At 32.6% G+C, this 53133-nt stretch overlaps 2 protein-coding genes across 3 annotated transcripts; one reads left to right on the top strand and one right to left on the bottom strand.

The window, feature by feature from the left end:
- Nucleotides 1-8535: 8535 nt before the first annotated feature.
- LOC125057801 (cytochrome P450 4g15-like) lies at nt 8536-20339 on the top strand. Its single transcript, XM_047661703.1, has 11 exons — nt 8536-8671; nt 9073-9281; nt 10187-10384; nt 10694-10876; nt 13935-14004; nt 14638-14764; nt 15713-15896; nt 16790-16902; nt 18052-18289; nt 19017-19202; nt 19851-20339. Exons 2-11 carry the CDS (start codon nt 9077-9079, stop codon nt 20030-20032), a joined length of 1686 nt encoding a protein of 561 aa, XP_047517659.1. The 5' UTR covers nt 8536-8671; nt 9073-9076; the 3' UTR covers nt 20033-20339.
- A 1644-nt stretch (nt 20340-21983) lies between these two features.
- LOC125058040 (monocarboxylate transporter 13-like) lies at nt 21984-43032 on the bottom strand. 2 transcript variants are annotated; one of them, XM_047662047.1, is made up of 9 exons: nt 42795-43032; nt 34508-34631; nt 32168-32311; nt 30887-31153; nt 28174-28237; nt 25902-26049; nt 25250-25394; nt 23392-23580; nt 21984-22460 (listed from the first exon to the last, which is right to left on the bottom strand). In XM_047662047.1, exons 1-9 carry the CDS (start codon nt 42909-42911, stop codon nt 22342-22344), a joined length of 1317 nt encoding a protein of 438 aa, XP_047518003.1. In that variant the 5' UTR covers nt 42912-43032; the 3' UTR covers nt 21984-22341. The 2 variants fall into 2 exon arrangements, with proteins under 2 accessions (XP_047518003.1, XP_047518002.1); XM_047662046.1 differs by having other exon boundaries at nt 28174-28318; nt 42795-43027.
- Nucleotides 43033-53133: the final 10101 nt, after the last annotated feature.

Below are 53133 nucleotides of genomic sequence, written 5' to 3'. Positions count from 1 at the left end.
TAAAATGGTTTTACGAGCCAGAATACAGTATTTCTTATTCCCAATATTATTATAAACTATTATTAAAGCTTTACTAATTAATCCATACAACAATTGGTTAGTTTACATTTCTTAATATGAGTATTAGATCATTTTTTTTGTCTTGTTTTTTTACGGTAAAAGCCTCCTAGAAATTTATCCATTTCTCTTTGTTTTGAGCAACATTCATCCAGTTTTTAAAATTTTTGTTATTGTATATTAAATATCATTATTATATAATCAAATATTTGTATCTATAATCATGTTTCCTTATTAAAATGGTATTAACGATAACTCTTATTCCCAATATATTAAAATATAAATGTATTTAAGTATGTATGCACAAAAAGGTTTATTTTTTGTCTCTTTAAGGCATAAGTATAATATAAATTAAGATTAATTGCAATATTGAAGGATTAAAAACAGAGGAAACAACACAACACAATTTAAAGTCTGTAAAGGTGTTTATTAGGTAAAATAAAGTAATTATTACAATTATTATATTTTTATAGTAGACGAATGTCGGAGAGTTCGCGTGCTCCATTTCTTTGTGCAGTCAAACTACATTCTTCGTAGGGCAAGTTCCCGTTAACTTTAAAGTATTTTTGGTTCTGCGTTTAAATGAAGGCAACTAAATAGGTGTTTGGAATGTCCGAGTAATTATCTAAAATGTTCTCGACTTTGTGAATACCCATAAGTATAAATCTTATTTTTACTCTAGTTAAATAACTAGTAAATTGAAACGAGTTGTGTTACCGCAACCTCCCGTAAGGCTTGCCATTCCACAGCCTATATTAAAAGAAGGTATCAAATTCTGTCTTTATTTGTTGGCCAATTAATCAAGGATCAGTAAACTATAAAGCAATGAATGTTTTTGAGCTTTCGAACCCTTATAAACATAAGCTTAAAAATTTATTTCTTAAAATATATAAATAAAATCAGTGGCGCTCTTTAGGTCTTGGCCTCAGATTTTTAAATCTATTGCATGATAATTTAAAAGTCTAATAGGCAAGTAGGTAATCAGTCTCCAGTGCCTGACACACGCAGTGGACTTTTTGGGTCTAAGACATGTCGGTTTCCTCACGATGTTTTCCTTTACCGAGCAAATGTTAAATGCGCACATAGAAAGAAAGTCCATTGGTGCACAGAAGCATCGAAACTACGACCGCAGGTATGAGAGTCGCACACTGAAGCCTCTAGGCCAACACTGCTCTATTTCTTAAAATAGCATTAATTGATTAAAATTTATTCTTGGAGCAGTATAAAACAAGTTAGCCGCAAATTGCACGGTGCCTCCAACATACATCGACGTCTTAGTAATTTTCTTCCCATTAGCACTAAAACCTTACTGGCACAGCTATCCTTCTGCCATTAGTAGATGACGCTGTTCTCGGTCGTATTGAAATTGCCTGCTGGACAGGAATTCCTTAATATATTGTATCGTCACCGCAATTTCTGTATCCCTTTCATATTCAGCATAAGTAAGTACAATAGTACAATACAAATACGTTCCATAAGTTAAACTGGTTACACATCAATTAGCGGCCATCTCTAATTCCATTTTCTTCAATCTCTTACCTCAGAAGTGTAAATAATAAATAAAAATTAATTCGTTAATTTGAATCCCTGACTAAGTAGGAACAATTTGTGTTAGGTTGGTTGAAGAAATGGGTAGTTCTTCCTATTCTAGAGAAGTCTTTGAGTACGGTTTTCACCAGTAGAAATCTCAGACTACAAATACTGCTAATACCACTGTTAGACTACTTATTGGATTAGGTATGCGAAAGAACTGCACCTTTCTCCCTCCATAAACCCTCAGATTCCGAGTAAGTATGACGTCGTATGTCAAAAATGTATCGGATTTGACATAAAGCAATCTTAGCTCTATATCTCCACTCTGAATCTTACATTGTGTGTGTGTGTGTGGGCTTGTTTGGGAATGTGACTTGGATCTTTTCGGAGCGTATGGCCCAGCTATTTCCACCTTCCACGTTTTCTAGTCACTACCTCAATGCATAGCTTCTATAGCTGATGGTTAGAGATTCTCACGGGTCAGAATATACCTTGGATTTGAGAAGGTAACGGTTCACGAAGTTCTCTTTGTATCTGTGTAAGTATATAAACAGATTAATTATTGTCTCTTAAAGGCATTCGTCTATACGTTTCTCAATCGTATCTGCCTTGTAAACAATAAACTACAAGCTCCCTCCTTATCAGAATGCCAAATCGGAAAATGACTGCTTCACGACTGATTTGAGCGCGACCGCCGCTGCGAAAACCGCTGTGAGAGTTCGTAATGTGAGTTACGTTGTGAGAAGGCGATTCATTTGATATTTCTTCCATTGTAAAGAGAACGTCCACTGGTGCCTTTGGGCCAGTAGTTAGACTGCTCGAGGAATGTCCCATAAACCCTCTGCCCTGCGATTCTGTAACTCACTTTTCGAACTCACACAGTGGTTTTCGCATCGGCGGTCACTCTCAAATCGGTCGTGAAGCAGTCATTTTATGATTTGGCATTCTGATAAACAATAAACTACCAGCTCCCACCTTTTCAGAATGCCAAATCATAAAATGACTGCTTCTGCGTGAGTTCGAAAAGTGAGTTACAGAATCGCAAGGCTGATTCCGAGTAAGAGTGTCAAAATCGTATCAAATTTAACATAAACGCTAAGTATCGACTCTAAATCTTATACAAGTGCCTTGTTTAGATACTTGTATGACTTGGTATAATCCCTTGTGATTCATGAAGGTTGCATGCGAAAATATAATTTGCATTACTAGTTATTTAAATAATAACTAAGCAGTTATGACTAATATAAAAACAACTGCTCTATGCGTAATAGTGACAGTGTAATTTGAAATGTTTCATTTATTTGTTTGTATTATCAGGTAATTAAATACCTATGTAACTACTTTAAATTTTAAACTTATACCCAATATTAAACAATTATATAAAACAACTAGCGGTAAACGTCCTTTTGCCATGTATATCATTTATAATAAAAAATAGGGGTTGATCGTAGAGGGGTGAAAATTAGGGGTTGTATGTATTTTTTAATGCTGTATCATAAAAAAAATCTTAAAATTAAAAAAAAAATTGGGGTGGACAATAAAAATAAAAAAATTATCTTCAAATTAAAAAAACATTTACATTTTAACATTTAGGGGGATGAAAAATAGATGTTGTCCGATTCTCAGACATACCCAATATGCACACAAAATTTCATGGGAATCGGTCAAGCCGTTTCGGAGAAGTTTAACTACAAACACCGCGACACGAGAATTTTATATATTAGATCACACGTTTGAGTTTGAACAAACAATATTTCCTAAACGTGTAAGGATCGTATGATGATATGGACCTGTTTCACTGCTACTTAAGAAAGACAGGCGCTACAAACTTTATGTCAGGGCCTCAGATTGCTGTATCTGTTTCGTGATAATTAAATTTTCTTAACAGGCTTAATGTTATCATCCCGTGCCTGACACGCCGTTGACTCATGTGTAAGACATGCTGGTCTCCTTACGATAAGTCCGAGTGTTTAAGGCCCTATCCCAGCACGAATTGCTGTGTCAGTGTCTCGGGGGGGACTGCGGGGCGCAGTGGAGAGCTGGAGCACTGAAGCCCGTAATAACAATTAGTTATTTAAAACATTAAATTAATGTAATTTCATCAATTTCTTTCTCTGAAATGGATTACTTGGCTTGCGATAAAATATATAGTGTAAATTTCAAAATCATCTTCTATGTACACTTTCGTCTTAAAATTAATTCAAAGTGTCAAAAATTGGCTATATTTGGATTTTTTCTATCGAGCGAAGTTATTTAAATCGTGTATCGATCTTTCAAAATGAATACAACTCTCAACTACTCCATATATTTTTTCCATTCGCCCTACTTCAAGAAACGATGACGAAAAATGGAACGAAACAATGTACTTGTTTGATGTTTGGCGACCGGATAGGTCCTTAAAAAGCACATAAGTTCGTATAGATGAGAAAATCCATTGGTGCTCAGCTGTGATACGAATGCACGACCTCAGGTTTGAGGGCTGCACGCTCAATCCTTTAGAACAACATTACTTTTAGTTATTATAGCTTTAATAAAGAAAAATCCTACTAAACGTCAATACACTATTATTGCCTGGAAAAGATCGCTGTGGAACAATATTTTTTTCAAGTTTATTGTTATAATTTAATCCTGTGCAATAAGTGTGAATAAATAAATATTAAACTGCCAGCAAATAAAATGTTCTTCTTGCATCATAATTATCGTTTGTTTTGCCAATTAAAACAAGTTTTTTCAGAAATAGATATATTAAGTCAAACAAGTTTTATCGTAGTACTTAATTTTATAATCACATCATACACGCGCCAAAAGGCTGATCTTTATTTTTGTTTTTATTTATGTACTTGGAGCAGTATATAGCAGTGTTAGCCTAGTGGCTTCAGCGTGCGACTCCCATCCCTGAGGTCGTAGGCTAGATCCCCGGCTGTGCACCAATGGACTTTTTATGTGCGCATTTAACATTCGCTCGAACGGTGAAGGAAAACATCGTGAGGAAACCGACATGTCTTAGACCCAAAAAGTCGACGGCGTGTTTCAGGCACTGGAGGCTGCCTACTTGCCTATTAGATTTAAAAATGATCATGAAACAGATTCAGAAATTTAGGCCCAGACCTAAAAGAGGTTGTAGCGCCACTGATTTATTTATGTACTTAAAGTACTTAAAAAAGAAAACACTTCCCAGCCTTTTAAACGTTGCACAAACTGAGGATATTAAGCTTGTTTTGTTTTTTAGTACAACAATCTTGTGTATAATAATCATGGCCTTGGCCTCAGATTGCAACCGATTCTTTTATCTTTTTAATTTCATAGTAAGCGATTAGCCTTCAGTGCCGTAGTTTATTTTAAGTTACGCATGTAGAAACACCTCCAATGGTATTCAGCCGTGATTCGCGCACCACCACTATGTCGACATAGGCCTACAACGCACTAGCGGCTGGCCGCAATGCGGTGTGCCGCTGCGGCTGGCCGCACATCGATTATTACATGAAACCGCACGATAACAACGCACTGACTTGCGGTCAACCGTCAACCGCTCCGGTTGATCTGGAGCTGCGGCGAGCCGCACCGGTTGAATGATGCGGCGCGCCGCGTCCCCTCCACGCACTCGGCGCGGTTAGCCGTCCTACCTACGTCGTCACATATAATTATTTAACAAATGTAAACAAAATATTGTAAACCTATTTTAAAAGAGTAAAAATTAAAAAATAAAATATGTTTATTATGGAACATAAGATACATGTATCACTTATTCCACGTCATTAAATTTGAATTTGTAATATTTCAAGAAGCACTGACGAGTGACGATTGCGGCAGACCGCAATAGGGCCGCAATAGGGACGGTTAGCCGCAAATACCACGTCCTACCCGCCTAAGTCATCGCTTGTTCCTTGCGCTAGACACTACGCAGAGTTTTTTGACGATATTTTCTACGATGATATAAATAAATAACTGCCGCAACTTCTTCAACGTCCATCATGTGCAATATTTCAAGAAGCACTTGACGAGTGACGATTGCGGCAGACCGCAATAGGACCGCAATAGGGACGGTTAGCCGGAATACGGCATGCCGCTACGGCGGACCGTATATACCGCGGCCAGCCGCTAGTGCGTTGTAGGCCTTAGGGTTTAAGAAAAGAGCGTACCAATTCTTAAACGTACTCGCAAGCCCTCTAACATTGGACCCACCACCAATGGACACTCCATTGGTGGCGGTATCTCTTAACATCAGAAGAGCATGTTGGCCTTTGTTATAAAAAAACACAAACTAAACATGAATATGACCACCAATATTCCAATTTTATTTCTTAAACTCACAACGACGTAGTACGTTAAACGAAGTCCTTGTAAACATGAACCGTGCCGATGACCTTTTACTTAATATGTATTACTTTATACACGTGCTGACATCTAAATGCTACGGGTATACTTGGGTCTATAGATTTCTGTTTGGAACTGTTCCGGAAAAACCTCAGAAGTTTGGTAGACATACGAATCGTATGAGAATGGCAAAATGGAATTTTTAATTTTTATTGTTTTTGATATGTCTTACGTTATTTTTTCTTTAAGTATTGTTATTTTGTGTGTTTATGTGTGTGTGTTTTCGTTTGTAATAAATGTTATGTCTATGTATAAGAAATTCACAAAACTAACTTCGAAATTTCGTCAGGAAAGAAGTTCTTCGTTTCCTGTCTGGATGTCTGTTTATAAACAATTTTGTGTTTTTAAGGCATGTTATTAACTAATTCAGAAGAAAGTTTATTATATATAGAGACGTTCTTATCTTGCATTCAATACAAAAAGTTGTTAACAAAAATAAATCTCATAAATAAAATTCTCGTGTCACAATGTTCGTTCCCATACTCCTCCAAAACGGCTCGACCGATTCTTATGAAATATTTTATGCATATTCAGTAAGTCTGAGAATCGGCTACTATCTATCTTTCAAACCCCTAAGTGATAACAAAATTTTATTTTATTTTTATGATACAGCATACAAAAATACATACAACCCCTAATTTTCACCCCTCTACCATCAACCCCTATTTTTTATTATAGTAGATAGTTATTTTATTGCACTAAAAAAATGTTTCCTAGAAATAATATACATGGCAAAAACAACGTTTGCCGGGTCAGCTAGTAATACATATAATACTATTTGTATTTGCCAATATTATATCTGCGAAATAGTTGAGAACGTGACGTCGTACGTGAGTCAAATGGCAAGATTCTGAAACTAAACTTAACACTATGTAGTACGTCAAAATCTAATAGGTTTATCATATACGAAAGACACACTTATCGCTTTCACGTTGCCGAATATCACCCATAGTTTGAGCAGCCTCGGAATGAAATACCCTAAGAATAAGAGTCAACTAAAATATTAGGTACGCACATTCGAATTTTCTAGCATTGTGAGTTTCCGTGGCCGGCACTATATCGAGTGACTTTATAACGCAAACAAAATTATTCTATTTGGCCTAGAATAATATAATAAAATATAAAACGTAAACACTTAAAATGCAAACCTATTGATTTTAAAAACATTGACTTCACCGAAATATAACTCGTTACAATATTTTTATATGTGTCGTATTTCTAGAATCATCTTTCGGTTTTATCGCAATTGCGACCGATAAACATCTCAAAAATCGTTTATGTCTCTTTATGGTAGAGTGGACCTTAAAATTGGTTTACCTTTCGTAAATCCTTTATTTACTTTTGCACTGTGGGAGTAAACAGCGTGACATTTTTAAATTAAGAATCGTATATCTTCTATTTATTATCGCTTCCAAATATTATCAACGATTTAATACTTGTTCCTACCCTGTATGACTTTACCGCCTTACAATAATCCCTTAGCAAATGATAAGATCACCGAATTTGCTGAAACTAATAGAGCACAATGTTAGTAAATTGTTCGAAATTCAAAATACCTGTTTTTAATATTACGTACGCTTATAATATTTGGATGGTTCAACAGACCCATATTTGAAATACAATTCGCTTAATTAATTGAATATACCTAATCATAGCTCACCCTTTAATCGTAGCGAATAATAATTTAATCAATTAGCAAACAATGAACATTTTTTCAGGTGAAATGTCAATGAATATGAGTTTGATTTTATTGATGTAAAGCTACGTTCCCATCTGAAATGTTTATAATAATTATTTTAATTTAATTTATTAATTTTCGATATTGTCGTGTATGTATTGAGATTCTTTATGAATGAGATTAATAATCTAAAAAGTATAAATATAACGACTTTTCTATTATAAAAAGTTAGTATCCTTCACAAATTCATGACAACGGTAAAAATGTGAAGTTACGATATTGTACAGGACATGATTCGTGAACATATTTCTTAAACAATTCTAAAAATTTTCCTCTATAAAGGGACAGTACAGTATGTACACTTACAGTAGGTATATAAATGTAAAAATGTCGCTTACAATGACTAATTGTTGCTAAGTCTTCTATCAATTAAACTGAACATATTATTGTTGTGGTTAAGAAAGAGAGATTTTCACTTGAACCAGCACTATTTGTATTTACATATACAAAGAAGCATTCTTTACCTACACCTATACAAAATATTTAACCGTATTGTAACAAAGTTTTCTCGCAAAAATATAGTTACGTGCACATAAATCTGAAAATAAGAAAATGCGCGATAAATCAAAATAAAGACAAATCATATAGAAATACATAAAATTTTAGTTTCTAGGTATATGCTTTGTCTTTATTTTGATGATTCTCATATACTAATTTATACACCTTATGAATTGGTTGCTTATTTAGAATTGTTTTTAGTCGATTTCAAAAATAATTTAAGATCAAAATGAAAGAGAAAATACAATTTATATGATTAATAAACTACTCAATAATACCTCAAGTCTAACGCGCAAAATGATAATTAATCGACAGTGTATCCTACCCTTTACATACAATACATCACTGGGCAGGGTCATTCTATAAAAACAGTTGCTTTGCAAATTATTACGCCAAACCTAACTCACCTATAAAAATAGTTAGTGAAGTGAGACGGATTTATCTTTAAAACCATACCGTCTGGAGGACCAGGTACGAAAGTGAAGTGGTTTAGTGATTTTCTATATTAATTTTAATTTAAAAATAAGAGTATACAGTTGTATTTTTATATTTTTACGTTAATGTTCTGCTTTATTAAGGTGTATTAAATTAATCAATATTTAATACGATAGAGATACGAAATAGTAAGATTTTACAGGATACGCCTTAAATGTCTCTTTATAAGTTTTTTTTATTTAATTCCAAATTTAAATTATATAAATATACTAAATATAACTTGAGGTTTTATTACAGTAATAAACAATACAAAAATACAAAAAAAACACCCTAGAAGCATATATTTTGACCAAATATCCAAAAAATGTGAAAGATTTTTTTAAAACTGTTTATACGTTTATACGAAAAAGTTTATATGAAGCTTTTATTTATTTCAGCAAAATGACGGTCGTCGATGACATCCAGACGAATCAGCTGTCGACAAGACTGATCTTCTATCCTTTAATTCTTCTTGCCACTGGACTCTGGCTCTTATACAGATGGCAGCAGCAAACAAGAATATACAAACTGGGAAACAAATTACCAGGGCCCATTGCATTGCCAGTATTTGGTAATGCCCTTTTGGCTCTTGGTAAAAAACCAGAAGGTAAGCCATAGACAATTACTATTTAATTCTGACGTATGTCTATTGTATAGACTAATATGTCAGATAAAATCACTTCAAAATCCACCTTTAGTGCAAAGTCTGACTTCCAGGTGAAAGTGGATTCATAGTGTCGTTTCTGAATCTCACCACTGAATTGTCCAGTTTAATTCGCTTCTGTTTGAAATGACAAGTCAAAAACATGTCATCTGTTTGTAGCCTTCACTGCCTGTCATTCCTTTGGGCCTTGTCTCTATTAATTGTTAAAATGCTTTTTTACGAAAGACATATGTGAACATAATATATAATTAAAGGAAAAATTCTACGAAAGACTAGGCGGTATGGTCGAAAGACTATAGCCCGCACCATGGGCGAAAAAAAAAATCTCCATTAATTGTAAATGTGCTTTAAGTATAAACAAAATAGTATTATTTGTTGAAAATTATGTTTTACGTTCGATTTTCAAAACTGTAACTGTCATTGCTATATTGAATTTTTCACTTATAATACCACAAGAGCTTGAGGGAAATGGCCGATAATTTTGAAGCTCGTGTGGTATTCGGGGGATTATTTTTCCGACCCAAATGTCGGCCAATAGAATTGCACCATGAGACGAAATGTACAGTTAACAAATAAGAATTTCATAATGAATAAAACAACTACTTAATACTTTTCTTGAAGCAACTACCAGAGAAAATTTTCACAAAAAATTATCAGTATAATACCATGTAGGTTGTACCACGTGACGTCGAATGGTGCAATTCTATTGGCCGATATTTGGGTCGGAAAAATAATCATATCTATCTAACGAGCTTTATATGAAATGTTACCGCCATTTTTCCGGTATTTTGAAACTGGAACGTAATCCAATATGAAAATATCGGTTCACGCTTGGTTGGGTTTTTCAGAATTGGTGAGAATAGCTTTAACTTACGTTGAGGAGTACGGCACCGTCATACGTGGTTGGATAGGATCTAAGTTACTTGTATTCTTAACTGATCCCGACGATGTGGAAGTCATCCTCAACAGTCAAGTTCACATTGATAAGGCCTCCGAATATAGATTCTTCCAACCTTGGCTTGGAGAGGGACTTCTAATCAGCTCAGGTAAATTCTATTTTTGAATTATTTATTTCATTGTCCTGTGTTAAATCCAATAAAATTAAAAAAACAACTACCAACTCAATAATTTCTACGAAAATGAGAACGAATAAAATTCTAAAAAATCATTTAGAATTTATTTGGTATAAATTTATTTACAAAGAAACATATTGAAGTTACGCAAACATATTTTCAGTCAGTAAACATAGGTCAGTTTACACTTGGTTAATTTCTATAAAATAATTACAATGAATTTCTAAACTACTTTATAGTATATGTATAACAATAATTAACATACATCTATGATTATTTTAGGTGAAAAGTGGAGGTCGCACCGCAAAATCATCGCGCCTACATTCCACATAAACATCTTGAAATCCTTCGTTGACACATTTAACCAGAACAGTCTATCTGTGGTTAACAGGATGAAGTCGGAAATGGGAAAAGTTTTCGACGTTCATGACTACATGAGTGGTGTAACAGTGGATATTCTATTAGGTAAGAGCCACAGTTTAAAGTCCCTAAGATTCGGAGTGGATAAAAACGTATTATTATTTATTTTATTTGTTCAGATGTTACCCATCATTATGTTAGTATATACTTACAGACTAGTGTTAGTATATTAGTATTCAAAAGCTAAACATAAAACTCATGAAAAAGTCTAGCATATATTCGATCTGAACCGACAAGCGTACGCACAAAATGCGTCATGATAGGCGAAGACAGGTCATCTGCCACAGTCTTCAAGAGGCTGTTCCAACCGCTCGTACCCGGTTCAAGAGCATCCTAAAAGCATTATTGTATTGAACACGCATGACAGTTAGCGACCTGCCCTGGGATTCTGTAACTCACTTTTCGAACTCACACAGCGGTTTTCACATCGGCGGTCGCTCTCAAATCAGTCGTGAAGCAGTCATTTTATGATTTGGCATTCTGAAAAGGTGGGAGCTTGTAGTTTATTGTTTATTAGAATGCCAAATCATAAAATGACTGCTTCACGACTGATTTGAGAGCGACCGCCGATGTGAAAACCGCTGTGTGAGTTTGAAAAGTGAGTTACAGAATCGCAGGGCTGACAGTATAGACAGGAGTCATTTCATGACGGTCTCAAATTCGAATCCTTACGTATACATGCGTAACATAACTCTGCGTGGAGAATTTTCACAAAAGTGATTTTATCATGATAAAACTAAAATAACGCCTATATATCGATTCACTCTAAGCGACACTATAGACAGTTAACGAGTTTATGTGTTTCATCACAGTTTTGCAGAGAGAAACAAACGAGTTACCTAATTGCGTATACGATTCATATGATATAGTTAATTTAATTTTAAAAATCTGTCCTTTTAGCCGCTAAACAGTCCTTTATACAACATTGTAATGACACACACACACATTAAACTATTATATTATATTGTTAACGTCATATACTTATATCTACAATTTTATTTAATGCATAGAATCTATTATATTTACATATTACTAAATGCCCTCGCGAACTTCGTTTCACCTTAATGTGATTTTACTTAGCCTATCTTTTTAGTACATACTAACGTGGAACATTTTGCTATGCTACCCCAGAGACTGTTCGGTTTTCCGGAATGAAAACTTTTTAGGTTGTTCCGTGAAATTTTCTCTATATAAACCTCAGAGTTCCAGTCAAGTTTTTAATTAACAAATAAAAAATAGGAGTTGATCGTAGAGAGGTGAAAATTAAGGGTTGTATGTATTTTTGTATGTTGTATCATAAAAACAAAAAAAATTGTCTAATAAAAAATTTAGGGTTGGACCACCCTAAACATGTAGGGAGACGAAAAATGTTTTTCCGATTCGCAGACCTAAGCGATATGATACCCAAATGCAATTTCACGAAAATCGGTTGAGCCATTTCGGAGGAGTTTAATCACAAATACCGTGACACGACGCTTTTATATATTAAATTAATTTATGTAAATGAAAGTGAAATTAATTTAAATTAATTCTGACGCACAAATTTATTTTATTGTTCAATCATGTAACGTTCATTTACATAATACATTATTAATCTATGACCTTTAGGTAATAATAATTTAACAATTCCTTTGTTTTAGTAATTTTTTGTTTCATATGTATAATTTATTTATTTAATTAAGAAAAAAATGGTTCACTAGGGCAAAAGTCAGATTTTATTTATTTATTAAAAACATTTCGCACATACATTAAATATAAAATATAATTTCAAACTTCAATCTCTGTATCTACACACAATTTGAATTATTTTATTTTTTAGAACAAACATTACAATTTCCTCTTTTTAAGGTCATGCATTCTATAATCACAATAATAATGGTCTAAGATCCCGCTATACAACAACCTTCACCGAGATGCTTATTTAATGAAACTTATTTTATATTTAATTTAATATATCAATAAATATAATCCATCTGGGTTGCCTAGCAAATTTCAGTCCAGAGTATGTTTTATTAATTTAAAAAAAAAATTTTTTTTTAAACATTTCACCGGTATTATAAGATAAATTCTATACCAATCGAAAGTATGAAGCCCATAGAATATGCAAATGTTAGATTGTTTTTAATTACCCTGATTAAAAATATTGATTGAAAAAAGTTCAAAAAATTTACTACATGCAAATTATTAAAAAAAAATTTTTTTTTAATATTAATTAAACATACTCTGGACTGAAATTTGCTAGGCAACCCATATGGATTATATTTATTGACATAATAAATTAAATATAAAATAAGTTTCATTAAATAAGCATCTCGGTGAAGGTCGTTGTATAGCGGGATCTTATACTATAATCTTATTTTAAATAAAAAGTAAATTTGGGGCAACCACTGTCATTATAGTTGACAACTTAATATAAATGTACGGATTAATACACTATATTTTCTAATAATAAGAATGCTTTTGAAGTATATATCCGACCTTTACTGAATACTTAAATTATAATTGTTGATCTATTTTGTTTAATAAGTGCCGATAAGTCAGGGTCAGTTTGTAATTATGACAAATGCATTATATCAATTACTTGCATAGCGTGTAGCTCGGGCTGATGATGATGACGTAAATCGATTGCAGTTAAGGAATACTCAACAATCGTATCGGATGCCGGTATTTATTTCGTAATCAACCCTTTGTAGACACGCAGACGATTTCGGAGCTAAGGCACGACATATCTCACAATGTTTTCTTTACCGTACAAAAGTCCATTGGTGCATAACCGTGACTTGAACTTGTTGAATATCTAGACATCGAAATATTTACCTAAATATTCAGAATTGAATGAAGGAAAACGTCGGTAGGAAACCAGCAAACCTAAGCGCCGGCGTGTGCCTGATTAAGAAGGCTGATCTTAGTAGATGATGGGGATTGCTGCTTTCTTTCGTAATTTTTCAAAATATCACGAAACAGATACAGGAATCTAAGGCCCAATACTAAGGGTTGTAGCCACGTTGTAATGAACAATATACTTTATTATAATGTTGAAAAGAAATCCTTATACATTTCTATGTTAGGTAATAATGTTTATGTTAATTTGTTTTAACTACAGAAACGGCAATGGGTATCACAAAGGAAACTCAAGATGCGTCCGGCTTTGACTACGCTATGGCTGTCATGAAGTAAGCTTTATTTTCTTTATTACTGAAATAAAATGTAGTGACAAATGTGTCAAAAAAAGCGTCACTCTGCGACCCAAAATGTCTTCTCTGAAAGGAGAAAAGTCCAAAGTCCACCTGTTCCACTTCCCGCTAATTGCTGCCACATGAAATTATTGGATATCTACTCATATTAAAAACGCTAACGTTTATAAGTATGGATGGATGTTTGTTACTCTTTCACATAAAAACTACTGAATGGATTGTACTTTAACTTTACAATAATATAGCTTATACATCAGAATAACACATTTATTGAGATATTGTGTGAATGGTCCAAAATATCATGTAAGTAGGAAAAAAATCTACCATCTGCGAGATATTCTGGCGTGCGGTGCCAAAACCGCTAGAGTTACACACATTATCATCCAGATGGAAATGTTTATCTTAAATAGTCAATATCTTTAGTAGTTTTTTTCTACGCCACGCTAATATAAGCTACTCGAAATACTAATCCTGGGCAGACGAAGCAGCGGCACCAGCTAGTTTATTAATACAACTTAAATATGCGACAAAAATAATCTATAAAGATAATTGAATTAATAATAAAATTATTATTTTAAAGGCTTGCTTTTAATGTTTTTTATTTATTTTCAGGATGTGTGACATTATTCACCAAAGGCACTACAAATTCTGGCTGCGTTTTGACGCCATTTTCAAGTTCACCTCTTTCTTTGAGAAACAGAAGAAACTCTTAGGAATCATCCACGGACTTACCAACAAAGTAATACATTATTTATATATATATATAATATAATATACTTCTACTGTACGTGTGTATGACACTGAACTCCTCGTGAGCCGCTGGACCGATTTAAATGAATTTTTTTGTATGCGTTTGACTGGCACCCTGGATGGTTTAGATTCACAAATTCATTCACAAAGCCCGGAAGATGGCGCTGCAGTCGGTATCTAGGTTATTTATCTATATAGCAAATAAACAGCTAGTATATATAATTATTTAAATCTGCTGTGCAAGTTCGTAATTAAACGCTTAAACGGCTGGACAGATCTTGATGTGTGTACAGGACAACGTCTGTGGGATCCATCAGTTTATACTATATACATTACTATATAATAGATATTATTTATACGAATTTTTTATAGGCTACTCAAGTGACGGCATAGATATATAATAATGTAAGGCACCGAAATCATCCCAGAAGAATTCCGCTATATAATACAATAATTTTTTAAAGTAATTTAATAGATTTTTACATGTTGTTGCGTAAAACCTGAAATGTTTGGCTCGAACCTCGAAACAATGCAAAATAATGGATACAAATACTTATGCACAGATATATAAAAAAGGGTGCGTGTACTTATGTACGCGCGTAAGAAGTTATACTATGGCATTATTAAAAATAGTTTTTGATTGCATGCAAATAATTAATTACAATTAAATAATCAAAGACTGGAAAAGGAGTCATTATAGTCAATAAAGTTCAGTTTACATTTGAAAAATTAAATGAATCAATATTAATTATTATTCTCTTACATAAGTGTAACATAAATTCTATTATTATTCGAATGTTGTTTTTAATTATGTATTATGTCTGTTAATTTTGTGTCACGGTGCGCGCGCATCGTAAAATTTCTCATCAATTTTTCATAAAGCGCCTAAAGAAGTACAACTTCAAATATACATAATATTTCACATTATTCGCAATAGGTAATCAAGAACAAGAAGGAAAAGTACATCCATAACAAATCTAAGGGACTTGCCACAGCAACCGTTGTAGAAGAAAAGACGACTGACAAAGACATGTCTGGACTAGCCAATGCTAAGACCCTGGCTGACACAGTGTTCAAGGGCTACCGTGACGATCTGGACTTCAATGATGAGAACGATGTTGGTAAGGATAAGAGAAGTTTTGTAACTAAATATGATGACGACTCATTGGTCTAGTGGTTAGTACCCCTGACTGCGAATCCATGGGTCCCGGGTTCGATCCCCGACTGAGACGAACATCATGTGATGAGCATTTGGTGTTGTGCTTAGGTCTTGGGTGTTTAAATATGTATTTATATGTCTATCTATCTATAATATGTATGTATATCCGTTACCTAGTACCATAACATAAGCTTCACCAGCTTAGCATGGGACTAGGTCAATTGGTGTGAATTGTCTTTAAAAAAAAATTATAATAAGAATATTGTTCAGTTCGAGGTTGAGATTAAATTCAAATTCGAAATTCAAAAATCATTTAATCATTATAGGTAACACATTGTACACTTATGACTCGTCAGTAAAGAAATACATATTATGCTTCTAATTTTACATTTAGTGCCAGTTCTCGAATCAAAGGCGTAGAACGGAAGAGAAGAACTGGCAATAAACTCTCCGCCACTCTTTTTAATCGACATGTTTTTTTTTACACAACGTTTGTAAGGAGCTGCAACCATTACACCATGACATAAGCATGATTCCATCAGAATCGATACAAATATATTTTCACTCATTATTTACGATATAAATGCATATATCTGTTCCATTAAAATAAATAATTCTTTGGCTTTGAAGGATTTTTGCTCAACCAACTGTATTTCCTACGTTGGGGTGATTTTATTTATTCTTTTCGATATGACGTAATACCCTCTTACTCAAAAATATAAAATCACTATAATTACTCTCTTTTAAATACTCTTTTGTCTCTTTCTGTCAAATTGTGTATAAGCTGTGATGACTTGAGAAAGATGAGTTAAATTAAATCTTATTTGATTTGTAAGCATACATGAACTGTTTTAGGTGAAAAGAAACGACTTGCTTTCTTGGACCTTATGATTGAAGCCGCCCAGAGTGGAGCACACAAGATCACTGACCACGAAATTAAAGAAGAGGTTGACACTATTATGTTCGAGGTATTTCAATTTTCTTTTTATAGAAGATAGAACTTCGTCACAACAAAGAGCACGGCAGGGCAATATGATTTTCTTAAAGTTTTAGCAATATTTTTTCTTGTTTCTTTTTTGCTATTTACGTCTCTTAGGGCTCGTTTACGGCGAGTCAACAACGTGCGATATTCAAAGATGAGCAGTGGCGTAACAATAGGATGGCAGGGCTAGCAAAATGCCACGAGCCCTCGACCCAAGAGGGCCCCTGCCGAAGAGATATTATGTTCTATGGATGAATGACTACAGCCTTGCGATTCTGTGACTTACTTTTTGAACTCTCACAGCGGTTTCAAACAATAAACTACAAGTCCCTCCTTATCAGAATGCCAAATCATAAAATGACTGCTTTACAACTGATTTGAGCGCGACCGCCGCTGTGAAAACCTCTGTGTGAGTTCGAAAAGTGAGTTACAGAATCGCTAGGCAGACCATTCCATCTTGCCTAAGAGAGGATGCCTATGATGGCCATTAGTGGGACATATACAACATGTAATTGAGTACTGAAAATCTCGAAGTTTAGATATTATAATTAAACTGAGTACAACCCCCCAAGTACTGAGTACAGGCCCCATACAAAGAATTTGCCACGGGCCCCAGATGGTATAGTTACGCCACTGAAGATGAGACTTAGTGCTAATTGGCTCCCGTATTTGAAACTGCATCTTACCTTAAGTGCTGATTGCCAAAAGACGACTCATTGGTCTAGTGGTTAGTACCCCTGACTGCGACTCCATGGGTCCCGGGTTCGATCCCCGCCTGAGACGAATATCGATGTGATGAGCATTTGGTGTTGCGCTTAGGTCTTAGGTGTTTAAATATGTATTTATATGTTTATCTATCTATAATATTTATGTATATCCGTTGCCTATTACCCATAACACAAGCTTCACCAGCTTAGCATGGGACTAGGTCAATTGGTGTGAATAATAATTGTCTTTAAAAAAAAAGAGCTATAACGTCATCTAGTGACGGATCCCAGTTGGTTATGACAGACCAAAACAATTAACGTTTCATCGGACTCGAAACTATTACTCAGTGTATATTATACCGTCGTATACGGAGTCATAGAAGTCTAAATAAGTTCTAAGACACGTAATTTTTCATGAATAATTTTAGGGCCATGACACCACGGCTGCTGGATCCAGTTTCGTGCTTTGCCTCCTCGGTATCCACCATGACATTCAGACCAGAGTGTACGACGAGCTCTACTCTATCTTCGGTGACTCTGACCGTCCATGCACCTTTGAAGACACCCTTCAGATGAAATACCTCGAGAGAGTCATCTTTGAATCTCTTAGGATGTACCCACCAGTGCCCATTATTGCAAGGAAGCTGAACCGTGATGTTAAGATTTGTAAGTTGATCCGGCAAACGTCGTTTTGCCATGTATATAATTTATAATAAAAAAATAGGGGTTGATCGTAGAGGGGTGAAAATTAGGGGTTGTATGTATTGTTTAATGCTGTATCATAAAAAAAAATAAAAAAAATATCTAAAAATTAAAAAAAAACAATTTAGGGGTGGACTACCCTTAACATTTAGGGGGATGAAAAATAGATGTTGTCCGATTCTCAGACATACCCAATATGCACACAAAATTTCATGAGAATCGGTCAAGCCGTTTCGGAGGAGTTTAACCACAAACACCGCGACACGAGAATTTTATATATTAGATTATATAAAATATACTAGAATAATTGGGCTATCAGTTCACACGGCTGGATATTTACTTTTCAAATATTTTGCAAATAGATAGATAATCTATTTATTTACTTACGAAGCAATTTAATATTAATCGGCCCAGTAGTTTATCTTTACAATATTAATAGAATATAAAAGTAAAAAGTAAGTTGAAACATATACACATTTAGGTGAAACCCCCAAATGTAAATTAAATAAACCAATATTTTCTTTATGCCCTCATTTTGACAGAATTAGGAATGAACTGTGATGACACGAGCCGATTTATTTACTTAATTTACTATACCGTGTTTGTCACTTCCCATAAACTTCTGAAAAGCTAGTAAGTTTAATGGTTCGGCTAGCAGATAGTCCTTAATGAAGTAATTTGTAAATTTCAGCGACAAACAATTACCTACTTCCCGCGGGATCAACCGTGGTTGTGGGAACTTACCAGATCCATCGCAACCCCAAATACTACAAGAACCCCAACGTCTTCGACCCTGACAACTTCTTGCCAGAGAATACATCGAACAGACACTACTACAGCTACATTCCATTCAGTGCTGGACCCAGGAGTTGTGTCGGTACGTCTTCCTTTCTCTTTTCTTTTTGTCTAAATAATTAATCGTTTATTTGCAAAGAATGTGGTACATTCAGATTGGTTAAGTATAAAAACACCGCACAATCAGCAATAAAATAGGCATGCAAATGACATATACATCATGATGTCATAAACTCATGGTCTAAATACTCTCCCACGCTACGACACCTTGCCTAAGTATGGAGGCTTTAGATTTAAATACATTCTCTTCTTTTTATAGAAACTTTTACCCTAAACTAAAATATTTAATAAAATCATTTTTCGTATGGCGTTATCAAAGAGTCAACAAATCAACAATATGCATAATACTATCAGCGTGATTACGCTAAGGGTCTGTTTCACAATGTACGGATAAGTTCTACATAAGTTCCAAATTAGCTATTTATTACTTATTGGTAGGATAAACACTATTGTTGCGTTTCACGACTGTCAGATAGCGCTATTCGTCACATAGTCCATCATAAGTTATGAGTCCGATGAATGTCAAATAGCACAATTTATCTTCCAAATAATTTATGTGTTGCATAGCTATTTGGGACTTTATCCATACATTGTGAAACAGACCCTTAATCTAATTAAATTATAAAAGATTTAGCTTTTATGATATTAACCAACGTGTTGCATATTCCAGGCCGCAAATACGCCCTTCTAAAACTCAAAGTACTCCTCTCCACTGTTCTCCGTAACTACAAGATGGAGTCAGACGTCACCGAGGACCAGTTTGTGCTACAGGCTGATATTATCCTGAAGAGAGCAGACGGCTTCAGGGTACAAATTGCGCCCAGGCAACGGGTACCATCCACCGCTGCTTAAACTCCTTAACTGGTTGCAGACCTTCAACATACCTCAATTTAGGAGCTCCCCCCACCCTTCAATCCCCTACGAAGTCTTGTCAAAACCTTTGCTGGGATTATAACCAACGTGACTATTTCTTTAGCTGGAAATATGGAATATGGAATTCTAGGTCTGCAATTAGTCGTCTAGTTAGGAGAAAGTTAATATATGGCGTAACTAATTTCTAATTGATATAAGTTTATCATTTGTGTAATTAGGGTTATTTATATTCTTGACTGGTTGCGATAGGTGATTTTTTACATGAAATAAATGCTCTTTAATAAAATGGTTTTATTAATTTCTTTTTGGTTTACAAACAATCTCTTACATGGTTACTAAATATAGTTCGAACATAAATGATGTAGGTGGTTATTAAAATTTATGATAACTAAATTTATCCAAGGCACTGTTCTTAAAATTAAATTACGTACAGCCCTGCGATTCTGTAACTCACTTTTCGAACTCACACACGTTTTTTGTAGCGGCGGTTGCTCTCAAATCAGTCGTGAAGCAGTCATTTTATGATTTGGCATTCTGATAAACAAAAACTACAAGCTCCCATCTTTTCAGAATGCCAAATCATAAAATGACTGATTTGAGAGCGCCGCCGCTGTTTTGATAGTATTTTGTTTAAATGTTACGAAATAAATGGGGACCTTACTATAATTTTACTATAATGACCTCACTATAATTTTACTATAAATGTATAGAAAATACTATTAAAAATGATGCATACATTAATAAATAACAGCGATAATGGTTGGATGTTTATCGTGGAAAATATTTTAATTTGTCACAATGTCAACAAACAAAAATATTATTTTGTACTATTTGGAGTTAATAAACTCTTTTAACATTTAAAATAATGGCTTGGTATTTTGGCGCTACCTGGCACCCAAAAACCTTGATCAGCATTCTTGATATTATATATTTTTAGTTGGAAATTGATTTAGTCTGTATGAATGCAAAGCAGTCCCTATTCTTAATTAAGCCTTCTGGACCAGCCATTCAAGTTAAGGGACCTAATCCCGTTACGAAATATCCATATAAATATAACACTTCGATAGATTACAATCTACCGAATAATAATACGTTAAATTGTAAGCAGTACGTTGAGTTCACAATCTTTCGACAGTTTACAATCTCGCGAGATAGATTACAATCTAACGGTGTTTACAATTTTACGGTGACCTCCCCAATACGAAATAAGAAATACATTTTTACTTGACTAAACTGTAAATTCTGTTATAGGAAGAAAAAATGCCTTTAAAAATAATGTTACACACAACTTATCAAGTTATTGTTTCATATTTAATTATTACTATGAATACACATGGTACTGGCGGGTTTATTTTAAACACACTTTTCCTTTTAACAACATTACTCTTTTGTCTCTTTCTATCTAATAGTTTACGCTGAGACAAAAGCGACATGATTACCTAGAACTGTGTAATAAGACATTTTATGACACGTAATATATGTATGAACATAGTTATAGTCTTTATATTTGATTATATATAGTAATTAACGTGCTATATACCTTTGGGATATAGCTCTTGTTATATATGTTTTATTAGCATTTAATTAGGTAACTTAGAATTGCAATTTAATTATACTTAATACTAGAATTGTACGAATTAACCACTATTACATTTAAGAGCCTCATACATAGGTCCAATATTCGAATTAACATAAAAACTGAAGTTAACTTATAAAATAATATGGCTTAGTGTAAAATGTGACCAATAAAATAAACAAAAACCTCTATATTGCGAAAATCTATTCAATAATAATAAAAATCCAGTGGTGCTACAACCCTATATGGTTCTTGGCCTCAGATTACATCCGTTTCTTTGATCATTTTGATTTGATAGACACATAACGTCGATTTTTGGACTTCAGACATTCAAATGGCAACATTTTAGTCATTGTCATCTGTCAAAGTGTGGTGTGGTGTCGATTCGAATCGTGCTCTAATTCATGGATATTATGAGTTATAAGAGTTATGCCGAAAAATATTAAAAGCCAGTTATGGAATGTTATTTATATAAAGGGTTTGTTGGAAATAAAGTCTAAAGGACTCTGTGGATGTGTTAAATGTCAATTTGCAAGTGTTTGACTAACTTAGTGTTGCTATCATCAAAGGTAATTTAGCCCGAGCAGGGTTTTTATTTTATTGGTCGGGCTTTAACTATGATTTAAACGTATTAAGAAAATATTAAATAAGCATATACAAACTACACAAATAAAAAAGTTTAAAATCATTTCCTTCCTGATTTTTGTCACCATTACGCTTTCTTACGATAGACAAAATACTCAACAGTCCATAAAACAATACACACTAAACAGCAAAAACTCATTGCTATGAAACAGTTCACGTAACTCCCCGTTGCTTCGTATATTACACCTGAAAGACCCAGTTCAAGAATATTATTGTACGGCTGATATGTTTTTATGAAATATAAATGAATGAAAATAAATATAGAGTCTGGCTAATGAAAGAAGATAATTGAATTATTTGAAAACTTTCGGATGGCAACACAGAATGTCATTGAATTTCTCACGTTAGTATGATTTATTGTCTTGATACTTCATGCAATTACTCATTTTTATTTCTAGTATATATTTTTCCGAATAGTTAACAGGTATAATAGCCTAAACTTTGTTTTATTGATTTTTTGGATTCTGATTTTGATTATTACGAATAAAGTTGTGTTCTATAATAAATGTAATTTTAGTTTTCCATGCAATGCTAGTAATTTTAAGTATCAATAGTAAAATACTAAATAGGTATAGTATTTAATTACAGTTACTATCAATGTAAAAAATAATAAAATAAAATCAAGTATCAGGAAAGTTTAATCCACAACATATATCAAACTTTTAGGGATACCATACAATTTTTTTTTTAATTTGCCGCGCTTTTTCGGTATCTTCTTTCATCAGCCAGACTCTAGCCGATGTTACGAAGGGATAATGTAAGATTATAATCGTGCGCAAGCGACTATTGTCCTCAAATAAAAATATTATAATATGGTTAAAGAATTCTTGAAATTAGCCCAGTTGTTTTTGAGTTACAAAAATGCAAATATTTTTACATATATGCATAAGAGGTCCTTTCGTACTATGATCCATTGCAACATACACTCAGTTAGGTGAAAAGGAAATGAAAAACGACATGACCAAATTACGCGTGAACAGACGTAAGATCGAGAGTTTTATTTGACTATGAAATGTGCAAATATAATTCCTAGGAAAATCAGTTTTTATGCCCCATCCGGGATTTTAACCCGACACTTTTTAGTCTGAAGTCTTGTTTACTAGGAATTTATACATACCTATCATAGGATCCGCCATCAACATGAGACATCCAGAGAATAGTATGTGGAGGGCTAGAGCTGCTGGAAATCTGTCAGGAGCAGCTGTTACCAGCACAAGTGGAAACAGCACTTGGACAGAACACCTCACGAGGCCAGATATTATCGTTATCGCGAAGACATACGTTATATTATCTGACAGTATGAGAACTGGAAAAAATTACAAATTAAGTCATAAGCCTGTATGGTAGTTTCTGAATTGGCTAGTTCTTGGGTTCAATTCCGCGTGACATAATTTCATTTTTTTTTATCATATAGGTATGTAACACAATGTAGACTTATGAACGTCAAAAAAGAAATATATATGAAATGCTTCTAATTTTACATTTACTGCCAGTTCTCAAATCAAGGGAACGGAACGTAGAACGGAAGAGAAGAACTGGCAATAAACTCTCCGCCAGTCTTTTTAATCGCCAATATTTTTGTTTTACACAATGTTTGTAAGGAGCTGCAACCATTGCACCATGTTCCATGTTCCTTTAAGTAATTTATAATAATAAAATAAATTAAAAACAAAGATTTGTCCTCTATCAGCAGGAGGCATGGTGAAATAGGAGCACGCACTTACATTCCCGTGGGAAAAACACGCAAATACATAGTCGAAATAACTAACATCACCGCATACACGAATTCAAGTCCGACCAGTCACCACAAGTAGCTCAATTGTGGTCTAATATTGACTTACTTATATATGTAGCTTCTGCGAGTGTTGTATTAAAATAAGCATCTTTAGAAAAAGTGATTTTTTTTATATTTCTATATTCCGCAGATTTGCCCGCGTGGATTTGGTAAATTTTGTCAATATTCCATGCGACCTCTTTAAGAATAATACAAATAAAACCATAACCATACACCGAAATCTTCCCCAACAATCTATTGCATATAATAACCATTTCGGTATTTTTTGTATATTATAAAAAGTTAGAAACACGTTTACATAACTGTGATGGAAAATTGTATTCGTATGGAGTAAATGGCGTTAATTCAGTTTCTAATTCTCGGTATAATTTTTTGTTCAGGATAGAATTTGTCTCACTATTCTCCATAGAATAGTAGTGCCTTACGTGTAAATACTGTTTTCAAAAACTTAAATAAACTATTTTTATATGTAATTACTTAGTTGTTAACCTTATAAAATTATAATTAACGAATATATTATTCTTTTATAGCCGTTCAAGGAAAAAGTTTGTCAAAACATTATTATACGTTACATATAGTTAATTTTGTGATAACGATATATCGTGAGAATTATTTTAATGTGACGCTTCCGATTGGATATATCAAGAATTAAAAGGCAATAAAAATTTAATTATGTGAATTATGGGTAAATATATTTAAAAAACTATCTACGTTTGAGTTGTGTTCGATTTAATGACTTACGTATATTATTTATTTACTAACACTTGCAGAAATATAATACAATTGACATATAAAAATTGCCGGCAACTGCCGGCCTTATCGCTTTTGAGCGATCTCTTCCAGGCAGAACCAAAAAAAAAATTGGATAAGGTAAGCACGAAGTGCAAAAATACATAGGACTTTAGTTATTTAGACAAAAGTAATAATAAAACAAAGCAATTAAAATTTATGTAAATAGTGATCAGGAAAATATTTAAAAAAAAGTTTTTTAAACATTGGGTAACTGTACAATCATTGTAATTAGCCTAATTATATTTACTTTAGAAAAAATCAAAAAAGTAATTTCATTGTGTTAAGTACGCACAGTTAAATATAAATTTATTTGGCTGTGCTAGTAAGTCAAAATATATTTTAAATATAACTACTAATAAAATTGAGCCATCCATAATAAAAAACTTACCAATTCTTAAAATCATCGTTATAAATGTGCCCACAAAGAAAACCTTCCTACTGTCGACAGTGTAGAAATAAGTGAATACTGCGAGGAAAAATCGAGCAGCCAAATCAGCAATCGCCCCAGCCATTACACATGTTGCGACTTGCATCTGAAATGTACGAATATAGAAGTATAATTTTCAAAATATTGATTATTACGTATTATAAGTTACTCTACATGTATTGAAAAGGTTTTTCTAAATTATTAAACAATTTGGAATGCCTACAATTATTTTAAAAAATTCCTAATTTAGGCTGAAAATGGTAATGAACAAAAAATACTGGTATTATTGTGAAAAAGCGTGGGTTGTAGACGAAAAATATGGCACAGAGCGCCCCAAGTTTTTCACAATAATACCAGTATTTTTTGTTCATTACCATTTTCAGCCTTAATTAGGAATTATTTTTCACTTTTTAGTTTGATCGTCGTTGAAAATCGAGTCCGAAGGAGTCGGTTACATACATACATACATATGTACATACATACATACATACATACATACAGACATACAGGTGAAGCTAATATAAAGCGTGTAAAAAATAGAATGCTTTAAATTATTAACAAAAAATGGTACTAATGGAGGTGAACAGTAATATTATATTTTCAAATGTATTACCTTGGAATACTGATAGGAGAATAAGAGCATCGGTTCCATGGCTAGGTAGGTGACATCTGAGACGAAGGCAAATCCAAGGCCCACCAAGGTACTGACGAATTTTGGGTCCTTTAGGAGATCAAGTTCTACGTTGTCATATATTATTTTTCTGAAAGTAAAAATAAAATTTTGTGTAATACTAAATATACTAAAAGTGTGATGAAAAATGACTCGGTGGATATTTTCAACTCCATAGAAACCTTTCGGTCGTTTAAGCAACCTTGCATCTTTTGCTTTGTTATATTTCTACCTAACTACTATTTATGTATTTACATTGTAAATTCGCGGATGCTTTACCATGCGACTTCTTCGATATAAAAACTAAATTTGTATGAATATGACAGTTCGTGTCGACAAATATTCATACAAATTTTGTTAGCGCTCCTTAAGTTCTCATGTTATTTTCACATATGTATATTCTTTCTATAACATAGGTATATTCATAAGTATCTGTCTGCCCTGATTTTAGCATGTGAGATGTTTGAAAGCAAAACTAAAATACCCCGAGATCCTTCAATACATGGAGAAGGATCAAGTGATCATTGCGTGATCTTTCTATCCAAAATAATTAACGTTATCGAGTGACAAAAATGGTAAATAAATGTTATTTGTATAAATTACTATAAGAAATCAAATGTCTTTAAATTTAAGTAAATTTGTCATAACCTTCCTGACTTTATTCAAATTAAAAAAAAAACACAATCAAAAGATATAAAAATGAATAATTTTTGCGTCGTTAGCTAAAAAACTATACTAAAATAAAACGTTTTTAATAAGTTTTCTAGATTCCCGAACTTCAGGTATACCATAGTGATTGTCGTGATAATATAAAAAAAGTAAAGGAGACGTTTTCGACTTTTGTATAACAACCCTTACTTCACCTTTTAATTTTGTTTAATTGGTGTCATTAGATGTTTTATAATCTAAAATATTTTATCTTACTATGTGAACGGTAAAAAAGACAGTCATGATATCCCTGAACTATATAAAGGGGAGGAAATGAACATAACATATAACGCTAAATTAATTAAATCACTTAAATATGTTAATATTAAAAGATTTTGTTGTTTATAACTCGTTTTTTGCTGTGACAAAAACATAGATTAGAATATTGAATAATTATTTTGATTTGAGCCATATACGTCATTTAGTCCATAAAACGTATAAAGCCACGGCGAAGAATTTTAAATTAAATAACAGTTATAAATAACTAGCTGAGCCGGCTAACTTCGTTCCGCCTAACAGTCTAATAATGTCGTGTCAACTTTAGTTAAACTTAATTTAGGATTTCATTAAGAATATAATATTATTACAATTTTTTTTCCATAATACAGAAATGTTTTATTGCTTGCCATTGCGAAAGAAAAATGGCAGTTTTACACATTAGGCCTCTTCTCTCTAGCGCCAATATTGCGATACTGCATGTTAAAGCACTTCCTGAAATACAACATTTTTTAATGAGGGACACATATCTTCGATCAAAATCAAAGCTTAGTTATGCATCTCCTCATTCCCCTCAAGATTGAACGAAACGAACGAACGAACTGACACGAATTCAATGTAAAATGATGCGTAGTTTTGTCAACAGATGGCACCACATGCTGTTTGCATTCGTAAAATTAATGAATTAATTTATTGTTATTCGATAACTTTCCCGATATTTTATTTCTTATTCTGCTATTCGGAGCAGAGAAGAATCCACCGAAAAAGAGATAACTAACATCGGTCCACCCGATCTTGAGTTATAAGTGGTGTAACTAACACGAATTTGTTTTATAAATTTAGATGTACTGGAAATATATATTTTGCGATTTTAGGTTTTAAGTATAAAATTAGGTTCAATTTTATATTTTGTTATTAGCAATTATTTGAGGGATAAGGTTGACAAGAGGACGTTTGCCTACGCCGTTATGGAAACTACCAAAATTTATCATTCAAATCAAATGCCTAGGTTGTCGTTCTGTAAAGCGGGCCATAGACGGACCGCATGTTGCAGCCGATACCGACTGCTCTAAGCTGTCGCCGCACGGCGATCTGCAGTTTCCATACTAAATTCATATTCGCAATACACGGACCGCTCGAGCAGTTCCTGAGCAAACCGCATATTGCAGTCGGTCTTGACTGCAACATGCGGTCCGTCTATGGCCCGCTTATTTTCACAATTGCGTATGGAGAAAGTCCCGTTCTTAAGCCTCAACTTGAAGTATATTTTTAATGTTAACTTTGTACTCACATAATGCTTTTCTGGATCGACTCGTGACGGAGAGGTGATTTCTTAATCTCAATGACGTCATCATCTGGCAACATTTTTATAACAGCTTCGTCAAAGGACTCGGATTTATTTTTAACACTGTTAACGTCACAATGTGATGAGAGTTCTGAAAATGATGGATAAACACATAGAAGCAACAAACACAATGATGACACAACCGAAACCATAATGGACACCTTTATATTTATCGAAGTACACATGTATAATGCATTTTTTACACCATATGTCATACAAGCTATCTGATGTTGGTGATATACTATAATGTTGGTGAACATAAATTTTACAAAAATACAATAAAAATATTATACATCCAATTCTAGTTTTTACTAGTAATTTTTTGCTTAACAATACGGATTAGCTACCAGATTATTATTATTTTTGGTCTATGGTAACAAAATAGATAAAACAGGCTACTTTTAAAATAAGTATAGTATTTCTTCAGCTTTTTTTGTTATACTTTAATAAAATCCATCAATATATTTATGTAATTCATAATTTTAGGGTGGTTGCCTAAAATTGACATTTTTAATTTAAACACTTTTATGTATCAAAAAAGGAACGTTTGAGACTACCCTGCTGAGGTTTTTATTTTTTTTTAACAAATACCACAAATTTCACCGATTCTAATTAAATTCTAATAAAAATTAAAAATTAGGTTGATAAGCTATAATGATGGCGTAAAGAATTTCCCACTTTTTAAAGGAGTGGCAAAAACCTAAATAAATTCTCTTTTTTTGAAGTTATACTTCTTTAGGCGCGTTATGAAAAATTGATGAGAGTGAAATTTTACGATTGCGCGCGCACTGTGACACAAAGTTGGCAGTGTGATTATAGCGTGCGCGAACGAGATGGGAATAAGATAATCTACAAGTAAAAAGAAATAGAATATGCGTGAAGTTCGAAGATCGCAAATTTTGAATGACCATAATGATTAATGACATTTGTCATTTACCTTTTAAACAAATAAAGGAGTTTTAATTATTTTTTCAAAGAAATTTAGCAATGTTTTTTCACAAAGACCTATTGTTACTTAGTTAAAAGGTTATGAAACATACCAAGTTATTAAATTGAATTATTAATATAATAAAATATTAAATAATAATAATAATTGTTATTAATATTAATTAATAATTAATTATATTTAAAAAAAATAAAGAAAGCCAAAGAAGTATAACTTCTTACGCGCGTACATAAGTACACGCAACCTTTTTTTTATTGATCTGCCCACTACCGAATATATCAAGCTCTGGATAAGTAGTGTTTAATCTGTTATATTCGCGAAGAATACGAATGAGAACTACCTGGTTGGTTTTTGCAGACGGAATTTGCAAAATTCTGCTGATTTTAAGCCTTGGGAATGAATCAGGGACGGAAATGTTAATGTTCTGTTAAGAACGTAACACCGGCTGGTACGTATAATTTAACAAGAGGGTAAGAGTTCAGGAGGAATCTATGGGTCCCGGGTTCGATCCCCGGCTGAGACGAACATCGATGTGATGAGCATTTGGTGTTGTGCTTAGGTATGGGTGTTTAAATATGTATTTATATGTCTATCTATCTATAATATGTATGTATATCCGTTGCCTAGTACCCATAACACAAGCTTCACCAGCTTAGCATGGGACTAGGTCAATTGGTGTGAATTGTCTTTAAAAAAAAAAGAGTTTCTTAAGTAAACATTTCAATTTCTTTATATTAATAATTATGTATGTTACGTTGGGGGGGGGGGGGGGGAATAAGAGTTTTAGAAAGTACGTAAGACGTCATCAACGACAAAATGTAATTACAATAATAATAAAGTGTATTTGTCTCCTCATAATCACATATTGCATTTTACTGGTTTTTGATTGATTATATTGATATGACCCGTGTATCAAATCCATTTTTGTCATGAGTTAATTCGACTTTGAATTTTTATTTATATTCATTGTTAAAAACAGTACCTAATAGTTATGTAGATACTTTGCGGTTAGCTCAACCTTTTAAAGGGAAATAATTGTGTTGCCGTGTATAATTTGTTGGTCAAAAGGTCAAGTCTTTAGTTTTTTTAATCATATTTAATTTCTTTTTTTATTACATATTATATTGTTCCGATTGAAAGTGACAATTAAAATGGACAAGAAAAATGCAATTCGAAGAAGAAAACGTGCCTCTAAAGTGTTCGAAGAATTGTTACGCCAAAGAAGTATAACTTCTAACGCGTGTACACAACACACACTTTTTTATATATAATATGTAACACAATGTACTGTTCTAAATTCACATTTACTGCCAGTTCTCAAATCAAGGCCGTGGAACGGACGAGAACTAACAATGAAACTCTTCGTCACTATTTAAATCACATGTATATATGTCAACGTAAAATTGTAAAAACCGTTCGATTGTAATCTATCTCGCGAGATTGTAAACTGTCGAAAAATTGTGAACTCAACGTACTGCTTACAATTTAACGTATTATTATTCGGTAGATTATAATCTATCGAAGTGAAATCGTCAAATTGTGAAACGGTACGCACCTCGCAATCTTTCGACAGTTTATAATCTCGCGAGATAGATTACAATCTAACGGTATTTACAATTTTACGTTAACATATATATTATATACCTACTTATAATAAAAATACGAGATTCAAATAATATTATAGAATAGTATGTAGTCTAATTTATCACTTACCTTTAACTTCAGGCGCTTTAATCATATGCCATTCAACTGGATGCATCACAATCATTGCGAATAATAAATGAAGATCTATAGCCATTACTAACGCAAGCGTCCACCGAAAGCCATATTCCGCTAGTAGAAAAGTTACTAGAATTGGAAACGTGATGGATGCCATGCTACTCATTGTCTGGTTGGCGCTCATCATGGCAGTGCGTTTCTTTGTAAAATAACAATTGAATGCTGTAAAACTAACTGGTATCATAACACCGAAACCAGCACCTGGAATATAAATTGGATAAAATATGAACAGTCTTAGTTGCATAGATTTTGAAATTGATTATATTCATGTTTTGATAAAGTTTAAATAAAAAAAAACTTTAGAGGTGTCAAGGGACACCCGGATGGAACGAAATTCCTTTCGATTAATTTATATGTTAATTGGTATCATAACAGTATGATAGATTTTCTCGACACCAATCTTACGACGAAAAAAAAGCCAACATCACGAGGTGTTCTCAGGCGGTCACCCATCCAAGTACTGACCTCGCCCGACGTTGCTTAACTTCGGTGATCGGACGAGAACCGGTGTATTACAATAGCAAATAGCAAAAAAGTGTCGTGACAACTTTTCGTAAGAATTTTTTCCGTCTAGCCCCCTTTCACAACGCGCGATAAGGAACTTCGTTCCAATAGGTAGCCCGAAAACTATATTACATACAGACTAACCTCTTCGGAAGTTTTCCTATATTAAAATTTAAATAAATTTATAACTGAATGATAAAATAATATAAGAATATACTAATTAATTAGTAAACCAAAAAAACAATAACTAACCTAAACAGAATTGTCACTTAAAAGCATATTTCTTAGTTCATCTAGAATCTTTTAAATACTTTATTTAGAATCTACGGTAGAATTATAAAACTGAAGGGTTTGTTTTTTATTAAACGTGAAAATCTTGGGATCGAGGAAGTCTATATTACAATCACGGCCGAGCAAAATAGCCAGTGAATTCATCTATCCAAAACCAATGGATATACGACCTTTTATAGGCTTTAGATTTATGTAGCTCTTTCGAGATCACTTGTTTTTTCTAATAGGCAAGTAGGAGATAAGCCTTATGTGCCCGACACGCGGGTTGAAGGTATGCCAGTTTCCTCACGATGTTTTTCTTTACCAGCAAGTGATAAATGCGCACATAAAAGTTCATTGGTGCACACTCGGGGATCGAACCTACGACCTCTATGTTCATCTTCATAAATACTTCATTAATTTAATCTAAACGGTATATACCTCGTATAACTCCAAATGTGAACACTAGTTGATATGTCCTTTGTACAAATATTGTCAGTATATCTCCTAAGACGAACAATCCAGCGCCGACTAACCCGACTTGTCTGAACGAATACTTCTTAAGGGCTATGCCGCTTAAAAACCCTGGAAATTAATACTTTAATTTTAGTAGAAATCTTTCATACAATGTAAAAAACCTTTAGGGCTATAGTAAATATTATACGTCATATAAAAAGTTTCAGGTGTGGACACCTAGTCGATAAAAAGCCCGGCGACGCACTAGCGAGCCCTCTGGCATTGAGTTAATGGGTCACTTAGCATCAGGTGAGCCTCCTTTTCGTTTTTATTCTATAAAAAATATGACTTTTCATCATCCATCGTCCATTCAAATTTTTGTTGGTTCAAATGAGTAGTATCAATATTGATTGTGCCCCCGCGGACTTCGTTTCGCCTTAATATGATTTTTTTACTTAGCCTACCTTTTTAGTAGCTACCTAAAATGATGCTAAATGCTAAAATGATGAGACTAAATTTTTTCTATTGTTGTAGAAGTTTTTCTACAAACGTAGAATAAGGCGAAAGATAAAAAAATTTGAAAAGGCTTTTATCTCGTTCCGCCAATCATGTAGGACGTAGGTACATAAGTATACGCACGTTTTTTTTTTATCCGTAAAAACTTCCACATGGAATAAATTTTAAAAAATACTCCAATTGGTCCAACTCTCTTCTATATTATTATATTTCATTGTGAAAAGCTGTTGTTTCCGAATTGCTGGCTTTAAGATATACAAACTTGAAAACAACTTCTACAAAATGAAAATCCACCCAAGTTCTACTTCGCTAATTGATCCTTGAAGCTCTTCAATTACCCACGACGTGATAAATTATATCTTTAGTATATAAGTTTTCATGTAATTGACTATTGTCTGTTACGTCTTTAAACCTAACTAGTTTCCAAAATTTGCTAAACGACTTGGCATATCCAAATACCAATTTTTATTATATATATATTTTTAAATTTGTTGTAATAGTTTTTTTAATTAAATAAATAAACTATTACAACAAATTTAAAATTATACCGAGGTATAATATATTACATAAAAAGTATTTTAATCAATATATTTCGAACTAATATTACGTATAAATAAACTTTGGGGCTGAACTTCAGAACGTGAGACATCACGAGATGTGCCAGTTAATATTTCTTGGATTTGCATCGTCAATTTAATTGTCCAACTATATCAAACATGTGCCGAAATTAGGTCATCCCTTTTCGATTTTAATCTAATATCTCGGCCAAATCAATCAATGACAGATGCAAAATGAAATTGACAATGGCATAGCTCTCTTTTAATTCCGTAGATTAAGATATTAGTTAACCTTAAATATAGATTAGGGTCAACCCAATGTAATATGACCCAACTTTAATAGATTCACGATCAAATACAAGCGCTTTAATTAACTTTTTAATTAGTTTCATGTGAACAATATTGACGACCACCTCCAAATAATCCAAAAAAATCGAGTGCTTTAAAACATTTCTTTATAAAAGCTTGCCAACGCTCGGCACACTAATACAAGAAAAAATAAATACAATATTTATTGTGACAAGCACTTATAGGCATAAGTGCTTGTCACATTAAATATTGACTTACTTAAATTACTTAAAACAACTTACACGAAAAATTAAACCAAAAATGTAATTCTATAAACTACAGGAGAATTTATTTCAAAGTTTAAGGAGAGCAACTATGGATATCCAGATTCGTTTATCAGAATGCTCAATCTGGATATCGGTGAGTTTTGGCCAAAACGTGTTCTTCTGAAAGGAGGGATAAATTGGATGATGGGATGCCTGAGGTACCAAGAGGGTACGCCGTTTGACTAATATTAAATTACTAAAACATAACAGAAGGTTGGAACTTAAAGCTGGAGGTTTAAATATCTTAAATGCAAACGATATATCAACTAATTTTCTACCATTCTCCAATGACAACATCTTAAAGTGCGAATCCTGGATTCATATGTTGGCAACTTTTTTTTTGCACTTAGCTTTTGGACTTTTATACTATAAACTAGCAAACTCGGCGAACTCCGTTTCGCCACCAGATGGCTTCGTTTTATGTAACATTTCGTTTGGTGATCCCGCTTTTCTGTTGAAATTTTTCCTGAATTTTGCTATAAACCTCACGGAGCCCGAGACCTTTCCAACGAATGCAAAACCGTGGAAATCGGTTCGTGCGTTCTGGAGTTATAGCGTCAGGTAGGAAAACCCGACTTATTTTTATATAGTAGATAAATGAGCGTGACGTTATTGTTACATAAAATCGAATTAATTACCTGCAATTGATAAGGCACCATTATATACACCTATGACTAGAGGAAGACCACTAGCACCGTCTTGTTCCATGAAAAAACTATTGAAGAGAATTCCAAAGGCATTGGAAGAGCCGAACCCAAGCATCTGAAAATGAAAGGAAAATGTATAGTTCCATGGTGTTGAGAAGTTCGAACGTAAGAACTTTGTAACATTTTGTTTTATTTAATAGTGGGCAAACGAATCGACGAAACGTGTCTTATTAAACCAAAGCACTCATAAAACTGAACTCTTTCACTCCTTTACTGTGCAAAGTATCCTGCTATGAAATTCCTTACCAATTGATATCAGACGAGGTCATTCTTGAAATTTAATTAAAAGCTGATTCGATCATTTTTCTTCTGCATCGTAATTAGCTACTACTTATATATATAGAAGCTAATCCAAACGTTAATTGAGTCACAATTAATATATTATATTTATATAATATATTTACTATATTTTTTCATTAGATTTTACTTTATTTAATTTTAGTTACATGTTTATGAGTTTTTTTGTTAATTATGCACTGTTGCCTGGAAGAAATTGCTTGTTAGCGATAAATCATAAAACCGCCCATTTCCTAATAACTTATGTAACCTGCTTTTTTTGTTTTTTATATGTATGATTTTGTAAATTATTGTAACGAAGTGTAAATAAATAAATAAAAATAAATATTATCTAGCCAAATTAATATTTAAAATAAAGTAAATAAATCATTGGTGCTACAACCATAGGTCTGGGCCTCAGATTTCTGTATGTGTTTCATGATCATTTGTCAATCTAATAGGCAAATAGGTGATCAGCTTCCTGTGCCTGACACACACCGTCGACTTTTTAGGTCTAAGACAAGCCGGTTTCCTCACGATGTTTTCCTTCAACGTTCCAGCGAATGCAATGCGCACATAGAAAGTCCATTGGTGCAGAGCCGGGGATCGAACCTACGGCCTCATGGATGAGAGTTGAAAATGACAAATGACACAGCGCACAAAAATAGTAGGCCAGTAGAAAAATGATTGATTTAAAAATATTCCTATCAAGAATATTAATAAGTGTACTTACGAATACAAAAAAAGATTCGGATACTTTACTATAGCCGTTAATTACACAGTGTACGCAAAATTATAAAATCCGTTGAAACCAAAAAAAATTCAAGGCTATCTATTGCATACAAGGATAACATTTATTGAATTCAATAAAGATTATTTTTATAGGTGTAGGTCGACGAGTTAATATTATGATAATAGTTCGTGATTATATTCGTCACAATAATATAAATTAGAAAAAAGTATATAAATTCGAAGTTGACATTTAATGACTGTGAGACAATTTAATTTAATTTAATTATACTTAATAGCAATATGCAGTATATTGTGTATAATAAAGTTTTTTCTTCTTTTCTTTTCTTTCTTTCTATTTTATATTGAGACAGTGATAGTGACAATCCGTTCACAAAATGACGTTCGTTTACAAGTTCTTGGGAAACGAAATTAAATTAATTTATTTAATTAAATTATGAAATCAAATTTATATTCATACAAAAAAAACTTCAGAGGTGTCAAGGAACACCCGGATGGAACGAAGTTCCTTTCGATTAATTTATATGTTAATTGGTATCATAACAGTATGATAGATTTTCTCGACACCAATCTTATATTTCATCGTCTATTAAAGTTTTTAGAGACCAGGAATCTAAAAGAGGAACAAGTATGATGTCGTTGTGCTACGCAGCGATTAAATAGTAAAATAACCTAAATATAAATTAAGTGGCACAATTAATAAGCATATTTCCTATTTCGTAGTTTAGATATTTTTTAAAGGTATTGTATTTTGCAAGGAAACTAGGGACCGCAATGCTTATCGCTACAAAAAAAAGCCAACATCACGAGGTGTTCCCAGGCGGTCACCCATCCAAGTACTGACCTCGCCCGACATTGCTTAACTTCGGTGATGGAACGAGAACCGGTGTATTACAATAGCAAATAGCAAAAAAGTGTCGTGACAACTTTTCGTAAGAATTTTTTTCCGTCTAGCCCCCTTTCACAACGCGCGATAAGGAACTTCGTTCCAAAAAATCTGCACTAACACTCTAAAGAGGAATTATTTTACTTTTAATTTGTAAGCATCAACTACTAAACCAAGTATTCAACAAATGTTGCAATAAGAAAAAAAGATTGTTCCGTTTTAACGCGCAATATCGAGATGGAGTCAAGGATAGTCAATTACTTAAGGAACATAACATTATAAATTATTCTACAAGTGAATTGACGCGAGAGAAACTGCAGGGTACAGTCTAAGTTTCGTTAATAAATTAAAAAACATGCGATAATTCAGAAATACATAAATATTGGACGCAGATACTTATACTTATCAGAATTCAGACTTAAGAAATAGACTTTCTTCTATATGTATCATGCGATTCTGTGCAAGGTAAACGCTAGTAACAATACCCCGAAATAAACTAACTTAACATTAAGTAGCCAACTTGAATCCAACTAGATGGGACTAGTATCGTCTAAGTTTCGATTTTGAGCCTTACCCGTAGCGCGAACTCGACTCTTTAAGACGTTTTGTAGCATTTTTAATAGTTCTTATGTTAATTCTTCCCTTTTTTTGATACGCACCCGTATGTGTAGATATTATGTATAAAAGTGACAGATAATGTTTCAGGATTTAGCTAACTATGACACTAATTTTGAGGATGTTGATATTTTCCAAAGACCATGCGAGGAAATATTTGAAGAAGCGGGAGGATCTTGACTTTGTTTAGCAGTAACAATTTAGTTTTTTCTTTAAAATATTAAGTATTCATTTACGTTCGTTTAAGGTTTCATTCCATTTTTTTGTCTATTAATGTACAAGACTTAATATGTTTTCTGTTTCATTTATTTTGTTAATCATTGTAATTTGTTTTGCCTTTGTATATTGTCAAGGTATTTTGTTTTATAATATGAATATGCGTTGGCTGTATGATTACTAATAAATATAAAAAATTGATTGTCTTAAAATCCTTTTTATCATTTTACTTAAGTTAAAAGATTTATCATTTGCAATCAAAACAAAACATGTTTTAACCATTGCGCAATATTTTGCAAAAAAATTATCTGGTTTAAATTGTATATTTAAGTGGTTTGCGTACAACAATGAATGGTTCTAAAAATAACTGAAATAAATAACGAATTGACCTTACCCTTCAACACTTAGTTAATTTAAACGGTTTAATAGTTGAAAGTAGTTAATTACGATAAGTATATTGTATATACTCATTTAAGAGAAGTATTAAGTATCTCTTATATTTAACTGGCTTTTAAGTTTAGTTACTATGAACTATAGTAGTAACAATATTATAAATAACATTCAATTTAAAAAGTCACAATTAAACGCGCTTGTATTAGCTTGTAAAAGTTACAATAATTGACAAATTGTTACATAGTATTATTTATAAGTAGGTTTCATATTTTTTTAACTTTAATGTAAAAGTCGTAAAAACCAGTAAACGCAGTACATTAATAAATATATACCTTAGAATATTATATTGTAACTAGCTGATCCGGCAAACGTCGTTTTGCCATGTATATCATTTATAATAAAAAAATAGGGGTTGATCGTAGAGGGGTGAACGTTAGGGGTTGTATGTATTTTTTAATGTTATAACATAAAAAAATAAAAACAGAAAAAAATATCTAAAAATATTAAAAAAAATATTTAGGGGTGGACTACCCTTAACATTAAGGGGGATGAAAAATAGATGTTGGTCGATTCTCAGACATACCCAATATGCACAAAAAATTTCATGAAAATCGGACGAGCCGTTTCGGAGGAGTTTAACAACAAACACCGCGACACGAGAATTTTATATATTAGATTTATGACTACTTGTAAATACAATATTACGATAAATATTATATTCTTTCTACAATATTATATAATTATAATGTTGTTAATTAATTGTCATAAACCAACATTCACTTATTAGTAATAAATTATCGCTTTTATCTATTGTGATAATGCTATTCTAGAAGTATTCTACATAAATTTCGAACTTTCTACATATAAATTATTGACACAAATGATAAATAATAATGAATTTCTAATTAATTATAAGTATTAAAAATATGGCACAGTAAAAGTGTAAACATTGTATTTAGTGCTCATGGGCGTCATGGGAGTCATGACCTGGGGTCTTGACAGGATCTTGCTGTATCACAAATGTTTAGTTGTCATGTTTTTTTTCTTTTTTTTTTATATAAAAGCAAACGAGCTTGCGGGACGACCAAAAAGGGCAGTCTTCGCAGCCCATAGACTTCCAATTTTAGTGGGTGCGTTGCCGGCCTTTGAGGGAGGAATACACTCGCTTTTTTTTTTGGTTCTTTGGATCTAATGCAGTTTCCCCACAATCTGGCTGTCGGCTTATCGTATTAATTACTTAAAGATGTCATGTGGAACATGGTGTAATGGTTGCAGCTCCTTACAAATATTATGTAAAACAAAAAACTAGGCGATTAAAAAAGTGGCGGAGAGTTTATTGCCAGTTCTTCTCGTCCGTTCTACACCCTTGATTTGAGAACTGGCAGTAATTGTAAAATAAGAAGCATTTAATATGTATTTATTTATTGACGTTCATAAGTGTACATAATATACCTAAATGAATAAATTATTTTGAACTTAAATTTGCTGTTTTCCTTCACCGTACGAGCGAATCTTAAATGCGTGAAAAAAGTCCATTGCTTCACTGTTTTATTCAGTAGAAAAATACTGTTTAAAATTAATCCTAATCATTAATATTACTAGGATATTATAAACACACTTACAAATTAAACGTTTCACCTTGTGCCCGCATAAGGGGATGCGAATTCTAGATTTGCCCTTTACCGAAAAATCTCTTAGATTCTTAGATATCTATGTAACCGACAACTAAAGGGCTTCCAAAAATAGGGCAGAAAAATACAATAACTTACAAATACAACGGCATGAAAAAGGCGAAGGATTTGAGAAGGCATTGTGAGAAAATCTGTATGATTAATCGATGACACGTGCTAGGCACAGAATGCTTTACTTTCCTAGAAAAATTATCAAAAAAACACTTGCAGTAATCAGAGGCCAACTGAATAGGTGGTGCCACAGAATTGTTACATTTTGCCGCTAGGATTAGCTTAGCAATATTACGATTGACAACCACGTACCTACTTACTTAGCAGCCTACTTTAGCTGGTATAGTTCCGTTTTCTTATATATGGGGAGGATAGAAAATGTCCAACAATAAAAGGTTAATTGATAATTTTCTTGTACATTTTAGTAAAGTTTATCAACTTGTCATCACATAATATGCAATTACCACGCTGAATACTTTTACTGTTTTAATTTAAATTAATGTCCTGACCCACTGTCTAATGTATGGATAAGACTGGTATACCACTGAACAAGCTATGGGAATAAAAGTAACTAAGACGAACTTAAAAAAAATGTTCAAAAATAGGTTAATTGGCATCTTCTGGAATCTGTTGTAAATGTTATACAAAAAGTTGTTAAGAGAAATAGGTAGTAGTGCTTTATCTTCCGGGTTACCAATACCATTTACTTAAGTTGTACATATACGTAAGTTATTTATTACTTCCGGTTATAATTAGCTAGAAAAAATTATCTTAAAAAAATATTTTTTTTTTTACACAAATCTGATTGCAGACTTGGTAATGCACTAATAGTGACCTATCACATACATTTTATATATTGCATTCCATACATTGTTATCAAATTATGCATTGATATGTTTACCCACGGTAAAGACATTCTAAGCGCAAGATCAATACTCAAATCGTCAAATAACCATAATAGCGAATTTTGAATACCTAATAAGAAATGAATTAAACGTTATTTGTAAAACAGTTTGCTGTAATTATTCAACTACATTAAGATAAAACTGTGCAGAATATTAATTGACATCTAGATAACGCTTTTTGAATATAAAGCCTTTATTATTTTTAAGTTAAGTGAGTTATTATCCAAATTGCATCAGAATTATTTAATAATTATACTTTTATACGAATTGCAAAATTCCACTCGTTTCGCCTTGGCGTCTAGCGTTTCACGTCAAAGCACTTTTAAAGACACTTCTTGCCACCACTTTATGGAACCAACGTATTCCAGGTATTACCGAACCTTTACGACTTACGCCCGAACCCTATAATAATCAATCCACCAATCTCTGATTGAAAACAATCTGTGATCAGACCGTGACAATCGATCGATCTACATCCCAATAACCAAACCCTACGAAGACAATCCATTTTTGGCGACGGATAAAATGCTCTTTGTCGTTCGATTTATCGAGTTTTTACTCATATTTGATAATCAATGTAAACAAAATAAACTAAAAAAACCGTACAAATAACATTAAAATATACATGTGTATGTTTATAACATACCAAACAGTTTTTTTTATTATTTAAAATACTGGTGTAAGTTAAAATCTGTTAAAGTAATTAACTGTTGAAATCGAGCTTCGTCAACTGTCATTTTCATACAAAGGTCTATCCACAGACACCGATACGACCTCCCATAGATAGCTTGTATCGACAGATGGCTATTACAATCCGTCGATTGGTTACTGGCACACTTTTTACATCATTTGGATTAATATTAAGATCTCAGATGGTGGAGATAGTTCCACGTTCCTTCAAAGCCGGCAACACAATTGCAAACCTCCTTGTATTACAGCGACACAGTCCATGGGCGACAGTAACTTTAAGTGACTCGCCTATTCGTTTGCCTCCTGTCCCATATATAAAATGTATGAACTAACCCTCCTAAGACATTACCGACAAATTTCTTCGTGAAATTATCAACGTTTCTATTTACGTTTTCAGTCATCAGTGTCTCAAACACATAGTCATTATACAATCTTCCATAGATTTAGATAGAGTCGAGGCTTACTCATATGTGTCAAATCCAATAAGTTTATACTTAGCAAAGTAATGGCGATTTCTTAACGAAGTCTTAACCATTCCAACATGAAAACATAATTAGTGGATGTGAAATAAACATATTAATCCATAGAAATCTATTACATTTTATATATTTATTTTCGGCCATAAAGATAAACATTAATATCAATGACACACTAAACAGGGGATGTTAACTGTTAATTTTATTTGTATAGTAAACAATAGTAATATAATTACTACAATGATGTTATCTCCGCTATTAAAATATTAAGATATAGTGAATATGTTTATATATTGTAATTAATAATTACTATTATATGTATTTTGAAAATTAAATTTCTCCTCAAAAAATATGAACGTATATTGAATGTACTCTATAAAAAATACAGCAATACATATCTTTACATAATTATATTTTTGACGAAAAAAACAAAACCATATTGTGCTATTTCGGTGAGTGCTATTTAAGTTAATTTCAATTATGTAGAAACAACAATTCAAATGACCGCAATGTATACCTGGGTGTTGCATCCTAGATCCGTATTTCTTCAATTTATGTACTAATTTTGGTCCATTTTCTCTACGACAATTCCTATACAATGTCTACAGTCACACACTAGTTTAAGATAAGATACCAGCAGTCAATAGCACGACAATAAAACAAAAGACTGTAAACACGCTCTCCAGCCCAAGCTATTCATTTATATATATATATATAACATTAAAATGTAATGAATTAAATCTGAAATTGTATTTTTATCTATATTTAAAATAAACGGTTTGAATAATACCATAAAAACCTTTCTTTCTTTAAATATTGGAACAGTTTATTATTTACGAATCTTTACAAGTGGAACTCTGAACTTCCTTCTCCGTATTTCCTACAGTTTTAATTAAATTAAATTAATAAATAGTGTTTTTTTTTCAAACGTTTTCAATTCAATAATTAAATTTTTCATGTCTAGTTAATAAAAAATATTCGGTCCTTATTCAATTAAACTAAAATTAATTGTGAGACTGTTTTTGGACATATTAATTAACGCTGCTCAAAAGCATTTCACTTTTTTAACAGTTTACCTTTAATTTTGTCGCGTTTCGGTATGTTTAATATTTTGCGATATAATCTCTTAAATATTTAAAATGTATGTAAAGTCCTGTAATTTTAAATGGGTACAAGAAACTTTTTAATTATTTTTTTGTAATAAATAAAATAAATAAATAATAATCAATAAAATGTTTATTTAGGTAATAATAATATTACGTAGACTGACAAAGTAATGAAGACCATATAACTCGATAGAGTGATAATACTGTAATAAATGATACTCACAAATGTAAATCCAACACCAATGCACACAACATAGCCCCAACCCCCATCTGGGGCAACAGTTGCCTTTTTTCCATCCCCTTGTTTATTTCCTTCCAAATGCGCAAAGGCTTCATCCATTATTATTTATTTCACGACACAGATATTATAACAATAATATATATATAATATAATATTATAAACAATTACATGTGCATTATTAAATTAAAACATAACTTTCCAGACTTTGAAGACGACTGGTGCGCGGTGCGTACTACATGTATCTGCCATTTTAAATATATGGAGCATGAGGTTCCGACTGAAGTTATTCACATCCCTACACACAATACTGTCAAGTTAAATTTTATTATTCAGTATTTCACGACCACGATTGTGACTTCCATAAACATGCTATAAAAATAATACACTAATGGAATTATATATTAATTGCATTAATTGACTATGAATTAGGTGGATTATCTAGCTTTTTTCTAACTGGTTGAGGATTGACGTAAATGCCTTAAAAACGTCTCGTGTGTCCTTAAACGAGATTTGAAGAATTTTCAGTTCCTCATGACTTTTTTTATTATTATTAAAGCTTTATTAATCCATACAACCATTGGTTAGTTTGCACTCCTCATTATTAACCACTGGTCCAATACGAGATGTATTTTTAACATCCTTGAACTCTGAGAAAGGTTATTATTATATTTAAAATTGGAGAACATAAAAATAAAATTTAGTATTAAATCGTACCTATGTTGTTATTTCGGAAAGTAAACTCTTTATGGGGTAGCATAGCAAAATGTTCCATTTATTGGTATGTAGCCACTAGGAGGGCTAAGTAAAAATATAATATCAGCGAAACGAGGTTCGCGGGGGCAGTTAATAATTTAACTTTAATACATTATATAGTTCATTAATAAAGCTTCAATATTAATAATAAAGTGTGTATGCTTTTTGAAGCAAATGGTGTATCCAATAAATAATACTTAAATTTCAATAATTAATAATATATTTTTAATAGTAACATATACTCTCCGATCATAATTTAAATTCACGTTATCTAATTAAGGCTTATTATCATAATAGTACCTTTTTTATAGCAAGAACAGACAAAATATGCTTCAGATTTAGGTCTGTGTTATGAATGCGAATTACAAAATATATAATTATTTATAAATAAAAAACAATAACACATTATTCATATTTTTATAAAAGTTTTATTATGTTCTTATTATTTATGAACAAACTTCGATTAAAATTAACGTAAAACATTTCCGTATATAAAGCAATTAATAAATAATAAAATGAACTACTTTATTGGCGACATTTCTTCGTTTGGTTGTTTGTATAAATTATATTTTCACCAAATTTCATCATTATCGACCCTGCAGTTTCCTTTTTGTTTCCCTTTATCGCTACTTTCGTATTTAACGGTATTACATAAATAGATAAAAACTAAACTAGTAGCATGCCAGAAAGCAATGGAAAGAAGCGTACTTAAAATAAGAAACATACATAAAATTAAAAGCGAAAAAATAAGACGAAGAACAAAAGTTATAAATGCCTTACATTATGCCCTAAAACAGAAGTGGCAATGGCCGGGGCATAAAGCAAGATACACCTATAATAGGTGGACCTTAAAGACAACTGTATGGAAAGGACCAAGAGGAAGAAGGAGAAGAGGTCGCCCAAAAAAAAGGATAGAAGAAATAGAAGCGGTAGCAGGAAATGAATGGAGAAAGAGAGCCATAGACAGAGTCAGTTGGAAAAAGCTGGAGGAGGCCTTTACCCGTGAAGGGGTTCCGTTCGACGGTACTGAAAGACGCTAGAATATAGAATAACAAGCAAAAGAAAAAAAAAATTATAAAAATGTAAAATAATCTAAGCTGTGTATTATAATTTGTTTTGGTCATGATTGGAAATAAAACGGGCTTTATTATTATTGTTACATAAATAGATAAAACAAAATCCTGCAATTGCCAGTGACGAGGCTAGCTTCTAAAAAAATGAAAAAAAAAATCTTCTTTTTCTTTCTTTTCTTTGAAAGACATCCTCTAGAAGCGATGATAATCCAATACCACAAAAACACTGAATAATGCGTGCACTATTTTTGTTTTACAAAACTGTTGACAATAAGTCAAGTCAAGTCAAGTCTCGTATACATAAATATTTCTGTATATTGCGAGCTATTAATAGAACTTTAACTTTTTTAAATGTAAATAGCATAAATAATTAATAAATAAAGTAGTTTCGTGATTTTGTATGTCCTATTTACGAAAAAATATTTACGTAAGAATTAAAATATTTATAAAACAATAATTTAAAGACAGCTTTACAGCGAATTATCGAGGATAGAATATTTAATTTAAATTAAGATAATTTTTAGTCCCGTCAAAAGATCATTTAGTGTTAGATTAAAGACTTCTATATGTAGTGATTCCATAATACCATCTATACAACCTTCACCTGTTGAACTTACCAATATCGACCTGCATATATTATATATGTATTATCAATTCATGTATCAGCTGATTTCCACTTGGTAACCGAGGGAAGAATTCAAAAAAGTCTAGTTATACACGATAACAAGTGACGTCGTCAGAGAAACAGGATTTATTTTCTTGTAGACTACTATCTGAGTATTAAGTAAAGTTATTTCTAGGTATATTAGGACTGATCAAGTCAAGTATCAAGTCCCCCAAATTATATATTAAAAAATTAAACCCTATAAGCTAAAAAAAGAATTGTAATGCTTATCTAAAGTTACCTTGTCTAAGTCTTAATCTAGTACGTCTGACAATCATACCTTATGTTAAGTTATTTGGAGAGCATTGCTGCGTAGAAAAGCCTATCAAGATTTATCGATAATAGCCGTAGGGGAACGGAAACATTCAGCACAATTGCTTTACATTCTTAAAACTTATGATATACAAGTATCCTTTGAGCACAAAAAAAGTAGAATTTTAAAAAATTAGAATAAACCCAGACACAATATACTATAACGGACATTGTATTAATATACTCACTACGTACTCACCTATCAGGGCTTTTGTTACTATTATCAGTAACTTAAGAGCAGTGTTGGCCACAGCGTGCGGCTCTCATTCCTGAGGTCGTAGATTCGATCCCCGGCTGTGCACCAACAGACTTTCTTCCTATGTGCGCATTTAACATTCGCTCGAACGGTGAAGGAAAACATCGTGAGGAAACCGGCTTGCCTTACACCCAAAAAGTCGACGGCGTGCAAGAGGCACAAGAAGGCTGATCACCTACTTGCCTATTAGATTAACAAATGATCATGAAACAGACACAGAAATCTGAGGCCCAGACCTAAAAAGGTTGTAATGTAAAATTTTTTTTTATCAGTAACTTGATTTTGCCTGGTCGCTGCTCCTTAACCTTATAACTTAAAACATAGTTTGACATTTAATACGAGCGACCATGACCTGGGATTTTTTTTATCAATGCTTAACCCACAATATTACTTTTAATTACTATCCGCGTTTAATGTTACTATCCATTCGATGATGCAACCTTTTACAAATCATAAGATCGATATTGTAGCTGCTCCAATAGGACTATACATACTAAGTGTGGCTTTATTTACCCAAAGATTTAATTAATATTTTATATTATTTACTAGCCACTGAAAAATTTGATACATTTTTAAATATAGAATTTACATAAAACGATATACAATATCAATTTGAAGTTAAATAAAATTTAAATATAACTTTTAGCCATATTTCACAACGATTACACAACACTTCGTAATTTTTGCAAAGCTTCGCTTAAATATTTTTTTTACTTAAGGTCATAAATATTATTATATACATTCAAAATCACTATTAATATATATTACGAATTCTTAAAAGGCCGGCAACGCACTTGCGAGCCCTCTGACATTGAGAGTGTCTACCTATGGCGGCGGTATCACTTAACATCAGCTGAGCCTCCTGCTCGTTTACCCTCTGTTCTATAATAAAAAAAGTAATGCCATAATAATAATATAATTATATTAATATAAAATTTCAATTCGGCGAGGTCTCTAAAGAATGAATTAACAACTCTCGAGTTGTTTTATTTCCTTATACTAAAAAAAACCGCTCTGTTACTAAGCGATTGTTTTTTAAATCCGATTATATGCGGAATTGGTGTCTCATTATCCGTGAAGCCCCAAAATCGTGACAATCCGAAGCGCGTAATAAGTATACGATAATATACATGTATCTCACAACAAACACATTCCGTTTATTTTTAACTTTCTTAATCGGCCAATTCATATCGCATGCATATTTTTTGTTTACCGCTGTGATGTTTTGTGCCCCAACATTATAGGGGAATACAAGGCCCATTGAGACATGTGGAACATGGTGTAATGGTTGCAGCTCCTTACAAACGTTGTGCAAAACAAAAAATTGGCGATAAAAAAATGGCGGAGAGTTTATTGCCATTTCGTCTCTTCCCTTCTACACCATTGATTTGAGAACTGGCAGTAAATGTAAAATTAGAAGCATTTAATATGTATTTTTTTTTTGAAGTTCATAAGCATTGTGTTACCTATATGAATAAATGATTTTGATTTGATTAATTATGATTATAAATATGTTTATTCAATTTAGATGCGTCTTAGGGCATGCTTATGAATGTCAAAAACGTTTACAAAATTCGCGAAAGAGCAAGACTACTCCATCCTTTCGCCAAACTTCCAGGAGGCCTTGTTCTGAGAAGAAGAGCGGTGAAGCCTTATCTTAGCCTGGTGGTCGGAGGCCAGTAGATCAGCCTATGTACTGCTGGATGGACAGAGCGGAGAAAGACCTGCTGCAGCTATTTGCGGAAATTGGCACCGGAATATTCTGATTTCGGAAGTATGACATTTTAGGGGTCGTAGAGCCGGCGGAGTGAGGGAGATAGTGTGGTCTCCTGAACAACAGCCTGCCACCAACACATTATTATCATTAATTATAATATTATATACTTGCAACTTAATTTTAGGGTAAATGAAACTGCGTACATGAACCTAATTTCAAATGATTATGCGTCAGATATATATCACCACGTATTTTTGCTATTTAAAAAGAGTACCGAGAGTTTTTTACGCCGGCTTTTTCTCTCAGCCTACACCCTCTGTCTTCTTTGCCGATGAGTAGGGATTAATAATTTAATGACGTGGGATAAGTGATACCTGTATCTTATGTTCCATCATAAACATATTTTATTAAAAAAACTTGATTGTTCAAATGGATACTATAAAACAAAAATGTTACAATAACATTTAATTTTTTATGAAAATAAATAATACACCAGGAACCACTATAAAATATTGTGTGACAGGAACAATCATATTATTTCCGTCGCGCGCACGAAATAATTTTTATCTTTTCTCAGTAAATAGCACCTTATTATTTATGCAATAAAATATCAACCAATATTCATCCTAAAACTATAATAAAAACTATAAGTAAGTACGAGCTTTAAATCTAAATTAAAAGCAATATCACTACCATGGCTTGAGTTTAAAATCAATGAAAGATGTCACTTCAAAATTCTGTTCATTTATCCAATATCCTAGGTCAATATCGTGAAATAGGAAATAGATTACATTACCATCCAGAGGACCTCAACCTCCAAGGATGTCTTATCAGCATGGTCAGATGTATCGCTATCAAACCACAATGTTAGAAATAGTTAATAATAATACTTTTAAAGATAATAAATAAATCATAAACTATCATTTGTATCAAACATTTCAATATATCGACGTAGGAAAGCATATTTGCTGTAAGTAGACAAAATACCTAAAGTGACTTTTTCCTGCCTTTTTCGGTCCTGTGTCTCTACGATAAAAAAAAATTACATACGCCGTTGAAAACGCCCGTACTTATATTTTTTTTAGCAAGATTAAATGCTGTATGTAGACCAAAATCTAGTCATTTCAGACATTTTGTACTTACAGCAAAAGAAAAACTGCATTTTTTTCTTTACAAATACTTACTTCTTCCCATTTAAAAACTTAACGCTACTTACAGCATTTCAGCGACGTGTGATTTTTACATTCGTTTACTTACAGCAAGTTTAGGGAACCTACAGATTTAGTTTTTTTTTACCATTTACAACATTTTATTTCAACCAAACATTACATTACCAAATGACCCACTGCATTTCTAGATCTAATCATAATTATTAACTAATCTTACATCTTGAATTGCAATTGAAAGTACCCAAATACATAAATGTACTGCATACAGCATATTTACCGCCTGTAAATTGATAATATTTCCGCGCGTACATTTTTCTTCCTTAGTTACAGCGTTTTAAAGGTTTGTGATTTAAAAAACTGTTTGCTGTAAGTAGCCAAACACGTACTTATAGTAACTTTGGATAAAAAGTTTACATTGCAAATGGTGACTGGCAGTTAAATAAATATATGTTTCAAAAATGGTAGCAATATCATGGATAGGTCAGACACTATTAATTTTTTTCCGAAATTAATAAAGTTTTTTGGCTCTGGTGAACAATTGCAATATGTCTACTTACAGCAAATGTGCTTTCCTACGTCGATATGTATAAGACTAAAGATTATCGCAATTAAAATAAAGACGCGGTTGTCGCGTTCTAATCCTTACTTTGCGAAGTTCTGTACGAATTTTGACAATTCTGTCAGCACTCTATAATTTTAATTCATATGGTTTTCTTAGTAGAATAGCGTCTATGGACACTCAGTGCCAGAGGGCTCGCAATGCGTTGCTGGCTCTTTTCTTGGAGAACCCTAAGTCTGGTAAGATTGCGGTAGAAAGGACAAAAAGTAGTTCGAACCATGGCATTGATAAAAGGTTGGCGAAATGAAATATCTTTACATAAAATATTATATACGATGATTTTTCATTAAATGCAAGATAACGAACGTCGCGCGTTTTCTTAACTATTGAAAAGGGGAACGCTGCTAGTATCTTCGGAACCTTGCCTAAAGGGACTCCTTTTAATAAAATATTTTAGTTATTGTATTTTAAGGTTAGTTTTTGTTATTAATTAATTATTAGCAGAAAAATTAATTGCTAATTATTTTCTTATATTGTCTTCTAACGTTAAATGTAGCTTTACTTAAAAAATCACCATCATTGTGAAATGACCTTAGACATACATCGTACTTTAATAATCAAATCGTATCCAAAAATAGCAGGGGTCGTTAACTTACCTAAGTATCTCTCGGTCAAGCTGTCAACGTGACATTTTACAGTAAGGGGAATTAACGGGTATAACAGGATTTCTTTGCTACTTGACGGATTAATTAAATTGTTATATTTTATGTATTCAATACCAACGAACAACTTGGGATGTAGAAAGGTCTTTCAAGGCCGTCATCACACTCTCGAGCCTGTTCTCAGGCGTTCAAATTACGTTATTAGACTTAAAATCAGATCAGTATCCTGCCCATTTGACCACTAGTTTACACAACAATTAAACAGTACACTCTCGTTAATTTGAAACTCAAGGGATCAGAGATAAATTTCAAATTACCAAGAGTTCAAAACAGGAAGATAGGTTCTTCAAGATCTATTCCGTCAAGATCTATTCCTTCAACATCAAAAAACCGAGGGGACCCTTTAACATTGATTTTATTCAATTTATCGATTAAGAAACAGGAAAAGAATTAAATTATCGATACTCCACTGTTTACATAGTTTGTTTTTTTTTTGTCTTCATAATTTACAAATGTAAGGATACCTAATAACTTTGACCTATGCGTCCCGTTCGCGAGTTGTTCGTACTATAGCTTCAAGATTAGAAGTTTCTATCTAGTTACTATTTACATTTAATAAAGTCGTGTAAGCCTCATCAATGTCTAATATATATTCTGAAATATATATATATACATTCATTTGAGAATCTATTTTGTAGTAATATAACATTAGCACAAAAGAATATTCTATGGATATTTAGTCTATGATTAGCGTAAGATCCTGTTTTGGCGGGAACGGAAATGACAATTGACCAGTTTTGGTGAAAATATTTAATAACATGATTTACGTATTAAACAAGCATCTACATTCTCCATTTTTAGTATAAAAGACCTAAGTAGTACGCGTAACTAAGGGTTATTGGGTTTTTATACAAACAATGACGTAAACCTATTTTAAGCGTTAAATACTTTGTAAAACTTACGGTCTACCTCGTTGATAATTTTAGTAGTGGCAAAATATGTCATACTATCATAATTATCTTCTTACGCACAGGGACACAGACAATGCTGACAATCTTTCTGCTGTATTTTTGTATGTTTACATCATTTTTCACTTACTTTTATGTTACTCGATTCGACGAATCGAAATGGTAGCTACCATTTACCGTCCTACATTCCTACCGTCCGTATATTCGTCCTAATCGTTTTTACATGTTAATTTGAGACAGAATATGTAATAAGTTTTTAATGTGAATATTTTTTCAACACTTCTTAGAAAGTAAACTATTCTCAAAGACTTGTCAGATTTTATTATATTTACTTCCCCGAAATCCGAATAGAACTTCCTACTTACTAGGCGTTTGATCGATATTATAACGGATTACCTTATTTTGTTGGTTTCCTAAAACACGCTTCGTTTCACGACCGTTCTAATTTGGTGAAATCTGATATCCAGAATTAAGACCGCATTAGGTATCCTAACTAAACTTTGTATTACTCTGCATCACTGCTTACACACATGCCATATATTGTAATCCGGAACCCTTTTTTTATTTTAAAGGAAATATTTACACACACATTCCAACTGTTACTCAGAACAATGTTGTGAACACGAAAATAGTCTAAAATCTTTTAATTTAACCAAAACGACCGGTTAATTGTCATTACCGTTCCCGCTAAAACAGGATCATGAACGCCAGGCATAGATAATATACGGTCACATATCCATAGATCTTCTCCAAAAATCTGTTTAGAAGTAGTATTATATTACTATAAAAGAGATTCTCAAATATATACTGAGGTTTTATTGAATTAATTTATTATCTTTTGACGTTGGATAATAATGAGACATACACTAGATCGAAATTTATTTAGAGTAAACATTTTTTTTTTTTTAGTAATTCCTTTTGTATAGCGTATAATGTAAATTGGAAATACTTAAATAAGCCTCATAAAACTGGTTGTGTAAACCCCAGAAGACAAATTTCTGCCTCCACCAGCTGACGCATTAATTATTGTTTCGCCTGCAATCGAACTTATGTATATGAACGGCGGCTATGAATGGAACGAATCAAGGTCCATTTTTTCATTTATTAATATTTCTCTACTCCCTTGCCATTGTGTCCAGGGACTTTTTCTATCTCTAAAATTTACAATAAAACGTGATACATTATATACGCCCCGGCTACATCGGTAAAAATTTTGTTTACAATATTAATACAGCATTTTTTATAATTTGTCTTTGTTTTAATATTATTATTTTTTCCGTAAATATGAATGTAATAGAGGTAGAGTGCCTGTAAAGTCTATTATCAATGAAGTAATTGCATAGGACGCCTTTTTCATTAATATTTTTTGATTGTACCGAGGCTACTGTGCCTGACACAGGTCATCGATAACTTCTCAAAGTGCTGATTTCATTAATCTCCCACAGAAGAAAAACTACATTGGCTAGGCTTCAAACGCCTTTACCACTAACAATACTTACCTTACTTTAATGACTTCCAGTAATAATGTTGAAGTATAAAAAGGGAAAATAAAAGGCGCAAATAACCAAATGGGTAGTCGTTTAATTTGATTTTTCTTTTATGTACGACGTACATGATTATAAAGTACATTAATACAAACACTTCATAGAGCGAAGTTATCTTGAGACACCAGCCATTGTTAAATCTTATAGTAAAAATAAACTCTTTAAACCTGCGAAAAAACCGCATCACACAAACGCAAGTTAGACATTGACACTTGACGCCTGAGATGTCAGTTGTCAAGTTTCTCAAATACGAAGGCGAAGATGTCACAAACAATTTATCAAATATAAAAAACTTAAATACTCGAAATATGGAGAATTTTGTTTATTAAAAACATCTTACATTTGCAAGGCAGACATTATAATTATGAGCATAACAAATATAATTCTAAATTTCAAATTATTGGCACATTAAATTTTTAGGTTAAATTTGGCAAATTTTTATTCACGCTTTTTGGAAGATAGAAACATGTAAATGTATTTATTATTTACTTAAGGCATCGTATGTTGAACGAAATATATCACTGGATCATACTTAACATTATTAACACAACCTATAAAATATATTTTAAAAATGTGAACTGTAACAATATTTCAATAATTCAATTAATTAAACAAACATGAAACAATATCAGAGCATTTGAAAT

This window comes from Pieris napi, chromosome 17 (assembly GCF_905475465.1).
Source record: "Pieris napi chromosome 17, ilPieNapi1.2, whole genome shotgun sequence".
In the NCBI taxonomy this organism is placed as follows: domain Eukaryota; kingdom Metazoa; phylum Arthropoda; class Insecta; order Lepidoptera; family Pieridae; genus Pieris; species Pieris napi.
Note: the sequence above shows the minus strand (reverse complement) of the source record. Positions and strands in the feature narration are given on the sequence as shown.

Coding starts and splice junctions, on each gene's coding strand:
- LOC125057801 (XM_047661703.1), top strand. CDS start 9,077: ATGACGGTCGTCGATGACATCCAGACGAATCAGCTGTCGACAAGACTG. Junction 10,385..10,693: donor GGGACTTCTAATCAGCTCAG/GTAAATTCTATT, acceptor TGATTATTTTAG/GTGAAAAGTGGAGGTCGCAC. Junction 14,765..15,712: donor TCCACGGACTTACCAACAAA/GTAATACATTAT, acceptor TATTCGCAATAG/GTAATCAAGAACAAGAAGGA.
- LOC125058040 (XM_047662046.1), bottom strand. CDS start 42,911: ATGGATGAAGCCTTTGCGCATTTGGAAGGAAATAAACAAGGGGATGGA. Junction 31,154..32,167: donor CACATTTGGAGTTATACGAG/GTATATACCGTT, acceptor TTTATATTCCAG/GTGCTGGTTTCGGTGTTATG. Junction 26,050..28,173: donor TCGATCCAGAAAAGCATTAT/GTGAGTACAAAG, acceptor TTTTACTTTCAG/AAAAATAATATATGACAACG.